General features: G+C 36.0%; 1 protein-coding gene across 2 annotated transcripts; it reads left to right on the forward strand.

Moving 5' to 3' along the window:
- The first annotated feature begins 21,398 nt into the window (after window positions 1-21,398).
- On the forward strand, window positions 21,399-51,375 carry LOC133521025 (rhomboid-related protein 2-like). Of its 2 annotated transcripts, none has more exons than XM_061855745.1 (5): window positions 21,399-22,163; window positions 48,339-48,729; window positions 49,967-50,119; window positions 50,234-50,409; window positions 50,833-51,375. In XM_061855745.1, the coding sequence occupies exons 2-5, from the start codon at window positions 48,379-48,381 to the stop codon at window positions 51,134-51,136; spliced, it is 984 nt and encodes a 327-aa protein (XP_061711729.1). In that variant the 5' UTR covers window positions 21,399-22,163; window positions 48,339-48,378; the 3' UTR covers window positions 51,137-51,375. The 2 variants fall into 2 exon arrangements, with proteins under 2 accessions (XP_061711729.1, XP_061711728.1); XM_061855744.1 differs by lacking the exon at window positions 21,399-22,163 and adding an exon at window positions 37,483-38,913.
- Window positions 51,376-54,265: the final 2,890 nt, after the last annotated feature.

Below are 54,265 nucleotides of genomic sequence, written 5' to 3' on the forward strand. Positions count from 1 at the left end.
TATTACAAACCATTTTGTAAGTAGCCAGACCAATTGGAGGGGCTCAACCACCTCCCAGACCCACATAAACTTAATATTTGTATTTGTATGAAAAAATGTAATAGTAATAGTGCCTTTTGACAGCTTTAAAGCGTCTGATGATATGTAGTTACCTGCGGCGGAAATGGTCTGGCAATGTTGATTATAATTTTTTAACAATATTTTCTAGAACATACATAAAAGTCAGCCGTGAGAATTTAAGAAACGTTAGTAATATTTTGACCTAACTTTAGCACCTTGTACCGGACAAATGCAGACATTAAAAGTACATACTAACACTACATTATCCCATACATTTTATTCATGAGAAAAGAAGTAAGGTCTGGCGGCTCTGGGATCTTGCTCTACCTATATGAGGGTAGGTACTAATAATAAATTGGCTTATTCAGCGTTAAACATCTCCTAAAAAGTTGGCTTATCGAGCGCCCGTTCTACAGTTATGTCGAGTTTATAAATGACCAATAATTTTTTATCGATTATTTATATTTTTATTCATTATTTGAAAAAATTGTATCTAGAATAACATGTAAATTAGCTTTACGAATAAAATGATTATGATTAATAATAGATTGTTATCTGCCACTTGCTGAACATTTGTGACTGAGAGTTTTGGATGGATGGAATATGTATATTCATTTCTAGTAAAACGAATTTTAAACGACAATACCTCCCTTCTAAATAAAATTGTGACTACATTTCATTAAGCTTCACATTTTCTTTTCATAAATAAATGTTTAGAATTTTGTAAAAGAAATTCATTGCGAAGCGGACTTTTAAAGGACACTGCGAACATTGGACAGAATCTTCACACAAATCGTCAAGTCCGTCAAATGTCCCAAACAGATCACGTGAAAAGTTAGATAAAATAATTTTAAATGTTATCATAACGCATCAATATCACTTTTAAATCTATTTAATCCCAAATACAAATGAAATCACATGCCTGCTAGCACAATCTGGACCACATTTCATGAATCAATTTACCAGGATTAAATCCACATCAAAGAAACCTTTGATATTCCACGCACAGATCTCAATTTATGCATTGGATTTATCTAAACAATAAACATCAAATATCAGTTCTCTAACAGGGGAAAAGTACTTATAACATTAACATATTTCAAACAACTTATCATTGAATACATCTGTGGGCTGAAGATACCAGCAAAAAATAGATAATCATAATAAAATTAAATTCGCGATTATTTTTTAGTTATACTTGATTAATTTTTATGTGTTTGATAGGTACTAACTCAAAGTAAGAGTTGTCACATGCGTGCGCCTGTATTATGAAAAACAGAACATACGCAATGTGACGAAATTAAAAACACGTTTTACACTCCCGTCAACATACCAAAAACCTAGCAATACCATTGATAGAAAAAAAAAACAAAATGAATTAGGGAGATTAAATTCATACTATACACACTTGGTTCTTCCATTACCACATGCCTTTATCTTCAGGCACTTTATTACACATATAGGCAAATAGTTAAAGCTAAAACGCTAAACCAAATAATTATCCGTAGGCATCGGAGTTTTTATCGCATGGTAAGACTAATAGCGAGCTATGGAGTCGACATTAGCAATAAAATTCAAGTCATATTCATACTCATACTTATTCATCTATTTAATTACTGATCTTAGTTTTATAATCATGGATAAGAACGTGGACGAGTTTGTAAACGATCCGTTAATTTTATCTTTGAATATATAAATATGACAAATAAGAATAATGATCATTTTTGTATTAATTATATTAAGAAATTTAATAAAAAAACTAATTTGTATATTAAAAGAGGTAAAAATAATATAAATATAAATTAATCAATTCAAAAAAATGGTAATTATTCCTATTTGTTATATTTGTGTCCTAATAGACAAAAATAAAGGATCGTTTACAAACTCGTTAACATTATTGTCCTGTACCCCTAGTGTAAATAAATTCGATTTCGAAACGTGACGTACGCGTTTGCGTTTAGTCTCATTTTGTATTGGATTTAGAAAGAGCGCGCCAAGCGAGACGTTTTGGAAACTCAAAATCCTATACAAAATGAGAGTTAACGCAAACGCGTTCGTCACGTTATGATGTCGATCAAAGTTACACTAGGGGTACTGGACTATACAATTAAAGTCAGTAATTAAATAGATGAATGAGTATGAGTATGAATATGAGTTGAATTTTATTGCTAATGTCGACTCCATAGCTCGCTATTAGTCTTGCCATGCGATAAAAACTCCGATGCCTAGTTATCACCAGTAAGATCTACCGGATTTATGCGACTTTGGGATTATTGCGTCTATTTGAGTTATTTTTTTAGACAACGTGAATTACAAAAACTCCCGTCGTCAAGTGGTAAAAGCCTGAGCTACTTGGAAAAACCGTTCAAGTGCGAGTCGGACTCGCGCACGAAGGGTTCCGTACCATTACGCAAAAAACGGCAAAAAAATCACGTTTGACGTATGGGATTATTTTATTCTATTTTAAGAGTTTGTTGTTAAAGCGGCAATATAAATACATCATCTGTGAACATTTCAACTGTCCAGCTATAACGGTTCGTGAGATACAGCTTGGTGACAGTCACACAGACAGACGGACAGTGGAGTCTTAGCAATAGGGTCCCGTTTTTACCCTTTGGGTATGGAACCCTAATAAAACGTAACATCCTCCATCCATCAATATTTCCAACCAATCGTATTCGAGAAATAACAAATACGAATTAATCCAATAGATGCATTTACCCCGGTTGACCTTAATAAATGCGATTTTTTTAATTTATCGGCATCGCGCATGTGAATTCTCTAGCTAGAGTTGCATATTATAAGCTATGGTAACCGCATAAGCAATATATTTAACATTTTCCAAGACCATTAACCGTCCAACTTCCCACACGAAAGCTTCATTGTTGCACTATATACGCATTTCCACCCATTATCGTGAATGGATAGCACTAAACGCCTCGAGTGGTCAGTCTCTCTTCATTAAGACTCTTTCTACTAACGTAAATGGATCTTTGTTAGACAAGTAAATAACACAGACTGTAGTCTCAACACTCAACGGTCACCACAGATTTACAATGCACAAGTCTGCTTGTGAAATATCAAAAGTGCGCAGCACAGACCACCTCAATTCCTAAACGGACCACATTAAGGCGGGTTTATTCATTTGTAGGTGGTATTTTTCATTCTCATTACTCAGTGCACTCTAACAACATTGAGCGAGTTCAGAAAAAATGCATTAGGCTCATGTCCTATCGTTAAAAACATGATCTCATACGTCATAGTTATGAACAGATACTACAAACACTTAACATATCCTCCCTTGAATCTCGTCGTCTTTTACATGACTTATTATTCCTTCACAAATTTCTACATCATATACTTGTAATTGGCTACTTGACTGTTTTTTTGTAAATAATGTCACACGATCTTGATTTTCCTAAGGATCAAATGTCTATATGGGACTCATGGCATTTAAGCAACACAAAGGTCAGAAATGAGAGTTAAAGTCTCACGCTCGCAGTTGACGATTGAAACGCCTCTAACAAAATGATAAGGTGATGTGACGTCACATCATATAAGTCTGTCCTAAATGTATGGAAGATCAAGGAAATTGCATTTTGACCCTCAAATATTGCGTTTATGTGTATAGTTGTCATACAATTTATTTTTCAATAAAATGTAAGGATTCGAATGGTACCATTTTCTTTTCTATTTTTGAAAGACAAAAAAATTATTGTATTTTTTTATAATCTCAATATAATTTTTTAAATTCCACTTTTTTATAATGGATGGCTCATTTTCTATCTACTTAACTAAATTTTGTTATAATATTCAACATGTGTCAAGTACCCAATTGAGTCACCTAGCTTACTATCCCTAGTCACATTCAATACTCCTCGATTTTGATCCCGTGCTCCTAAGACTTTCGCCCTTCAGGTCTACAGAAATAATACCTCTTTTTACAATCCAATCGTCAGAATGTGTCGTGAGTACATACAATGATTTGGTATACAAAAATAGAGACATTGACATTTTCGATTCACGGCTGGCAGTAATCAAGAGGCAGGTTGTAAGGGTTCTCGGCCATCATACCTCACAATAATATTAAGCAATCTGACATGTTAAAATTATTTATGTTATTCTGTAATTTAGTGTAGTTTTAGGATATATATTTATTATTTTAGGATTTAATACTCATCCAGATAATTCTTAAACTTATTAAATAAAAAAATACAATCATTAAAATACTTAAGGACTAACAAATAAACTTAACTATAAATAAAACTAAACCTAAACTAACCTCTAAAAACTAGTCAAACAACCCATCCCGCGTCGCTCCCAACGCAAAGGTGCCCATCACGCTTGCTGCGTTTCCGCGTTGAACCGCGATGGACAACCTTTGCGCTAGGAACGACCCGGAGCGGGAGTCGAGACCCCTTTCCTGCAAGCGCCGCCCCAGTTCCCCAAGAAAAGCATGTGACGCGCATCGCTTCCTCATGATTGGAAAAAACAGTCGGTTCGTGCCTCGGCAAACACCGCTGAGGCACTACAATACCGCATCAACCTAAACAGCATCCTAAATGTATCATTATATTGGACACGCATAGCGCTGTAAAAGTAGTCTTAAAAGAACTTCCACTGAGTTAAATAAAAGTATGATATTTTCGTAAGTCAACGGAAAAATACATGCATATTTTTTGGGACAAGTTGCGATTTCGAAGAAATAATCTCTTCAAACGAGCCAAATTTTATCGAAATGTAACGAAAAAAACGACAACAAAGTGAAAATAGGCCCAAATAACACGATATAGATAACAACAATAATAATGATAACCTACAATATTGACAGTCTTTCCCTTCAATATTTTATCTCTTCATAGCTATATAAACTATATTGATGCTCTTAACGACGTCTCTGCCAATAAATTCGGCGCCGAATCACGCAGAAAATGACTTCGCGCCGAACATGGAAGCTGAATAATCCAATAATACAAAACCAGGATTTCTTAAACCTTAATATAAGGCCTGGTTTACCAAGAAAGAGGTCAGAGATTATGGTTATTAGATGACACGGCCCGCGTCGCGTGGGACACTCGGTAGTAAAATATCTATTTAGTATTTTGATTTGTTGACCAGTAATAACTATATTCTTGGAGTGTCGGCGGAAGATTTGTCGAGTATGATTTGGACGCAATCTAGCAGATATTTTTTGGGGATTTTCCTGGGAATTACATGTTTATTACTTGATGTTAGTAATGGGAATGAAATTACTGTCTTTTCACACAAAAGACTGCCTAAGCCGTTGAAGGCGTAGCCTTTGAGAAGTAATAATCATCAGGTATATGAATAATCTATGGCTGGGAAAAAGACAGGTAGCAAATTAATAACGTAAACATCATAGCCGCTTCATTCGTATTGGTCAGAGCTTAGAGATTTGTTCAAATCTCTGTTTTCATCATTTCCCTGCGACATATATATATCTACTGTGATCGCTTGAGACTTAATAGCGGTCTTGTGCGTAGGTACTAAAACAGTACACATAAAAGTGATTAAAAAAAACATGCAATAAACTTTAATACGTACTCGATGACGCAAATGCATTTTTTTTGAGAAAGAATCAGTTTTAAAATAAATCTCTCCAAAATCATCTTAAAATCCAGCACCGCACTTACAACCCCTTTGGTGTTGGGGGTGTCCATGGGCGATGGTAATCGCTTACCATCAGGAAGCGTCTTTTGCCTACTAACTATTTAATAACCCCTAATTAGGGTTCCGTACCTCGAAAGGAAAAAACGGAACCCTTACACTTTGTTGTCCGTCCGTCCGTGTGTCTGTATGTCAACACCATTTTTCTCAGGAACGCGTGGAGGTATCAAGCTGTAATTTTTATCAAATACTCAAGTATACTGTCCCTTGGAGCTGTGAAAAAAAACGCAATCAATAGATACAGCCGCTTATGCCGCAAATTTCCGCAAATTTTCGGCTTTTGTTTCATTGCGCCTAAATATCATAATGCCATTGTATTTATATGTCCTAAATTTCATAACAACTTCCCAAAATGCCTAAATATCAAATTATTTCCTTCTTAATATGGCCGAATGTCATAATGACTTTTATTCATATCGTCCAAGTCTCTAAACCAAAACAAAATGTCAAAAAGTATGTTTCATCAAATACCGAATATCCGATAGACTTCTTTTTTAAATATATTAAGTTTAATTGTGTCTCAATTGCATTTTTATAATCTCTGTGGTATTAAAAAAAAATTATAATCTGCCGAAGCTAAAGACGGATAATATTGGATAAAAAAGCACTCATGAATGTAGCTAAGTGGATATTTAGGTATTATGAAACCACGTTAATTTGAAGCTTATGCATTTTAGAAATTTGGTGTTATAAGGAAAAACGTTAGGCATTCTGAGATTCAGGCAGTTTGAAACTATTCCGTTTTGAAATCTAGGATTTTTGATAAACGGGTAAAATTAAATTAAGATTAAATGAAACCAAATCAATTTTTGACACTCGGAAGGAAATCAAAACCTACAGAGTACTTCCCTTGAACTCAGAATCTTGAAATTTGGCACGATGATTTGGTCTTATAGCATAGATAAATGAAATTTTTTTTTTTTTTTTTTTTTTTTTTTTTTTTTTTTTTTTTTTTTTTTTTTTTTTTTTTTTTTTAGTGGTTAGTTTAGGTTTAGTTTTATTTATAGTTAAGTTTATTTGTTAGTCCTTAAGTATTTTAATGATTGTATCTTTTTATTTAATAAGTATTGGAATAATTAATGTAATATACATCTCATAAATAAATAAATATTATAGGACATAATTACACAAATTGACTAAGTCCCACAGTAAGCTCATTAAGGCTTGTGTTGAGGGTACTTAGACAACGATATATATACTTAATATATAAATATTTATAAATACTTACATATATAGAAAACACCCATGACTCAGGAACAAATATTCTGTGTATCACATAAATAAATGCTCTTACCAGGATTTGAACCCGAGACCATCGGCTTCATAGGCAGGGTCACTACCCACTAGGCCAGACCGGTCGTCATCATCATTTCTTTATTAATTTTATTTTTCTTTTCCCTTTGTAATAATTCGATATGTTTTCTGAAAGAGTTACGTAATTGCATGATTTCTATAGTAATCTAAATTGTATTTTTTTTCTTATTTAATGCATGTTAATTATAAGATGTAATGTTTTGAAAAGATGTGTCCCGCCGAGTTTCTTGCCTGTCCATATTGGGATACCCTCCTCCAATTGAGGGGGGATTTGAATCTTCTCGGGTCAGAGGTGGAGGGTAGAGCTGGTGTAGCATTATTTGACGTTCATAAGCGCATTGTAATACGCCTACTTGAATAATAAACTATCTTTATCTTGATGGTAAGCTATTACCGTCGCCCAACTACAGGCTGCGTAGACAAGATGTCAATCGTTCACGTTCCGTAGCGAACGAAACACTGTCACTGTCCAACTAATATGGAAGAATGATAGAGAGACTACGCTACGCTACGGAGCGTTCACGATTGGCACATTGACTACGCACCCTGCAACAGCAGAGGATTTACACGTGCCTTGCCGGTCGTTAAGATGGGAGTACTCGATTTCCTTAAAGGTTTGAAGGTCGTATCGGTCCGGAAATACCGCAGGCGACGGCTGTGCGAGGCCGGAACTTCCTCCACATGACTCCACAATTATTGCACATGCTATAAGTAGTTAACTATGTATAGCCTGTCCGATTTCTAAGATCAAGTTCGCCATACATTTACTATGGCGTTATTGATCTTAGAAAAACCGGCCAAGTGCGAGTTGGACTCGCACAGGAAGGGTTCCGTACCATTATCTATAAAAACGGTCACCCATCCAATTACTAACCCCGTCCGACGTTGCTTAACTTCGGTGATTGGATGAGAACCTCGAAATTGGAAATAAATATTTATTTTATTCTACATAATCTGTAGAAATTTCAACTGGCTGACTATCACGGTTCATGAGATACAGCCTGGTGACAGACGGACGGACGGACGGATGGACGGACGGACGGACGGACAGCGGAGTCTCAGTAATAGGGTCCCGTTTGACCCTTTGGGTACGGAACCCTAAAAACGGACAGAATATACCTGGATAATTTTAACACGATGACGTGTACGAGTACGTTAAGATTCTTAAGATGTTGTAAGTTGTAAGAAAGTTTTTGTTTTTAGAATCTTGGAATATTTAGCGTAATATTCGCAGTCGCTCCAACTTCAGCCCGCGTTGACTTTATGTTTTCTTATACCCTTTATTGGAATTCTGAACTTAGAAGAACAAATAAATGTGAACAAGTTAACTTTGACTGGAATATGCAGGGCCGGATTTAAGGGAGGGCAACCGGGGCCACTGCCCCGGGGCCTCCACAAACGAGGGGCCCCCACAATAGAAAATTCGGAAAATTTACCATTTTATTTGGAAAAAAATTGGGGCCAGGGGGCCTCGACTCCTTTATTGCCCGAGGCCTCCAGACATCTAAATCTGGGAATATGGTTTTATTTGTATGTTAAACACGTTTGTAAAATTCAGTATAAATGTTTTCTCTTAACACACAACTCACATAAGGGCCGCCAAACAGGATCAATTTATATCTACTTACTTACTTTACGACACAAGTGCGAAACAACGAATGGCGATAAATTGAAACACGACCTAAGCGAGTGGTTTAAATCGACACGAGTTGCGAATGAAGTAGTTGCACGTGTATCGCACAACGTTTCACCGTACATATGGCCCTTTATATTTTCGACATAGTCAAGTAATGTGCTAATTATCGCACTAGTGCGGTAAAATAACACCATATGTACTGTAAAATTGATTGAGAGTCACTGGAGCCCGCCTTCACATAGCCGCCCCCGTAGAATGGAAATTACGCCTTCATTTTAAAATACCAATAACACACATACATGAAACTTGACATGAACGTTTACGTAACATATATCTATGCGTGGTTCTAGTTTCAGAAGCTAAACATTGTTATACAAAGAAATTAGAGCGAGTAGTGTTATATGTAAAACTTCTACACGCTAAAACTTAAACTACAGGTCTAGAATGTAGCGTGACGAAAATCGGAATAATATCAGGTTTCATTGGGACCTTTTAAATTCATAATTAATATGTGATTGCGTAAATAAATTGCTTTTATAACAGTATATTCTAAGATATAAAAACCCACCGTACCTCCTAAATGTAGTCCGTTAACCTTACGTATTGTACGTTCAAGCAGGCTGCTAGCGGCCGCAATGAATCTCAAAAGTGAACATGTGTGATGGCTTCCCTTTTACACACTTCATTTATCTATAAGCGTTATTAGATCTGTGGTGGAAAAACTCGTCATCTGCACGCGTATTATGGATGGTTTATCCACGTGGTAAAATAAGTGTCACTTTTTAACACCACGCGTTTGAAAGAGACAGACACTGTCATTATCCCACTGTTACGTACACAAATATGACCATCTGGGGCCTATTACATTATAAAATACAAACTTAGTATACTTATTACTGATTTTATATTTAAAATCACTGATAGTACCTAATAGCTTGTATTTTATTATGCAATCCGGCCCTGGTTCGAAGTCTTGTTTGTGAAAGTAAGTACATAATACTAATGAATACTGATTTGAGGACATGAAAGTCAACAGAAATCAAACGCAATCAATCAACGCGTTCAATTCTCTCGTAGCTATGTGTTATCGTGTTAAATCTATAAAGCTTTTAAAGTAATTGCCCATAAATTCGAATTTACCTACTTTCGGTTTGTACGCAAAGTTGCGTCCATTTGACAGCTTGATCTGTAATCCACTTGTAATTGAAACAAACAACGAAATCCTACTTCTTTTGAAGATTTTGCGAGTTTAGACTTTCATCTCATACAAATAAAAGTCAGTGGTGATCATTTCCGTAAAAAGAATAAACTTCAATGGTTTTCAGCTTGATCCTAATAGCGCCACCTATTGAACGACTTCCACATCATCTTGTCAAACACGTATGGTTTCTCTTTCATGTTCAAGGGTTCACGGATAGTAATTGCGCTACTTAGATAGTTTTGCTACTCAACACAAGATGGCGCTGTAGCAGAAATTTGTTTTGTGGTCGTTAGCTACAGTGTAGATGTCGCTAAGACATTGAGCTATAATTATTTAATCAACCGACTGTAAAAAGTTTTTAATTCGTTGAAACTTAGATTTTTATTGTTTTTCGGATTTTTTTAACATTTAATAGAACTTCTGCATGCATCGGTCTCTATTCCACTTAAATTAATTTAGTTATTAAGCACATTTACGCCCAGTACAAAATCTAAACTTCCGGAAAAACCGGGTTCCTTAGTGCATGATATTTCCTGGTGCTAAACTAACACCTCAAATCACTAAGGTTTCCTTTTACCAATTATCTAATCACGAATCCTTTGAAATGTGGTAACCCAATAGTTTTCGGATATAAAGGGGTTCCCTCACATATTATGTACAGGTGAGTAAGTTAACCAGTGATTATCCCTAAACCAAAAACTTTATTTCACTGATAATGAATATTATTGCTTAAGTTGTAAGATTCTTAATCTACGTGGATGTGGGTGAGAACTGGGGCACATGCAATGTGTGGAAAGTGGAAGGGTGGTGGAAGACATGACCGACCTACAAAAATTACTGCAGTTACAGGTTTTCCTGGACACGTAGGTAAATAAGGATTTTTTGAAGTCAACACTAGTTCTAGTAAGTAAGTAATCTACTGTTAGAACTGTTGAGTAACACGAACTACGATAACTTTACACAAGTGTCATTATTAAACGTGATATTTTCATAGAAATTTGACAATAAGGATAACATTGCCACACTCTGACTCTAGCTCATTCGTCAAAATCCTAATTAGGTATTACAATCAGTCGGATCGTCGCCTGCTAGAAAGAGGCCTTGTCCCCCGCTCCGGGTTTTTCCTGATGGAAAGGCTTATCCATCGCAATCCAACGCGGCAACGCAGCGAGCGTGATGGGCACCTTTCCATCGGGGGCAGCCGGTTGTCAGTAGGTAGTGTAGTTATTTTATACATATTTAGTTTATATTTAAGTTCTGATACATACATTTAGGTTTTGTGATTAAGTTTAGTTTTTAATTAGATTAGTTTCCATGAAATAAATAAACTTACGATAAAAAAATATAGTCCTTTTCCGCGTCCATCAGTAGGTTTAAAAACACATAAAAACTTCTTACGTTAGGTATTATTTAAAAAACAACAACCAGTGACAATGTCAGTTATGTTAAAAAGAAGCAGTTGTAGTTTTTATTCACGCAACAATTAAACTAATTTTAATGTTACTATGTCTCACGACAGTCTAAACACGTAACATATTCAAAACAATAACATCTGTGCCAATCATATAAAATTGTGTCAGTATCATTATCGTAAGACCGATCTCATAATCCGCGTATCATATTTCCATCAACCTATCTTCTCCGCTAACCCCGACTGCAGGTGCAGCGGTCGCCATGGCGACGGTCGTCGACCCCGCCCGCCCACCGGCGCCGCCCGCCCCGGCCAGTTTGTAAACACCTCTTAACCAGAACACTATGATCGTGAACCTTACGTCACTATTACGATAGTGCTGTAAACATAGTGTAAGTTTAGTGATTATAGTGTAATTGGGTGTGTATTTAAATGTGACAGTGTAAAGAAAAGGAATGTGCGAGCTGAGTGGTTTACACACGTAGCAGGTCTGTTATACATGTATGTAATTATTTTGTAGAAATCAGTTCACAAGCGACGATTCTAAGTATGATTCTGTTCATTAAATATACATACAGTATACAAGGACAGCGGTCAATAATGGTGCTGCTGCACTCGGATGCAGTTTTTAGAACAAACATCTGAGGATCTTAGTGGAGACCGGTCTGTTTAAGCTTACACGGGCTACATGTTATGTTATAAGTATGTAACTTTAGAATGGCATTAACGTGGGACGGTTCATTCGGTTCTTGTCTGATTTAATTGGTCTTTTAATTATTTATATAAGAATTCATGTCTTGGAGGCCCTCTCCATCTCTAAGGATAATTTAATGTTTTTTTTTTTATATTTTATCTCTGACACTTGCAGACTTATACATCTCTAAAGAATTTTAGTATTTGTAGGTTTTATCTTTTTATCTCTAATTTAATAACATATACTTTTATTATTTCATCGATTCCATATATCTAATTGTATTTTGTAATTTTTATTGTTTGTAAAAATTGACTATACTATTTGCTGAATAAATGTTTGATATTTGATAGTAACGGAAAAAAAACGTCAGCAAAATAAAAATTTGGCCTTCAGTAAATATTAGTGTGATTACATTCATCGTTCGGTCGTATACAGGTTATTTTTAACCATCGTGCGCGTACCACTGTGTTCGTGTCCTGGTTATTCTTGCCTCTTCAGCGTGACTCGGTTATTTTCACTTCATCCTTGAGTGTGAGAGGGTCGCGGCTATGTTAGCTAGACTAGTGTCTAGGTTAAGAAAGCCGTGGTTCCTGTTTTATCAAAAAATATTGTTTTCTTAACAAAATTATTTATAAAAAATATCCAAGCACAGTCTAAACCGTTCATTGTACTCAAGGGAGTATCATATCTCCTAAATTGTTGAACTCTACTATAAGAAGTGTATTTTTTATCCACAAGGGGGCGCAAATGTTGTTGAAAGTGTATAACGTTTCGCAACGCAGCTAGAGGTTTAGTACAAACTAAATTGAAATTGTTTAATTGTTGCCCTAGAATAGAATATTATAAACTGTTGACATTTCACTGAAAACTAGCAATTCAAACATTTGGTGGAAGTCAGAAAGAACTTGTACTAAATAATCTTGTGTCTCTAAAGTAACCCTGTGGCTGAGAATATAGGTGAGAGGGCACCCTAGTTTCTTGTTTGTTTTCGCTGCATTTTTCAGTAGCGTGCAGAAACGTGCGCGGCTGTTTGCTGACTTTAGTAGTTTTCAAAAACTAGTGTAGGTGTGTACCTGTACTTTGTCTCACCCAAGGCAGTATTTGTTCCACTTTTAAATGTAAGATTTCTAAGCTTAATAGCATCATTCGCAGACGTTTCTGCTTGTATAAAAAACTAGAAGTGTTTTAATATCCCGGTAAATGTCGCTTATCCCTGAAGAACGCTCTTCTAGTCTTCACGGCGGTGTTAAGATGTTTCATATTTAAATGTCTAATAAAGACCCTATTTAAATGCCTAATAAAAACAGCATCAATAGTAGTTTTGTATTTCGTAGTGCTAAGATTGCGGTTATTTGACATCGTTAAACCAAATTCATTATTTAAAAAATCAATTAATAATTGATTTTTATCCCGTCGCGCCGGCGGTCTACTGGCTACTGGCTTCAATGACATTGTAACAGTTTTTCGATCAAGTCACGTGTCCGTCTTACGAATTTTCAATCTAACGAATCTGTCGGTCACGTGACCTGTCGCGAGTTTAACATATTTTCCCCATCACAAAAAGTGCACAGCGCCCCTAAAGAAGTCTTCACTTCAAAAAGCAAAACGGTCTAATACAGTACCCCTAGTGTAAATATTTTCGACAGCGAAACGTGACGTACGCGTTTGCGTTAAGTGTCATTTTGTATGAGATTTTTGACTTTCCAAAACGTCCCGCTTGGCGCGCTGTTCAAAAACCCATACAAAATGAGACTTAACGCAAACGCGTACGTCACGTTTCGAAATCGAAATTATTTACACTAGGGGTACAGATCTTAATAATAATAATATGTGTTGAAATAATCATTGTTCTAGTTTCAAAAACCTCGAAGGAAACAGTTGAGTACGTTTATATGGAGAAATGACCACTCCTGTTGCCTCTTAACAAAGTTATCAAGTAGGTACCTATGTAATGAAGACAACAGAGACAGATGTGACACGCCGATAAAACATTATCGTGACGTAACAGCGACAATACCCCATCACCCCTCGGGATCGATCGACAAGTGGGGTGTCAACTTAGACGTAACACGTAGATAAATAGAAGCGTCAACAGGTCGTTACACGATGGTGGGTGTCTGGCAGCCTTGTTCGGCTCTTCATCTAGCTTATTAACTAAACGCTAAACGGTAACAGGGTTGACAGGGGTGATGTAATTAATAGGTAAAGCCCGACCAGAAATATATGATCATTGTCAAGAGGGCGCTGTTATTCTCACTTGACACGTGACACGTGACACTAGGGTGACAGTTCAGTTTAGTATGAAAAATTTAGTTCCAATGAAATTCCGCAATTTGGCGCGTGATCATATATTACTGGTCAGGTTTTACTTACTCGGGTATAATTATCATACCTCGGTATGACGGGTGAAATTTGTGTAGACACTTAAAAAGCACGACAAGTTAAAACTCACCTACTATAAGTCACCTATTATTCATTATCTTTTTTTCTCTTTTCACCATTTTTACATGTCTCTGTTTAGCCCCATGGTTGACTGGTAGAGAATGCCATCAGGCATGAAGTCCACCATTTGTACAATTATTTCTTGTATTTTGTGCAATACAGGTTAAATATAAGTCGATGTTGATAAAATCATGACGTAAAACAGTGCCGTTATATGAACTTTAAATATTATAATTTGCTTTTACAATCAAATTAACTGACTTATAATTTGATGTAATTTTAATTACTGCCAGAATTACTAGACTCAATTTAGACCTATTCGATAATGATGTAACCCGCGCCAGTACATGTACGGTCAAGTACGAGCGAAATGTACGATAACTAAATAACATGTCAGTGTACGTTCGAATTGGCCTGAATGTTTAATGTCAGATATTTACAGTTGCAATAAGAATACATCAAAGAGGTTTGCAATAGTCAGTGAAGGACCTAACATTCTTAATTAACATATGTATTTGTTAATGATAGAAATTGATTGCTATCGGTATCGACACCAGTTGAGTCGATATTTAATTAATCGCTAGAACAGGTACGTTAATGATATCGAGAAACCGGGCTATAATGATTATTGAGGTGTACAGAGATTTCAATTCACTTGAATCTATGGCATCCCGAATGAGGAATATTTCCACGTAGCCGTACTGCGTTCCTGATGCTAAGTCATCATCATTCGTTTGTCCTTTTATCATTAACTGAGAATTGTCACAGCGTGTATTTTTCTTCCGTAATTCTCTGTTAGTCATCTTACCATTAACCTGCTTTTTCAAATTCAAATTCAAAAATGTATTCTGCTGGTAGGCCTCAAGGGCTTTTTTACAAGTCAATAGAACATTTATTTATTGACATGAAAAATACATAACAACATTTATAAATACAACAGCCAATACCTGGGTAAACATTACATTAAAATAATCTTAAAATAAATGATTACTACAGTAAAACAGAGATATATATATTTTTTTATACCACGACGGTGGCAAGCAAGCATACGGCCCGCCTGATGGTAAGCAGTCACCGTAGCCTATGGACGCCTGCAACACCAGAGGCATTACATGCGCGTTGCCGACCCTTCAAAAACCTGTACACTCCTTTTTTGAAGAACCCCATACTGTAGCTCCTCGGGAAAACCTCGGCAGGAAGCTCATTCCACAGCCTAAGCGTTCGCGGGAGGAAATTCCTCTTAAACCGCACAGTACGCGACCATTTAGGTTCTAGGGTTTGAGGATGAACACCCTGCCGACGGCGAGCGGTGCGGTGATAGAAAGCGGCCGTTGGCATCATGTCAAACAATTCTTCAGAGCACAGCCCATTGTACAAGCGGTAGAACACACACAAGGAGGCAAAGTCTCTCCTTAGACTTAAAGGTTCAATACCGCTTGTGAGTTTGGGATCGTCGACGATTCGTACAGCGCGCCTTTGGACTGAGTCGAATGGTCCAAGCTGGCATGCAGGTGCTCCTGCCCAAAGGTGACAGCATTACTCCATATGGGGTCTGACTTGCGATTTATAAAGCAGCAGTCTTTGCCCCGGAGTAAAGTATCGCCTCGCTTTATTGAGCACACCCAGTTTTTTGGATGCCAGCGCAGCCTTTCCTTCCAGGTGGCTACGGAATTGGACGTCACTGGAAATGTCGACACCGAGGATCCCAATACTCCCTGATATGGTAAGGACTGAGCCTTGGAACTGTGGGACAACAGTAAATGGGGTTTTCTTAGCGGTAAACGCGCAAACTTGTGTCTTGGTGGGGTTGAATCGGACTAGATTGTCCCGACCCCACACCGAAACTCTGGATAGAGTGCTCTCAATGTCCGACACAAGCTTTTCACGACTCTCTAGCACCACAGAACGAGGGATATTGGCACGGCCTGTGTAATAGGCATCCCCAGTACTGTCGTCCGCATAGCAATGAATGTCGTCGTTAGACAACATGTCATTGATGTGCAGCAAAAACAGCGTTGGGGATAGCACAGAACCTTGCGGAACGCCAGCATTAATGTCCATGCTATCGGAGCAGCTTCCGTCTACTACGGCTCGTATGCGTCTGCCGGACAAAAAGCTAGCGATCCATTTGCATAGTCCCTCCGGCAGTCTATAAGATGGTAACTTCGATAGGAGACCCCTATGCCAGACCCGATCGAACGCCTTCGCTATATCTAGGCTAACTGCCAATGCCTCACCTTGACTCTCAATGGCCGAAGCCCAGCGGTGTGTGAGATACACTAGAAGATCACCAGTCGAGCGACCGTAGCGGAAACCATACTGGCGGTCGCCGATCAGGTCGTGTTCTTCTAGGTATCTCAGGAGCTTTGCGTTAATTATACGCTCCATGACCTTTGAGAGAAGAGAGGTAATAGCGATAGGCCTGTAATTCGATGGGTCCGATCTGTCGCCCTTTTTAGGCACAGGGTGCACAAGGGCCGTCTTCCATGAAGATGGAACATGTCGTTTCTTGCGTCAGAGATATAAAAGGTCCCCATTCTTTTCTTATAATAACTCTCATAGCTCATCTACCTTTTCCTTGGTTTCCCTTTCCTCTTTAACTTAAGGTTACGCGTCTTTTCTGTGGACATCATAAAAACTTCTAACAAGTTGTATTTTTTGACTTCTCTACGCGTCACATGCCCCGACCCCGCTAGCCGATTTGCCATTAATAATTCCTATATAACCAGGACAAACTTGCCTGCAGTGCCTAGTAGTCTAGTGGTCTAAAGTCGTTACCGTTGCTATTAAATGTGGACTGTAACTTAGGATTTTATTATGCAGTAAGATTTATGTATAAATAACGAGGCTAAGTTTTGTGCGTGTGAGGATAACTTGCGTGAGTTTTTTTTTTTGACGGAATGTCGACATGAAACATTTTTATGCAATTTTTTATGAAGATCATTATGTTTTTACTAGCATTTTTTTCAGTTAATTCTACCATAATTAATTAGGTACACAGGTAGTTACACCAGGTGACATACAAATTCAGTAGGATCTAAACCTATATAAGTGTGCCTACCTATATAGGTAGTTAATCCCTTGGATATTGAATTTCCTTACAGTGTAGGTATCTACATTTATCTAATTTCTCTCGTCACAATAAAATTCATTAGGTACGGAACCTTGGCACTGAAAGCTCCGTAGGTATTATCCTTAATTCCTTATAGAAACAGGATAACCCCAACAGTTATCGCGGTCGCAAAATGATTCAACGTCTATCGTCCACATTTCACATTGACAAAACGTGAACCTTATTGCAAAGGTATAAGGCTCACCTGTTGTCACTCATTGTTGGTACGCGGCAAACGCGTGTTTTGAGGCAGTGAGCTTATCGGAGCTTCGCGTCACGCACTGCCGTAATTAAGGACCTACTTAGGTACCTCAAATAGGCAGTGACGCAGGCGTGACCTGGATTTGACAGGGAAATGGAGATAGTATTACAATTTGACTTGTTATCTATCTTGGACAGTGGTGGACTATTTATTTACAGACTATGGTTGTCATGAATATCGGTTTCTGAACTTGCCTCTATTGTTCGCGAATACGAATAAATATGTGAATATTCCTTTACCTCTTGGTAATCTTGCTACTTTGAAATGCAGTTGCAAAATTTGTTTCATACAACTACCGGGCCGCGAAAATATAAGAGTGCAAAAACGTACCCGAAAATTACTTGTATTATGTTGTACATGTTTTATTGAGATTGGAGCTCGATGCAAATCGTGTCGAGCCTGTCTGGCAGGCGACAGGCGACTCGTTGCGTTATGGGAGTGCATCGATCGGCTCAATTATTCCGCGCAGCTCAGCGCTGCAGCTCTCAAACCGAGTACTTTCATTGTAGACACGACCGTCCGCGAAATTCTTTGAGGCCGTCTCGAACATCTAAATTCGAAAAACCGTTATCGCCCTTTATCTTTACTATAACACCTATCGCTCCCGCCTAATACGAGCAAAAGAGACACAGATACCTAACGAAATTGAGATTTTCCATGTTGAAGGTATAGGTCGCGAACAAAATTCGAAAATTGTGTATCCCTGTAGCGTACATAAACTTTAATCAAGCGGCTGTTTTATATATATTAGAACATTCCGTTACGGAAATTGAATCAGATTTTCTAAAGGACATACCAACATACCTCGAAGAGAGAACAAACAAATGTTAAGGAATTACAAACATAATCAGACGCATGCGTCAGTCTTGTTTTGTAAATGTCCCAACAATTGATCGTTGGACAAGGCAGTTGAGCTGACATTTACAAAAGATTGACTCACTCACAATTACCATTCCAGACAAAGGCGATAGGATGGAGAAAAAAGTGATTTGCGACATACTCCACCTTTTAAAACCTTATCAATATCATAATGTGGCTTTCCATCAAAGAAGGGAGAACTTCTGTTGGAATTTTAGATAAAAAGATCCTTATTGCACTTGAAGTATAAGGTTCCTTCTGTTAAGGAAAGCCACATATATCTTCTTATGTGTAGTCAGGTACCTGATTGGCGTGCCCGCTTCCGCATATTTTCGAAAGACAAGTTAGGAGAGTATTTTACGATAATTTAATAATGTTATTATTATAGGGTCTTCTATCCCAACCTCGAACAATGTCTGTTTCATTGGTGATCATTTACCGATCTTTCATTTGCCAAAATAGACAAATTATGTAACCAAAGGCAAGCCATTAGGTTACTTTCGTTTTGTGGCCCTTTTCAAAATCCTATGGTTTTTAACAAAAACGAGTTCAATCAAATGAAACCACGGACAAAAAATTTTTGGTTGGTTGTTTTCAGTATTCCAGTTTGTGAAAGGCTATTGACCGTTCTAAATGTAGATTACAGTAGGGTCAGAAGACGGCCAGCACACTCGTGACGAGATAAAGAGGTAGAAGTTTTGTATGGAACTTTTATACTGTTTTCGTTGATATTTAACTCACAAGAAGGGCATCGACCAACAGGCGCATTAAGAACAAAGGCAGCCAAGTACTTAAGATAAACGGGATAACAGTGGACAGTGACTAACATTGATATTTTTGCGATAAAAAAAAGAACTTTTTCTTAGTAGTCAATATAACATCATCTTGCTTATGAAAAGGAGTAAGGGGTGCGTAGCCAACGTGCCAATCGTTAACGGTCCGTAGCGAACGAAACGCAACTGTCACTGTCGTGCTAATATGGAAGAGTGATAGAGTAGAGAGAGACTATACGCTACGCTACGGACTGTTAACGATTGGCATGTTGGCTAAGTCGGTGTGTGAATGACGGATAAGTGTGGTGTGTGGCTGACATATATATTGACACATTGATTAAGTGTTTATTTCAAGTTCATACATTTACGTTATACTTGCGTTTATTGTTTACTCGTAAACAGCCCCAAAGTGAAAGTCTGCCATACTTACCCCGCAGTCACATTTACTCGTATTGAATAAATAATTATATGAATCGTAACAACATATTTATTAGTAAGAAAATCGAGTAATACCTAAATATTATATTAAATGAGTAAATGCATCAGGATAATGATGACTTTTACCGTGTTACCTACAAAAATAGCAATTAAATCATACATTTAGGTATTTCCATTGATTAGACTTGTTGAATAATTGCAGTATAGTTCACAGAATAATATGTATTGTTCAGAATACATAAAAATATCGATATTACTTACAAAAAAAATATAAAACAGACCTGGAGGTCAAAACTTCTTCTTCCTCGCGTTGTCTCGGCATATTGCCACGGTTCATGGGAGCCTGGGGTCCGCTTGACAGCTAATCCCAATATTTGGCGTAGGCACTAGTTTTTACGAAAGCGACTGCCATCTGACCTTCCAAGCCAGAGGGTAAACTAGGTCCGGTTGGTATTAGTCCGGTTTCCTCACGATGTGGTCACTTTTCGGTAAAGGAAACTTCACCGAAAAGCGACTGAAAATTATATAATGATATTCCGTACATAACTTCCGAAAAACTCATTGGTACGAGCCGGGGTTTGAACCCGGAACCTCGATTGCAAGTCGCATGCTCTTACCGCTAGGCCACCAGCGCTTCATATATGTAAATATAAACATGTAAATATCAAAAGATATAGAAGCGTTTTTGCGAAGAGGAAATAAGTAAAACATTTGGTATAATTTATTTTATCAACAACAGTTTAGATCTCGTAAGTTCCTTTAAAGCAGCAAGAGTCACAGATCGATGTCACAGAAAGACTCACTATAGTCTTTCGATGCTCGTTTGAAAAAAGTATGACTGGAATAATCAGTACCCCTAGTGTAAATATTTTCGACAGCGAAACGTGACGTACGCGTTTGCGTTAAGTGTCATTTTGTATGAGATTTTTGACTTTCTAAAACGTCCCGCTTGGCGCGCTGTTCAAAAACCCATACAAAATGAGACTTAACGCAAACGCGTACGTCACGTTTCGCTATCGACTAAATTTACACTAGGGGTACTGTACGTGCGAAACTCACATAAAACAAATTACGTCGACGTAAGGTGCGAGGCGGTACATGAAACATAATATTTTGTAGCAAATTTGGGCAGTTAATTTAATTTTTTAAGATTCTGAAGAAGAAAATTGTGTCCAAAAAGAGTTCTATTACAAAGGAAAATCATATTGAAATCTTTGGCTGACCTGGCTGACGATTCCAGAGGAGTACCGGTCTTGTAACAAAGTGATCTTAAGAAAACATTTTGTATTCTTTCTAGGCGATTACTATGGACATGGTATTGAGGAGAGAACGCAATGAAAGAAAAGAAATGCTATTTTATTTTGGCTTATGAAAGGTTCAGAGGGCCTACCGCGAACACCGAAGTTCGCAAATTGCGGGCATCTTTCTTTTTTACTCCAATTAAGGCGTAATTAGAGTGACTGGGAAAGATGTCCGCAATTTGCGAACTTCAGTGTTCGAGGTAGGCCCTCTGATAGATTAAAACGGGGGGGTGTACATTCTTATTTACATTCGGCTTTAGTGGACTAAGTTATATAAAGTAAAGTTAATATGGTAACACTGAACAAAATCGAGAAAATGTTAGAGAAGAAGGCCAATACCTATAACACGTGCTGCAATTTGCCGTCAACTAATTTTAGATCTGAACTAACATTGTTTCTTTATCCACACTAGTACTAAATCTCTCAGTTGTAATAATCATAACACATAAACATATCTACGCCTCAAAACACATGGCCTGCACATGCACCCGACCAACACAAACAAATTCTAACTTTAGTGGGTTGACCTAGAATACATATTTGCTTAAGCGAGCGGTAGTTTAAAGCTCCTAGCGCAGTCAGCTGGGCGTTATCATCGCGGGTAAACGCGTCCGATTACTTATCTCACAGATAAACATTAATTGCTTGTCTAGCACAAGTAGTCTGTTAATCGATTGTTTATGTGCGAATGGATTATACGTACTCTGTGTACTCAGAGAAAATAAATACGTGTAGGTAAAGTGAAGTCTAAAAGTTGAAACAAACCGGGAAGGTTTTTAGTTTTTGTGAATAGTGACGTCAAAACGTTGTGTTAAGATTGAACATAGTGTTAAATGATGAATAAAAATCTTGCTGTTTTGTGATATCTACTTCAGACATTTATTTTTTGTGTAGATTATGAACAAGTGAACGATTAAATATGTGAATAATTCATATCGAAATGTCGCCACCATTCGCGTGAATAAGTGGACAGGTAATTATTATAATCTCTATTAGTTATCTGTTTTAATAATTGATTTATTTATTATTCGTAGATAACGTGCCATTGAACTCTTAGCTGCTTTGAAAACGTATCAAAACTAATATTGTGTAAATTTTATTACATTTCATATTATTTATTATTATACTCTTGTATACTCCGTGCATAAACAATGGGCAATAATATTAGGAATACTTACTGGCTACAATAACCAAATAATTTTTTTTAGATAAGTTTATCTAATCACAATGTCCTTTCGATTACCCATTAGGTTAATTACATTTTTTTATAAACACTATCTTTTATTGATATCTATAACACTAATTATACAGGAATTATATTTTCTGACCTCCGGCCGGAAAACCTCAACTTTCGACCTAAACGATTGCTAAAGGCGATTATTATGTCGCTTTCCGACTCCATCGAACAGAAAAAAATATACACCGTGTTTATTTTGATTTCCGTTAATTTCAAGGGTGCATCCCTGAGCTTAAATTAAGTAACTTTCTCAAAGACACTGGTATTCTAATTAACTCCATTTCGGAGATAATAAATAATTATTTTTTGTCTTATAAGGCCCTTACGACCACGAGTACGAGTTAATACATTTGCTACAAAACGTACGTACTATCTCGGACCATCGATGTTGGAAATGACATTGAGATGTCACAGTTTTCAATTGTTGGTGGAGTTAAATTAAAAAATAAAAATAATAAAAATATTAAATTACAATACTTTTTTTAAATTAACTATTCTATTTAGCTTCCTTAAACGTACTTAGTACTTACCTTTACCCCGAAGTTAACGGAATTTAATAAAAACACGGTGTATACATGCCTCGGTTTGCAATTAACAGACATTTCTTACTTCACTGCCTGCAGGTATGTAATAGCTTTTCGAATTATTCGAATCTAACGAAATATATAACGGTAATTTTCCTATAAAATTCCATTTTGAGAGAAAACGATTTCAACTAACTCTTAACAAATAACTTTGATTTCGATGTCGATTGGTACAGCATAATATATTCTACGTTTATAGGTATCGCTTAAAAAATTGTTCTGCAAATATTTAAATATAAGGGAAACCTATAAACCTAGTTTTTCATTGTACCTATCAATAACATAAAAAAATCATGGAGTATGGAAAATATTTAGAAGTGGAAAAACGTTTTCTCTTTTTGTATGGACGTGGTATACATCCCTCTTAATGATATGTTGTCGCAATTACTCAATATTGCTAATGAAATTGAAAGTAATAGTGAGGTTTCCCCGAGGGTCTACGGTATGAGGTTTTTCAAAAAAGGAGTGTACAGATTTTTAAAGGGTCGGCAACGCGCATGTAACACCTCTAGAGTTACACGCGTCCATAGGCTACGGTGATTGCTTACTATCAGGCGGGCCGTATGCTTGTTTGCCACCGTATAAAAAAAAAGTATGAGTAGGTACCTACATAAATATTTACCTACACAAATATGCACTCAACCTCTCTATCATTCTTGTATTCCTTTAATGATGATAAGTTTGACACAAAGGAACTCAATGTAGGTGAAGATAACGTGAATGAACTAGGTTTGTGTACCAAGTCCCTTGTTGTAAGGTCGGTGAACTCAATGGCTTTGGCCAGTGACCTATTTGTAAGTCAGGTCAGGTCGGGACTAGGAACACTACGACCTGTATCGTTAATTCAGCTGCTTGGCTAGGAAGGGCGAGCTGGAGACTGACTAACCAGTTTCAGAGGCGGCATAGAGGCAGGAAATTAGAAGAAAACAAAAGTATGGAATTACTTGTCTGAAGAAATGGCCATCGCGAGGGTTTTTACCTTTTAACTGAATTATTTTGAAAATGTTCTTCTGTTTAAAGGCTCATCAGATTTAAGGAAAATAAGTGAAGCTTGATTTCTTAATTTGATTTTATACCAAGCAAATTTTAACCTTTTAAGGTTTTTGCTGGAGTTTGCCCTTGCAATAAATTGCCTTGCACTTATTTGACGAATAAAATAAACATTGGTGTTTCGCAATATCCAAATAAGCTTAACTGATAGATAAAATGCTAAGTTTTGTAGGAAGTTTTATCTAGCTGGATAAAAAGCTTGAAAATAAAATTAAAATCGGTTGGATGGGATATTAAACCGGCCGACCCCACGGACCCGACCGAACGGATTTGACGACCGGTTTGGCCTTAGTGGGTAGTGACCCTGCCTACGAAGCTGATGGTCCCGGGTTCAAATCCTGGTAAGGGCATTTATTCTTGCGATGAGCATGGATATTTGTTCCCGAGTCATGGGTGTTTTCTATGTATTTAAGTATTTATAAATATTTATATATTATATATATCGTTGTCTAAGTACCCTCAACACAAGCCTTATTGAGCTTACTGTGGGACTTAGTCAATTTGTGTAATATATAATGTCCTATAATATTTATTTATTAAACAAACATCTCAAAACATCTTGTTTTGCCACAGCTCGACAACAAAATATTATATTTACACTTTTTATAACAAAAACAAGTTATAATTATTCTCAATCTGTGCATAATTATTATTTCATCATTACGAATACATTAGGTTATCTTTATCTTCGCGGGTGATAGTTTGGCATTGAGATAATCTTAACTTGTTACTAAAACAAAACAGTAACATCGACTTTAACAATTTTAATCACCCGGCCGAAAAATGGGAACAGACCCAACTTAACCCTTTACCAGGCTAAGGCATATATATTTCCCACATGCGGCTCTTCAAACATGTATTCTATTTTCGATGAGTAAGACTGACATTCGATTGTCATTTTTGAACTGTCAGCCTGGTAAAGGATTAAAAGAAAACTAGGTCTAGTTGGGATTAGTTCGTTTGATCTGCGGTAATCGTTGGTAAAAAATTGGTGAATTATTCGCGTCCTTTTAAGCTGTTTCTGACGTAGACGTAACAACGTAAACTAGGAGTGTTCTTGACCTTATGATAAGGGACTCGTGCAAGTGCCAAGTTCAGTAACAAATGATTCACACGCAACACAGTACAATGTTACTACCATTACAATAATATGCTTTGATACTATGTTACATAATAAACAATACTGGTTTCCTCTTTTTATCGGGATATAAATAAATACTGCGCCCTGTTACGGCATGCAGTGGGTTTTTTTTTAATTTTACATATAAATAAACACCTCTAATAAAAAACATGAGATATTTTACTATTACTTTATTTATTTTTTATATTTAGTTAAATTAAAAATGATATTTTTAATATATCTTATACCTTTAAACGAGCAATTCTTGTATATATATATATATATATATATATATATATATATATATATATATATATATATATATATATTTCCGGGATCTCGGAAACGGCTCTAACGATTTTGCTGAAATTTGGTATATGGGGGTTTTTGGGGGTAAACAATCGATCTAGATTAGTCTTATGTTTGGGAAAATGCGTGTTTTCGAGTTTTCATGCGTTTTTCTTTCGACGCAGAATATGGTCGCTAATTTCGTGTTACCGGCCACTGTCCGTCTGGTCCAGCGGGTTAAGACGCGGATTGCTAAACGAGTGTTACGGGTTCGAATCTCGCCCGGTGACTACTTTTGTTTTTTTTTATATGTTCAAGTTTATATATAATTTTTTAATTTTTATTGTTTTAGACAAGTTTAATTTAGTAAAAAAATGTAGTTAAGATTATCACCTATACACAACCATATTACAACAGTTATAACCGAGCAAAGCTCGGTCGCCCAGGTACTATATTTTTAATTTCGTAAGATATTTATTCTATTGCAGCATTGTAGGTGACTCCTGTAGTTACCTTTAAAGAACGTTTATTATAAGCTTTCGCTCATATCCAATTTAAATACCTACGTACATTATAAAATTTGACACACATAAGTTTAAATTATTAATAACATTAAAATAGGAAATAATAATAATAAGCATTTAAATTAGACAAAGATAATAAAAATGTCTCATTAAATGTATTTTTTCGTAATTTACTAACGAAGCAAATTAACTTTTGCCAAAGTCTGTAGGTAAATACTTACGGTAATTAGGTGTTTAAACTCGTAACCCAACTTACCACTTATACCTAAAAATACTGTATTTTGTAAATAAGTTTGCCTACTTTACTTTATTGTTTCCTTGTTTTTTACTACCTATGGCTAATTTTGTTAAAGGATAATTAGTGTTAGTTACTGTCTCATTTGACATTGTTCGTCAGTCTGTCATCATCATTAGTCATTATGTTGGCATTAAAAAACAAAAACAGATGACGTCCGTGATTTTTACAAGCTTTTATTTAACTTGCCCTGATATGTCGTGTTATGTTAGTTAGTGTGGATCAAATCTTAAACTCTATGATGGAACAGCGCAATCTTATTGTGTTTGGGAATGATTAGAATTATCTCGATGAGTATTAATTGCTTATTGTAAGAAAAGTACAGTCAGCGATGAAAGCTTGTACAAAAAATGTTAGAACAGAATCCCCGTGTCTTTTATCTACGGGGTTTCCCCACTTTTGATGACGAAGCGCAGACTTAAGTCTAACTACGGGAGGGTGCGTATTTGGCAAGATTAGATGCTTCCGAGCATTATTTTATAGTGACGCAATTACTTTAAGTCACCGTGAACCAGTTCGTGAACCTTATTGTGAAGACATAGGGACTATCTATGGTCAGTTAAGGGTATTGCTGTACGGAAAGTAGTGAATAACTGACTCCCACTACTACATAGGATCATTCATAAAGAGATTCATTGTTGATTGTACTATTTGGTACTAGTCATCGGCACATGGGGCATTCCAAAAATGTTTAGTCGAAAAATACGTTGGGATTTCTGTCTCCACTTCATTTTTTTAGCATTAAAAAGAACTTCGCAGAAGTGAGTTTGAGGTTCCAAATCGGGCACTTTTCGCGGTAAAGTTTTGAAGTAAATTATAAGTGCTACATTAGTTAATCTCATTATTCAACAATTGTATAAGATAAGAGCCTGATAAAAACTGCACGCATACTTCTGCGGAGTTCTCAACTAACTATAATTCAACGTCAAACTCGCAATTTTCTTATTTCGACGGCTCCAACTAGTTCGTTACCTATATTGCGATCAAGCACCGCTTATAAGGGGCGTTTCGCGCGTAGGGTACGATTGTCAGACTTTTGAATACTGCTTTAATGCAATGGCTCCGATGTAGACATTTGACCATCAAAACAAACCTGATTCTAGTCCTATTAATAAATAAATTGTTATCTTATCTAGCTTATTATATGTATATTTGTATAAATAACAACACAATTTCCTGAAAAGTATAAACAATTATATAATTTCCTTAAAGGGAAGTGTGCAAACAAGTGACCGCAGTGCGCGCCGAGGATAATTGTGTGTTCGGGAAATAGAACATCTTCCGGGGAAGCCCGAGACATCCCCTAGTACCTATGTATATTATTAGTATTAATATACAGGTAATTAGAAATAATTACGGCCCGATTCGAAGAATGAAATACGATAACGATAAGTTCTCATTTAGATATCTTTTGTATGTCGTATAATTGACAGAAGCAGCTCGATTCGGGCAACCTATGTCACTTTGACGTTAGAAATATTGGAATAACAGCGAAATCGAAATAAACGTAAATTTTGACATGTCGTTTAGTTATCAATCTTTTAAAAATCTTTCCAAGATCTTAAACGTATCTTAAATGTCTTAATCATTCTTCGAATCGGGCCGTATACATATTTTACTAGCGGCGTCGTGCGTCAGCAACTGTCCTACTACTTATCAATTACTTCTATGAAGTTACCTACTAGCAAAGATACGCAGTTTTTGAGAACTTGCCACCAGAACTTGCGCAGAAACAGATTTTAGATATCAAAAAAAAAAGATATCATGTAAGGTCGATGGGGACAATATCATCATTGGTAAGTTTAATTTGGTCGATCTTAACTTGACGGCTAGATTAGGTTTCTGGCTTAGGCTAGGCAGTTAGCTTAGTACAGTCGCCATCAGATATATCGGAGCTGCCGAGGTGCTCAAAAATATCTGAACCGCACTCTAACGCCTTGACAATAGAGCCGCTCCGATATATCTGATGGCGACAGTATAACCGACAATGGGAAAGGAGTGTGTTATACTGCGCACATTAGTGGGCTATGGATTCGATATAAACCTGTATCTTAAAACTAATATCCTTGATTTAAAAAAATGATTCAGTTATTACATGATATCGGAGGTCAGGCTTATAAGGTGCGCTATTCTGTAAATATTTGTGAACCGATTGGCTTACGATTACCCGCAGTAGGGTGCGATACCGATGTGTTTTTTTATAGAATAACTGGCCCAAGTAATCGGGTAAATGGGTGGTTATTTTTAAATACACAAAAGCTTTGACGAAAATCAATGTAGCCGTGACGGGCAGACCTCATTGTAGAGAGAGGGGTTAAGGGGGGAAGTTATTAGTGCAAACGATTAAATTTCGAAAGGTTATATTCACCCACAGGTGAACACGGTCTGTGGAACTTACACTATATTTATTTTAACAAGTATTGGGCGACTGGCGCTTAAAAAATATAATATACTATATGACATTATTTTTAGTTACACAGGAAAAGTGCTTTTATTGGACACGATACGATACAATATCAATATGATAATAAGAACAGAAAAAAAAAAAATTGGACAAGTGCTAGTCGGACTCACCCACCGAGGGTTCCGTACTTTTTAATATTTGTTGTTATAGCGACAACAAAAATACATCATCTGTGAAAATGTCAACTGTCTAGCTATCACGGTTCATGACATACAGCCTGGTGACAGACGGATGGATGGCTGTACCCCTTTGGGTACGGAACCCTAAAAACATAAATGAAAAAATTAAATGTTAAATATTTTTTTTAGGTTCATCATTCTCTTATTTTAGAAGTTACAGGGGGGGGGGGACACACATTTTACCACTTTGGAAGTGTCTCTCGCGCAAAATCTTAAAACTACTTCACAAAATTATGTTATCCTCGGAATAATCGACCGAGTAGCTATCCCATAATACCTATGTATTTAGGTATCAACTTTTTATGATTTACGCACGTAACTTCTCACATACCTACTACATATAAATAAAATAACTATCAAGTATGACACATATGTATGTCAAAGTTCAAACCTCTTTCGAATCCAATGTTTCCTCTATTCTAAATAGGTCACGATGTTTTTCAAAATACTTTCCTCTTTCCTCTCTGTTTATACAACTCAATTAAATAGTACTTTACCTATTACTTCCACCCAGTAAACGTTTTAACTAAACTAGGACAGTGAAGTAAAGCTGAAAGTGTAAAAGGAAGCGATTTGTCCCCACACAAAAAGAGAAAACATTTTTCAATTTTTAAATATTTTCCATTTTCCATGATTTTTTAGTATGTTAGTGACAAAATGAAAAACTTTTCTTTGTTTTAAGAAGCAAAACCTATAAACCTAGAATATATTATGCTTCGTTTCAGCGATCGACATCAAAATAAAAGTAATTTGTTAAGATTTTGTTAGTGGAAACCGTTTTCTTTCGAAATGGAATTCCATAGAAAAATTCACTCTTAATAGTTACTTCGTTTGATCAAAAAAGCTATGCTTTTCTCTTAAAAACGACGATGTCTATTATATTGGTTAATAGATTTGTAATTAAAGACTAACGGCCAAATTCGAAGGATGATTGAGACACGTTTAAGATCTTGGAAAGATCTTTAAAAGATCGATAACTAAACGACATGTCATAATTGACGTTTATTTCGATTCCGCTGTGATCCCAGTAAGATTTATCTACGATATTTCTATCGTCAAAGTGACATTGGTTGGCCGAATCGAGCTGCTCCTGTCAATTATACGACGTACAAACGATATCTAAATGAGAACTTATCTAAACCAGAACTTATCGTTATCGTATCTCATTCTTCAAATCGGGCCGTAAGGAAATTGTAACGACTGCCGCTCTGGCAGTTTCTAATCTGAAAATTACAGTAGTTTTAGTCTGCCACATTGCATGCGGGTCAATGCACGAAATCCCTCGTGCTAAGCCTCCTTTCTTTAGCTGCAGCAGTCCGCAGTTATTGAATTAATATAGCTACTAGTATGCAGACATAAGGTTCAATGTGCATTACAATGTACTTTCCCGTACGGGTGCGGGAATGAGCACTTTCCGTACGTATGTCGAAACTTAAAAGAGCAATATGTACTGTAAAACGTACGATATACGTGCGAATAGGTAATATCAAATATCAAATATCAAATATCAAACATTTATTCAGCAAATAGGCCACAGGGGCACTTTTACATGTCCATTTTTACAAACAATAAATAATAAAAAAAAAAACAATTACAAATATCGAATCTATGAAATAATAAATACTTTATTAGAGATGTATACTGTCTCTAAATGTCAAATTACACAAAAAAAAACTATGATAAAAAAATAAAAACATAAAATACTAAAATTCTTTAGAGATGTATAAGTCTCTACGTGTCAGAGATAAAATATAAAAATATATATTAAATTATCCTTAGAGATGTAGAGGGTCGCCAAGGCTTGAATTCTTATATAAATAATTAAAAGACAAAAAAATTAAAACAGACAAGAACCGAATGAAGTGTCTCACGTTAATGTCACTCAAAAGTAAAGTTACATACTTTAACATAACCTGTACCCCGTGTAAGCTTAAACAGACCGGTCTCCACAAACAGCACCCGTTCACGAGTATGACGTGTATCTCAGCCATCGCCTCCCTCAACCTTCATTCGGGAAAGTGGCGACCCGATCAACGACGCCACCGTAAGTAAAGACTTTTAAGCGAGCATGACATGTTCAAGCTGCCGGGTTGTATTTATATAAATATAATTAAAAAAAATGTGAGATACAACATTTGTGCTTGTAAGTTACATTAAAGACGGCATAGCGCCACATAAACGCGACTACATATTATTCATAAGGAGTGCCTACCTATAAAACTAAATTATAAATTTAAATTGACTTAGAGATGTACAGGTCTCTAAGTGTCCAAATCATTAAAATAGGTATTAAAATAAAATTAAATTTAAAATAAAATAAAATCTTAGAGGTGTATAAGGTCTCTAAGTGTCCAAAACTAAAATAATACAATCAAACGAGAACATGATGTTCTCTTGTGTCAGTTCTACTGGACGCTAGTATGGTTATTTCACAGGAAGAAAACGAAAACACTATTACTGGCATTTTTATCATACTATCAAGATCAAGCTACTGGCTTAAAGGCATCATTATCATCTATGAAATCATTCACAGCATAATACGCCTTACTACGACCGAAGGGAGTGTTTTAATTTATCACCACTCGTTGCGAATTTCCTATTTTCTGCACTTGTATCGTAAATAACTATTGTACACTTTTAATGGAATATCAACCCTTCATAAAGCTTGCAAGGGCCAATTTTTATTTTATTTTTCCTTATGTTTGTATAAAATTTGGCTGGTTTGGAGAGCTCCTCATTCCGGGCGGGATATATAATTACGAAATACGAGTAACATGTACTTTCCGGTGAGTTATGAAAATACCATATTTTTCATAGCTCAGTGGAAGATTTTTTAGGACAGTCGGTGAAGTTACGCTTAATATTAAGATATATTCTACTAACATATCTATGGATTATGTCCGAAATAAACATTTTTTATATATATATTGTACAGAACAGTGAATTCTATGTATTCAACTCATTTTATCCAAATCTGAGAAAAAAATCGACAAAATAAAAGATCATACTTAAGTATGATATGACTTAAGTCTATTCTACGAAATTTTGGAGCGCATATAACAAATATATCATCATATTCATAACGAAGTTAGAAAAATAGCCGAAAAAACCTCGCGTGATTTGTGCACAATAAAAGGCTTTTATTATATAAACTTCTCCTTTCCATGTTTTTTTCTTCACCCATAACTATTAAATCTCTAGTACTAAACCATGAATCGTATAAAAATAAAGAACGCCTCGCACAAGTGATATTGGCAGTTATTACCGACGCAATTCTAACAAGACATAAAACTCCATCTCGAGTGCTCGAGTCTCGAGCCGCTCGTAAATCGAGCAGGAATACATTTTATAGTTATTCCTGGCCTTGGCCTTCACCTGTCCCGTTTCCGGGCGAATGTATTCGAACGGATGTTGCATCTGTTACACATTCGCGACACATTGTGTTTCCAGCTTTTCGGTAAACATTTATGTATGTGGAACGAATTATGCATATGGTGCATTGGCTGAGATACGCGTCATACTCGTGAACGCGTGCTGTTTGTGGAGACCGGGCTGTTTAAGCTTACACGGGCTACATGTTATGTTATAAGTATGTAACCTGATACTCTAAATTTTCAGTTAAGAGTGTGGATGACGGTAGGTAGATACTTATTTAACCTTTTGACCGCCAAGACGTCAGACAGAAAATGTATGAAATCGCCAATTTTTTTTTTTGCGATTTCGGGGTTGGTCCCATAGTAAAAGTTGCTCAGTATGACCTATATATTCACCCCGTAAATTATTGCAGGTGACTAAATAAACACCCGGTTTATCTCACGGAAATTGTATCTGGCTCTTTATCTTTCGCCCGCGGCTCTAATAACATTATAGGAAATGGTGACATATAAGACATAATTATCATATACACCTAAATATGTGCCGAAGTCTAGTCAATAGTCCCACTTTGTCGTTTACCATAAGGACGAGATTTGCTTGTATATTTATACGAATAACCTGTTAAAGCGACTTTCAAATCGACAAAGTGGGACTTTTTGCTTGGAAACTACTAATATATTCTTTAGGTATAGATAGTTTAATTTAGTCTTTGCGTAATACTCCTAAAGTAGGTATTTTATCCTTTATTTGTGACGTTCTATCGATATCGATGCATAGGTATATCTCTACTATCGAATCGAAACGTAACACAAATTAGCGAGATAACGCTATATGACCTTACGCGTGGCAAACAGACGCCTACTAGTTGTGATGATGGAATGTTTGCGTATTCAGTTTGTATAATATCAGTGTTTTTATAATTATGATGAACATGAGATAGGTAGTGGTAATTTTTGTGCGAGTATACGGTCTCTACTAGTTTCCGTCCGACCGTTTTTCGCCCCCTTAAGGAATGATTTCTGTAATCTGTCATATCCTGTTCTGTCCATTCTTGGGACTCAAAATATATCCATACCAAGTTTAAGCGTGGCGAGAGAACAGACAGACGGAGTTACTCTTGCGTTGCATATTAGGGTCAGTTGCACTAAACCGTCTGCCACCGTTAAAGCGTTCGTTAAAAATGGGAAATTAATAGTTCTCTCCTGCGTGACGTTGATCAGTCTGTTAACTATGGTTGGTGAAACTGGCTCTTAATTTGACCAAGTAAAACGGGATGCGCTGGCACTAAATAACTAAATAAATAAATATTTTAAGACATAATTACACAAATTGACTAAGTCCAACAGTAAGCTCAGTAAGGCTTGTGTTGTGGGTACTTAGACAACGATATACATATATAATATATAAATATTTATAAATACTTACATAATAGTCGTACTTTTTCGACATTTTCTTGCACCACTCTACTTGCGCCTTGGGCTGACTATCGTGGAAACTGTGAGGGACCCAGAGAGAACATAACTTTTTAACTTTGAGGTCTTCGTGTAAAATTGAATTAAGTGTTGATGCACCAATGTGGAGAATCTCCTCAATCTGTCAGCACGTAATTCGCCTATTAATTGTTATCAGTTTTCTAACAACGTCTATGTTTTCTTGGGTTCTGCTAGTAATGGGTCGGCCCGGTCTTTCGTCGTCGTCTAAATTATAGTTACCTCTTTGAAATTCCTTGTACCACCTGAATACGGTAGAAAGGGAAGGGCACTCTTTACCAAAGGCACCGTACATTTCCTCGTGGCACTCTTGGTAAGATAATCCACGTTTGAAATTGTAATAGAAAATCACTATGTACTCGCGGTTACCGAAACTAGCCATTTTCACAAATATTTCGATCTATTTACTCAATATCACTGCTGGCAGGCACAACAAACACTTCGTGTAACTTGTAATTAGTGGCACATAACTATCAGCTCAGTCATTCATGTCAAAACTTGTTAGAATTCTCCCATTGCAAGACTTATGGAACAGCCTATGTATTCTTATTCTAACTACTATCAGAAAATCGGGTTAGGTTAGAAATACGACCCTTACAGAACCGAACTGCTATCTGAAAGCTGGGTAAAAAGCTCAGACCTTCAAACTTTAGAAATTTATTTACTGTATTTGGGTGAATAATGATTTGTAATGAGATATTAAATGTTTGCATGATATTCAATTAAAATGTGGTTAAAATTTTGGATGTCATTAACTATTTTTGTGTCAACAATGATTAGTTTCGAGTCATTTGCTTCGATAGAGAAGCAAGATTTTGGTTATAATTTCACATTATGATGCAGATCTAATTTTGGTGATAATTTACTATTTTTGACACTAAACATTTTTTTGACGTTATATTTTACTATTTATAGTGATCAGCTAAAGAGACCATTTTTGAGGTGCTGCCAGTCGAATTCGTTCAGTTTAATTTAAGTGAATTAATACCTTAATAGGTATCCCGTTTTGTTTTAATCATAAGGAAAATCAAATGTGTTATCACTTCCTTATATTTACTATCAAACTGACTTCGCTATCACACACAAAATGGCTTAAATAAATTATTAAAAAACCCAAAGTGGGTTTCTGGTACAGTACGTAAATGGAATTTAATATTGTTATGGGCTAACATTTGTTTAAAATATTAATTATACTGTATTTTATCACATTTGTGTACTTACTCGTAATGGGGAAAACTTAAATAAGTACTTTTTTATAAATAAAATATGTACAGAATGTGTCATGGAATTAAGTCTGCTTTTTGTAATTAAGTTTTTCTTATATATTGTAAAAGTATAAATAAATATGATACGTAGCTGCAGGCGTGCGTCATTGTCGTGCACACAGCAGACGACTATGACTATGTATATTATAGTTTTAAATGTTCACACACCACCACATTTTAAACAGAGAGGATACTTACATGTCTTTTGTTTTCACAGCACTTTCCGCTTTTTGTCTTTGCCACACAACTGGCAACAAAATAACCTCAACATCTTAAACACCACCTGCTCCATATTGTTACTGCAACAGTTTTAACTGTCCATCGATGGACCTTATTGTCTTTGCAGTAAGGTTTAAGAATTGTCAGTTATCAGTGTAGACGATTTTACAGCCGATGCTATATCTGTGGCTTATCACTTTGCACCTTATTCCGTTGTCATAAGATTAAAAATGTATTTTCAACGTCGAGGTCCAGGACTCCTAGTGTAGGAATCTCATAAATTTTTGCTTGTAGTTCGGAAAGCAGCAAATATAAGTATAATAGTTGAAATACGGTTTATAAAGACCTAGTAATAAATAAAATTCTGTAGGTATACGCTTGCGCTGCCCGTAATAAGCCGTAGGGATTCAATTTTAACCTATTTTACATTTCGGTACATAATATCTACAGAAATATTGGAGACATCAGACAGGGTTTTATCACATTTTGAAAAAAAAACGACGCTTGCGAATTCGCTCTAAGAAAACCATACACATGCGACATATGTTTGCATAAAGCTTTGCGGGTCTTGCGTTCAGATTATACACGTCAGCATTGTCGAGACGTTTTTTTTTGTGAGATGGCAGGTGCGCACGCGCCGGGTGTTGATCCCAGGATCATTCCAAACGAGTACCGAGTCGGTGTCTCAGGTGAAGTTTGCATGAATTGAAAGGGGCAATTTGACCTTCTCCATTCCACTATCGAAATTTGTTATACAATAAAATTATTATTATCTTTATTTATCTTTTTCTCTCAGATTAGGCTTTTTACAATATGTATATAAAAGTAAAATATAAAAACACTTACAAAACAATACCAAAGATATAAACACATTATAAAAAACCTAACCTAGGGTGCCGCCAGCAGCGGGGCAGGGCCCAAGCTGCCGGTGGTCAGGGCCGCAGAGAGAGAGGATCCACCGGACTATCGGCGTCGTGTCCAAGATCAGCGCCTTCTGCATCTGACCCTTGATCCAACCACCTAGCGAGAGTCTCTCAAGGTGTTGGTCGAGACTCTTCGCTATGAGACCGTTCGCTGAAACGACTATCGGGACAATGATCGTCGAGAACTTAAATTATTATTATTATTATTTACTATCGTAAAGCCGCGGACTGGACGCAGGGACGTCAATCACTGGCCTGTAATAAAATTGGTGGTAGGTGCTCCAGGACTGCGGAACTCAAGGTCACGCTACGCTGATTCACCATCTTGAACGACCTGCGCACGCGATGTCTTGCTAAGATGCCAATCGCTTGCGCTACAACAACGAAACGCTATCTATCTCTGTATCGCACTAATATGTAATAGTGATAGCCACAGACAGCGTTTCGTTTTGAGCGCAAACGTTTGGCTTCTTGGCTAGGCCCCCAGGTATTTTATTAAACAGGCTCCGATGTGATTTATTCAAAACGAGCTAGACATTTTAATTTAACCTTTACATTTTAATGGCCTAATTTTCTTTGCTCAGAAAGCACGAGTAGAGGTAGAGTAGAGATCCTATGTAGAGTCCGACTAAGCTTACTTTGTACCGACTTGAATGGACCAAAGTAGGGGTATGTAGATTATACCGTCATATTTTCATGATCATTTGGCAGTAATGAAAAATATTGGCCCATATATAAATACCTTAAAACTAGCATACATATTATTATAAAATATATCTTAAAACTAAAACTCACAATTATGGCTGCGATGCAGCAGGGGTTCCGAGCTCATCTAGTTCCGGCAGAACTTGAAACCCTTTGGCCAAAACTCCTCCTTGGTCAAGATCGCTAGGTTTTCAGTCGGAACGCTCACCACAAAATAATTAAAATTCACATTGTGTCGAGCTTCCAACTTCACGACCCTCAAGACTTGACTAGTACATACTTTATGGTCTCCTCGATCATTGGGTTATACCCACTAGTTACCACCAAGTTGTTACAAGTGGTAGTGGTAGTAGTTGTTACTACTGGGTAATTTTTTCCCACCTTTTACCACTGGTAACTACTAGGCACAAACATCCCAATAGTTACCTTACCACCAACTTGGTTTGGTGGTAACTATTGGGAATTTTTCACGGTCACGCTATACTGGTTCCGCCATCTTCGCTATCTGCGCCGACGCATAGCAACGGCCAGATGTCAGTTATCAAGTGCACCTGGCGCCAACCCGCAGGCTCCGACGCGGTTTATTTAAAATAAGTATGAATATGAACTGAATTTTATTGCTAATGTCGACTCCATAGCTCGCTATTGCTTATGTCGACTCCATAGCTCGCTATTAGTCTTACCATGTGATAAAAACTCCGATGCCTAGTTATAAGCCTCGTGTAAACAATGCATCAGGATGACAGTTCTTAAGGTCACGCTACACTGGTTCCGCCATCTTGCATCTTAGCTACCTGCGTCGCATAGCAACGCGTGGCCAGATGTTATAATATACTTATCGAATGCACCTGGCGCCAACCTGCAGGCTTCCATTTATTGAAAATCTTTTTTGGTTACGCATCTGGCGTGGGCCTAAAAATATAAGTAAAGGCGATATTTTTACTTAAGTTAGGTAAGCTGATATACAAAAATTTTAGTAAACTGTATTGATGAAGATTGACAAAGGTTAGGTACCTTATATGTATTAACTGGGAAATATAAAAGAGATCGAGGCTGAGTATTTACATACATCTGTGAGTTTTTAATGAATTATTACTTTGTTTTATCTATAAATTATGTCATGAAAACATATTCATTATTTTTTTTCCTAATTATCTCGGACATCCGCAATATAATAATAAAAAAAGCAATAGATGATTGAGCGTGATATTATGGCTAGACTACTTATGCTCAGTAGCCTGTATTTTTAATTCAGAAAAATATCACATGACAGCTGACAATATTACATCCAAAACCGTATCATAATAAGAAATTAGAATCAGAATTGGGTAACAGGTAATCTCTCGTCTCATCCGTATTCCTTCCGCCTTCATGCATCGCTCGTGTACATCGCACATGATATCCTTTAATTACCTTTCTATACTTGTAAACATATGCAGCATCACTTAGCGGGCCCCGGCACCAACTCCCGCGCATCTTTTTTATCCATTCTACAATCGTCGGATAAAATCACCTTAAAACCTATGTATCATTATCGTTCCTATGTATAGGTATAGACAAAAGAGGTCAATTTGCACTTACATTCCAATCAATATGATGTAATTTTGTTATCATTGCGCCCGAGCGTCTCGCTGGAACACGAACAAGTACGAGAGGAATGCACCCGCGTATGATAGCAAAATTACGTTATTTTGACATTGAAATGTTTCGATTTGGCCCCACAATACAATCCGCATTATCAGTGCAGATGATGACGTCACGGGGTGCAGGTAGCGCCCGCGCGTCGGCATCAGCATGCTCTCGCGCATCATTTCTTACCATCTGTCTTGTATCGTACGCCGCGCGATCCGAACGTACAGAGCTTATCTGTTACATGAAACCTCTCAGTATATACAAAGTTTGATTATTAGTTTTAAAAAATTGCGGATTCTATTATTTGTGTTAAAAAAAGTGAATGTAATTAGATAGTTTATTGCTAGTGATAAGTGTTATTGATAATAAAATGGTGAGTTAATTTTGGCTTTTAAAACATTTTAGAATGCCAGTACGTGATAGTCCAATTAACTTAAACTAGTGATAAATTTGACGACCTGTCTGGCCTAGTGGGTAGTGACCCTGCCTATGAAGCCCAGGTTCAAATCCTAGTAAGGGCATTTACTCATGTGATGAGCATGGATATTTGTTCCTGAGTCATGGATGTTTTCTATGTATTTAAGTATTTATAAATATGTATATATTATATATATCGTTGTCTAAGTACCCGCAACACATGCTTTATTGAGCTTACTGTGGGACTTAGTTAATATGTGTAATAATATCCTATAACATTTATTTGTTTAAATTACATTAAATAAAATTATTTCTAATTTAGATGCAGAATGTAGATGTATGAGAATATTACTTTTAACTTAAGATTTAAATTTAATTAACACCATTATAAGCAATAGTGTTAATCACATTGCTACAAACAAGTTGTATCATTAAAAGTAGCTGTCGATAATTATATACTCGATATGATTTAGCAAAGTGTACTGCATGCCAATCAACATTTAATAAATTATGCAGTAGCATTTAATTCATTACATATTAATTTATTTTATCAAACTTAAGATGACTTGATATGTTTACAATGTTATGCATATGCAATAAGATAATTATAATATATAAAATGTTGTAGTAACAATTTGTGACATCGTTAATTTTTTGATATGAGTTGTAATTTACCAACGTTATCAAGTCAATTTATAATGTATCTCTTATTATAAAATATTATATAGCAAAGCTAGAAAATGTAATTTTTTCTTTTAATTTACTTAAAAAAAAAACAATAACTATATAAATTAGGTACTAGGGAACAAATCAAATATTAAATATTTCATTACTTCGTATCCGCACATTTTAAAGACAACAACAACAACAGTTAATATACCCAACTAAAATATTATATTCATATCATTTTGTAGTTAAAATATATGTCGATTACTCGTATCAATATTTCAGTGAAAACAACCTTCGTAGGAATTTTAGATTATATGTTAAATGCTAACAAAATCTGTAATACCTATTTCTGGTCGTTTATTAGTGTAGGTTTTAAGGTTCCGACGGAAGATCAGCGCTGTGGTCTCCGCAGCATGTATGCTGAGTCAGCGCCTATTCTTTACCACAACACATGACCCTCTACTAATATCTGTACTAACCTAAAAATAAGACACGTAATACATTGTTATTGATATTAGTGTCAAATTGTATGTTACTTTTTCTTTGTCTCTTGACAATTTTCTTTTTCTCTTATTATTTGTTTGTGTCACAAAGCATGTAAGTTGTGGTTGAATAAAGATTTTATCTATCTATCTATCTATTTTTATACATTATTTAAAATTACTCTCGAACTCCGCTTTAGTAGCGACATGTCTAGTTGTCGTTAACTCCTCGAATAGAGACACATTAACATGACAGAACATAGATGTTCCTGGCCTCGGCTTATCGGATGGCAATCTTGTCTATATTAAATAGAATTGACACAGCCTTCGTCAGCTGCCAGACAGACAGACAGACACTTCCTTGTGTGGCCCTTTGTTTAGCCAAATCGGCTTGTTAATATACTATGAATGTGTCATTCATGGGGCTTAGCCAATATAATAGTCGTTGATAGAATACGCCAATCGAAACCATCGTGTTTTTTTATTTCCGTTAATTTGAAGGATGCATCCCTGAGTCCCTGAGCTTAAATTAAGTAACTGTCTCAAAGACACCGGTCTTCTAATTAAGTCCATTTCGGAGATAATCAATATTTGATTTGTATCTTATAAGGCCTTTACGAGCGTGTACTCTTGGTTTAGAGCCTGTTTACATATTGATTAGTGTTAAGTATGAGGAATACATTTGCTACTAAACGTAAATACTATCTCGGACGATTGATGTTCAGTTTTTATGTCACAGTTTTTAATTGTTTGGTTGAGTTAAATGTAATGCCCGTATTACAACAACTCTATATGCAACATTTGATCACTTTTCATAAAAATAAATATACTAAAAAAATTAAAAAAAAGGTATTTTTTAAATTTCCTATACCGATACCCCGAACGGAATTCAATAAAAACACGGTGTATAATTTATGGACTTGACGTGCCTTTTTATAGCATCTGAGGGCCTACCGTGAACGACGTTCGACCTGTTGCCTCCCTGTCACACTTACGTACGAATTTAAAAATGCGACAGAGAGACAACACGGCCCGCGGTGGGCCCGCTGTCATCCCGGTACCTTTTTATTTACTTATCGTTTGGCGTTTGTCGATTTAAAATTTGTCATCTTGGCTTAGCTCTCTTAGATATATGTAACGTCTACAATAATCTTCTTTCTTGTCGTATCCTCATGGCTGAGGGACGTAACCACTGCGGACACTCATCACCAGCCTCCAAGCTATCTTGGGCCCAGTGTATGCTAGCCTGCAATGTAGCTTTTGTCTCTGACGTATGGCCATACGTCCATCCCCACAATATTATTGTTTAGATACAATCAGTCAAATATTTCTATAATGGAGGTAGCGGGTTCGAATCAAGGATTTAGTCATTTCTTGAAAGTCCCATCCCGGTATCCGATGGATCTGAAATTTTATACATATGTAAGTCGGGTCATAATGCAATAATTATATCAAGCTGAACTGATGTTGGAGACAGGAGGTAGCCATAGGAACTCTGTGATAAAACAACGAAACCTAATTGTGTTTGAAGTTTTTAGAATTGTCCCAACGTGGAAAGAGAAGTATAGGCAGCGATAAAAGCTTGTACCAAGTATGATTTTTTTGGCAAAAAATTTTTTTGTTTCATTTGTATCGTTTATTATGTAAGCCTGGATTTAACTTCCTCTCTGTTAGTCGTAGAGTATATGCCATTGCATACAAATCTAAAAATAAATATGAAACTATAAATAAACATAAGCTCGCAGTGCCCTTCACTCGGCTCCATAAAATTAAAAAATGATTCATGGGTAATTGTGTGAGATTTTATAATAAACTTCCAAACCATATTACTGAGTTATCAATTAATAAATTTAAGAATCATGTTAAGCGTAAACTTATTTCTAAAGCTTATTATACCACACAAGACTACATGAATGATAAAACAACGTGGGATTAATTGTGATTCGAAATGATTAATTATTTATTATATTTGAATAATGATGATGAAATGGATATTCCAATGCATGTATTTCCTTTGTTGTTTTTATTATATTTGTTTGACATTTAGAATTTATTCTAGAAACAATCTAGACTAGTATTTTTTATTCATTTTTTTTTTGTATGACTATATTTTGTGAAATTTGTAGTATTAAATTTGATCTATGAATTATATTCATTAGTATTATACGAGTATATGCAATAATATTTACAACATCAATAAATTGCTCTGATAATTAGATTAAGATAATTATATGTAATACTGTCTTACTATTCATAAGTGCTTGTTGCTAGGCCTACATGAATAAAGCATATTTGAAAAAAAAAATCATCATCATTTATCATTATAAAGGATGATGATTTTTTACGTAGACATATATCTACATATTATCTTAAATATTCAAAATGTACATCAAGTATTTGGCCACTTTGGCCGTGTTTATCTATTTGATGCTCCCTGTACAGGTCATTGACCTCAAATGACACTACTAATTACTAATATTGATTTATAATCTGTAGTTAATTCGGTAATTAAGCCGAACATTTCCACAGAATATTACAACATCGACTGTTGTGGTTAGAATTCCAGATGTGCTGGATTATGTTTCGAACTAGCAGTTCGATGAAACTGAACTAGATAAGGTATGTTGGGGTAAGATGGATCTAATTTAATTAGATTGATAAGCCTTCAGGATTAAAAAAAAGAAAAATAAAGTTATATGCTTAACTTTTGGGACAACTTTTCAAATTGTGAATTACTGAACTAAAACAGAACAGTTTGTTATGTTTTTGTTATAAGATAATTCATTATTAGGGTTCCGTACCCAAAAGGTCAAACGGGACCCTATTACTGAGACTCCGCTGTCAGTCCGTCCGTCCGTCCGTCCGTCTGTCACTAGGCGCACGGTTCATGTAACTCATGAACCGTGATAGTTAGCCAGTTGAAATTTCTACAGATTATGTATTTCCGTTGCCGCTATATCAACAAATACTAAAAACAGAATAAAATAAATATTTCTTTCCAATCTCGAGGTTCTCATTCAATCACCGAAGTTAAGCAACGTCGGGCGGGGTCAGTACTTGGATGGGTGACCGTTTTTATAGATAATGGTACGGAACCCTTCCTGTGCGAGTCCGACTCGCACTTGGCCGGTTATGTATAAAATCTACTACTGAATGGAGTATCGAGACAAACCTTACTGGTTTAACGATACTTAGTAAATAAGTTTAGATATACTAGTTTTTGTAATTACCTGTTTAAAATGAAAATAAACTGTATGAATTATATTTAAAAATTTCCATAAAAGTACTTAACAAAATCGTTAAAATTCAATATCCCATTTTTTTGTTGATAGGAAGTGTGTTGTTACCTACCTAGTTTTAAACTTGTATTTTTTTTTTGTGTATTTTTATTGGTGCACAACAAGTAATATTAACTTACTTGCTGACGACCGGTTTGGCCTAGTGGGTAGTGACCCTGCCTACGAAGCTGATGGTCCCGGGTTCAAATCCTGGTAAGGGCATTTATTCGTGTGATGAGCATGGATATTTGTTCCTGAGTCATGAGTGTTTTCTATGTATTTATAAATATTTATATATTATATATATCGATGTCTTAGTACCCTCAACACAAGCCTTATTGAGCTTACTGTGGGACTTAGTCAATTTGTGTAATAATGTCCTATAATATATATATTATATATATTTTTTTTACTTAAAGATCGGACCTTCCTCGGATTACATCGATTGTGTCTTTTTTCCACTCTTGGTACTGATTGTACGTATAAATATATAGGAACTAAATCTTACCTTAACCTGTTACGTATGCCAAAATTGTCTTTAAATAGCCCTGTCTCTTTAAATTGGCATATTGGCATGTGTTTTGGCTGTAAACGGAACTAATGAAGGACTACTTAGTTTGGTAGTCATTTAACCTGTTGGGCTCCAAAGTTCAATACTAGTACAAATTACCTCCAATGTTTAGTTTAGGTTTAGTTTATTTTTTAACCATAAGTCAGCATTTCAGAATATTATGGAGTATTCATTTAATAAATAAAGTAAAAAAGCTTCATAATAATAGCAATACGGTGGTCCTCTCTCTAATTTAATGAAATTTGAATCATTATTAAATGGAAAAGAGCTACTTTTGTTTTCTTTCTCTCGAATTTAATACAAAAAAAAAACAATTCTATATCCTAATACCATTCATTCAATTTTGACTGTCAATTTTCCTTGTATGGTGGCTCGCTAGTCTTTAACCTATGAAATGTTACCCCAACATACCTTTCAAACGAACACCAGTAAAATAATTTGTTCCATGAAACTAAACTGATGGCACCAATAACAATGCATTGCGTTGCACGTGTTGTGAACGCATTAGTCTGTTGTTGCACCTTCACTTTAGGCATAGGGATGCATATTGAACAGCTCTATTCGACACGCACCAAAAACATACGGACCTACCATTTATGCTATGCATGTCACCATACATTACAATGCACGTAGTGCATTCCAAGCACTTATGCTTTTAAGGGTTCCGTATCCTAAGGTTAAAAACGGGACCCTATTACTAAGACTCCACTGTTCGACTGTCTGTCTGTCACCAGGCTGTATCTCATGAACCGTGATAGGTAGATAGTTGAAATTTTCACAAATGATGAATTTCTGTTACTACTATAACAACAAATACTAAAACACAATAAAATCAATGTTTAAGTATACCCATACTAAAAACGTGAAGTTTTGCCGTTTTTTGCGTAATGGTACGGAACCCTTTGTCCACGAGTCCGACTCGCTTTTGGCCGGTTTTTATTGTGTACTTAAGCATGAATGAGGTCAACATTTTAGTAGCCTAGCAAATGCAACATCGTTTTTGTGTTTACTTACTTCAAAAGGTAGCAAAGAAACTTGTGAGATCACTTGAATGCCTGTACAAGCCCTTTTTTAAAACGCGCGAATTATTTTTTTGGTACTTACGTTCGTAGTTAATGAACTACAATATTTTTTTAAAAGATAAAGATAGTTTATTATTCAAGTATGCATATTATAATATAATGCGCTTATGAACGTCAAATAAAGCTACACCGGCTCTAACCCTACACCTCTGACCCAAGAATATTTAAATCCCCTCTCAATTGGAGATTAAGCAATACAAAACTACTAACTATTCACTTTTTCATACAAAATGATATAAAAAAGATTTTCCCGACCAGCGTTTAAAGACATAGTGTGCAGTAACAGCCCAAAAAGACCGAAACCTGTGCTGGGGCTAGTTAAACAATATATTACTTAGAAATATACAGAACCGTCCCAGTTAAATTCGACTCGCATTAACGTAATCTAAAAATATCATATTCAATAAATCTAGATGTGTAATAACTAAAAATTTTGCCGATCCGATCAAGTTTTATAATATATATTTTTAGTATGTACAGTCGGTACCCTAGCATATTAACATTATAATGTATCCACTTTTCTATAGGTACTTACAGCTAGTATGGCTACGTGGTCAACTATACTTACGTTAGGGCACTACAGTACATTTTATTTTACAATACCAGAAGTCAACAAAACATTACTATCGCATCCTTTCTTATCTGTTCTATCCTGATATAGAAAATAGACCATTATCAAGTTCTAATCACTTCATTGTCTTCTGACCCACCACGTCGATTCAACATTGACACTCCCACAGAGCTTTATAGCCTGTCTACAAACAGATAACAGCAACAAATGAACATTGCTAGTCTTTATCTCGTCGCAGTAAGGGTCGTGAATGATCAGATTATTTTGTCAAAAATAGTTTTAACAGCAACACTCTGAAGTGAGCATTGCATTGGTAACCTTTATTCCGACGCAAGAAGGCTTATGAATGGTCACTAAACTGTATCAGCAGCGGTGCTTAAACCAACACTCTTTAACTGACAACAAGTAGACTTTATCTCGTCGGAACAAGGGTCACGATTAGTCAATTAATTTTGTCAAAGACTACGCACAGCAGTACTCATAACCATTGGTGTATCTTACAGCTATGCAATAAAGTTTACGGTGAGGTCAGCAATATCGATGCTGGCACTAATGTGTTAATGTTAACCCTTTACGGTCGGTCGATAAGAATCGAGTTGGCGACGCGAAACAATGGCGTGATATTGTAAGTTGTACACGTGTCTAGATTTTTTAAAATTCATGGGGATACTAGATCAGCAAATATGCAATATGGTCTGTTAGGTCGAAAAAAAACACATAGGTATACCATTATGAATAAATAAATAAAAGTTGAGCATAACGATTAAATAACTTACATTAATAATATTGAATAAATATACATTTTTGTCATTAGTCATGCTTTTCATACCTAATCGCTTAAAGTTAAAAAAAAAATATTACGCCGTAACCTAAATAGTGTTTACCTACTCAGTTGTAATTTTATAAAATGTATATGTATGTTAGTCTGTAAGGTATTTGTAATATGGGCCTTGTTGTCTGAATCAAAGTTTTAAATAAATAAATAATGTTTTCTCCAATTATAACCAGGTCAATTTTCAAACTTCTACCTTAAAAGATCAATGACTTCCTAAAAACTTTACATTTTACCTAATAAGTAATAAACATAAATAAAATCATATTCCTTGAAATAAACAACATTCCTTACGCTACAACTCTACTACGCATTCTTCGAAATTCATCAAATCCATTCAAAACATAAACAATATTCACGTCACAATTACTGAAACAGTTTAAACGTAAATCCTTCTATGAAAACCCAATTAGAGAATATATGTAGTTGATTAGTTGCGCCCGCGCAAACCACAAGCTTGCTTATTAGGTGGAATAAGCGACGCCCAACGTCGTATATTTCAGACATTTTCTGCGTAACAAGTCTAGTTGTCTTAGGAGATAAATTATAAACAAGGGCCTTGTTTGTGGGAAGCCCGACGGTACTTATTGGGGATAAGTGGAGCATTTAATTATTTTACTACATTTAATATGGTATATACAAAATATATTATACTTATTCATGCTCTAAGCTGTCGACAATACCAAGTAAGAACTGACGTGTACTTATGCTAATTAATGCTATTTATAAATTGAAGGAAAAAATCTACCTGTCTTTTTGAAACTTTGCTTAAAAGATTATCTTTCTCTGATTATGAACACGATTATAATAATTAATTTAAGTTTTAGCTTGATTTAGAAGTACTCATATTTACCATAAATATTTTTCTTGAAATTATTCCCATAATACCTTTTTCGAAACTTTGACTAAAAAGTTTGATTTTGACGTGAGTACATCATAGAATAGAATAGAATAGAAATATTTATTTGCTTAAACATGGTAATTGCATACAGATGTCAAAAGTAAATTAATTTAGTATCACATGTTTAGCCAAAAATATGGCATGCAAACTTGAAGCTAGAAAAAAAATAAACCTTCATTACAATGTCAAAACTAAATAATACCAAATCATTAACATGACATGCAAGTCGCGTAGTTAAATATTACGAACATTATAAATTTATATACGAAAATTACAGAAAAGAGTTTAACTATGAATTTAATGTCACTTTACTTGATTCAAAATTATATAATACATCTAGTTAACAGAATAATCCAGAAACTCGTTTAAGGAATAAAAGCATTTATCCTTTAACCATTTGTGTAATCCGGTAGTAAATAATTTGTCAGGTAATTGTCTTATCTCATATGGCAACTTATTATACAGAAGAATACTCATTATATAGCAGTTTTTCTTAAACAAAGAGGTCTTACATAGTGGTATCTGCAGCTTAAATTCATCTCTTGCTCTTAATTTACTATTAGTAGACGTTAGTTTGAAATACAGTGGACTCAGTGGATTCATATAAGTATTATGTTATTTTGTGTGGCAACTCGTATAATTATTATGTCAACACACTGCACTGTGGTTTCTAAAATGAACAATTAATTATAAATAAAATACATATAGGTGAAAACGTTGCATTGGACATTCTTCCCTGAGCCACGGTTTGATCGGCATGAGTAACGCTGTGAAATATATTTATAGAATAAGTGCATTTACATAGTAAACTATAATAAAATACTCTAGTTTATTTTCTAGTGCAGACAAACCGCAAGCAAATTACCCATCGATTTCCTGTTGCAATTATAGGAATATACGTATGTCTAATAATGTCTTTATTATATTTCTAATTTTCCTCCTGAAACGCGTATATATATATCGCCGCGCTACAATATAGCGTTACTTGGTTACAGACGCAAGCGAGAGGTTGACGGAAAATGGTAGTTGGTCGCGATGGCGCCCGATGCCGACGTCGAGGACCGAGCGGGCTACAGACCAGTACCAGTGCATGTGCCGCGAGGGACTCCGAGGCGTATAGCCCCTTCTCGACCTGCTGCGACTCGAGCCTGGCTCGAACGGGAGACCAGAAGCCCTGGCGAGCACCGCCGACTCCTCGACTCGCCACCGAGCCCGAAACTCCAAGCCGGCCTCACGCTTGGAGTGTGGGATGTTGTGAAGAAACAGAAACACGTCAAGCCGATAGAAGAAAAGCCGAAAGTTAAGACGAAGTTTCAGAAGAGATCGGAGAAGTTGTACGCTGTTCTCAAACCGCCTTATTTTATACTCACCGTTATCATTATAATCGTAAGTATTTTTTTTTTTTACAAATTTTCAACTATTTTTAATCATCTACATATTTTGAACCACGTAAAATTGTCCTGGCATTTTGCCACAGCTCATGGGATCTGCTTGGCAATTAATCCCAAGAATTGGCGTAAGCACTAGTTTTTACAAAAGTGACTGCCATCTGACCTTCTAACCCAGGGGGTAAACTAGGCCTTATTGGGATTAGTCCGATTTCGTCACGATGTTTTCCTTCAACGAAAAACGACCGGTGAATATCAAATGATATTTTGTAATACACGAGTCCCGAAAAACTCTTTGGTACGAGCCGGGGTTTGAACCCGCGACCTTCTGATTGCAAGTCGCACGATCTTACCGCTTGGCCACCTGCGCTTCGGAACTATGAAAAATTATAAGTACTTACTTATAATGTTTTTAACAATTTCCAGATATGTGATATGTCTAGACAAATGAAAAGATATATCGACAGTTTTTTATCACATCTTTTTTTGTTTGTCAGATTTGGTTTGTAGAAATGAGTTGATAAATGTTAAGCTATAATAATACAAAAAAATGCAAAAAATACAACAGTATTTTTCATGAAGACCATAAAGAAATAAATCATTTCTAAGGCTGCTTTACTATAATTTACAATATTATAGACGCTTTTATCTTTATCTTAAAGACCGGATATCGCTCAACATTTTAAGTAATGGCTTATTACAAAGTATTTTACCTCAATTATATTATTTTGATATTTTCCTGGTCCATAATATAAACATTATGTAAGACATTCAGGGAAACTCGCACTTTGGTGACTAAAAACGATAAATTCAGGAAAAGATTTACATAATTGAACTTAGTTACCTACTACGTTTTGGTTCTCTTAACGGTTTCTACGGTTTGGTTTATGAAATTTTGCTTTTATTTTTATAATATTATTCCCTTGCAATCATTTAAGGAATAAAAGCCAAGTTTATAAAAGAAAAATTGTTGACTCGTCATATGATTATAATAATCATTTATGATTATGAACCTGATATGGGCAATTTTCGGATTTACCCGCGTTCGTGCGTGATTTAGCCCTTTAATATTGCAAAAGATTCTGCTATAACTAAATTAGGTACTCTTTTAGACATAGGCAATCTAAAGGAAAGCCGACTCTTATTCTGAACTTCAGTTTTATTCTAACTCTCGTAGAACTATTACAATATCTATTCTATGCTCTTTTTTTAAATAAATAATTTTATTTCTGCAGGTATCAATGTACTTGTGGGGCTCGGAGCGCGCGCGCATGCGTCTGGAGTGGTCGCCGGGTGCGTGGTGGAGGGAGCCGTGGAGACTGCTGTCTTATGGCGTTATACATGCTTCGGCCACGCACTTGGCTACCAACGCCATCGTTGCTCTTGCGGTAGGTTAAAAAACTTACAATACTTTTAAAGCACTACTGAAGTTTATACTCCTTAAATTAACGTACTTACCCGCTATCTGCCTAAAAATTTACACACATTTTTCTCTGTTGCAGGTGGGCTGGGTGCTAGAGCGTGAGCAGGGCCGCGCCCGCGTCTGCGCGATATGGGCGGCGGGGCTGGCGGCGGGCGCGCTAGGCGCCGGAGCATTACAACCTCGAGTACGCGTTGTTGGAGCGTCCGCCGCCGTCTACGCGTTATTGACAGCGCATCTGCCTAACGTGTGCCTTAGGTTAGTTTTCATCGACGTGACCTATTGATTTTTTTGTTTTATGGCGCATCTGCCCAATCTATGTCTGAGAGAAAACCTATATGCAACCCGCAAAGGGTTCAATCGAGTTTAACCCTTTATCGGGTTAACAGTTCAGTAATGACAATCCCTTACTCATTGAAAATTAGAACAATGTTTGAAGTGCCTTATGTAGGAGATATATCTCCCTTGCATTACCTTACGCAGCTTTGTTTGTTTGTCTTGATTAGGTCTTAGAACCAACTTATACTACTTCTCTTTATTTCGTTTATAAACTCTACTTCTATGTGAAAGAAACTTGTCATAGACAGTTTCTACATCAATTAATCAATCAGCTACTCGTAATAAATCCAGGAACTTTGTTTAAATTATCTCCTTAAATTAACTTATAACGATTTTCCACAGATTCGGCCACATCCCACTGTGGTGGTTCCGGCCTTTAAGTGTGGTGGTGCTGGCGACATCAGAGACGCTAAGCTGGGTGCTGTTGCGCACGCCAGCAGATGCCTGGGCCGTGGCACCAGTGGCCTGGTCCGCTCACGCTCTGGGAGCCGCAGTCGGCATCCCTGTTGGCTTCCTCGTCTTCTCAGGAGAGAACTCTAATAAAACACCTATTTTAATCGCCAGGTTCATCTCTGCCTTAGCATTAATAGGTGGGACAACTCTAGCAACAATCCATTATGTGTTCTGGCATGAGTTGGATACATGACGCACAATTAACAGCCTTAAAGAGGCTACTTAAAGTGCAATTTCCTCCGTCCGCTATTACATAGCTTTCGATGGAATTTATACCTTTATAGGTAGTTAAGAAGTAAGAACCAAAGGAATGATGCAGATGATCGCAAAAAGTCTTCCTTTACGTGTTGTTATTGTTAACTTTTTCTAGTTCGTTTCATGTTGGTAAACATGGGAATATTTGTTGCTGAAAATGTATGACTTGAATGAATTTTATTAGAAGTGGTTGTTTGTTAGCACATCTTTTCGTGTTGGATATTGTGATGTGATGCTTTCAAGTCACGCGTGGATATACTCCCTGTACTTATTAAGTATATACCTACGCTTCATTTGATTAATAGAGCTGAAGAATAAAAAAAATGAGTTATAGACAGAGGAAAGGTTAAAGCCATCTCTTAACCAGGTGTTGTGCGTTGTGGCCAACATTTATGGGCCTTTTGTCAAACTTTTGACTGTTTTTCAGTTCTATGAAACTGATGGGAAGTATTTATTCTCGGCTCAGTACTTAGCATAAGTCTTGATTTCTATGAAATCGAATATTTAAGATTGTTTTGCATCAAAACGTTGGGTTCAAATGGCTTGTGATTACACGTTACTCGTATATATAAGTTTATTATAAGCATTATTATATATTTAAGGATATTTGTATGGTTACGGAGAAGTGACTTATTTTCAATTTGACATATTTTTAACCAAAGAATGTAAACAATTATTAACGTAAATACACTACAGTGTACATATTTGGTGCGTAGGTAACTGTATTTGCTCAGAAATTGTGCCAGCATTCAATGATTGATATACCGTTTAGTTTCTGTTTTATTTTGTTACTTTGGGCTAAAGGAAAGCTTTATGGAGATCTGTTTTATTGGTCGCCTAAGGATCATAAGCCTACATTTCATGTGTACCATTATTGCTTACTGACAAACTTATATGTCTCTCACTCTGACAGATAGCTGGACTCTTCCATAGAAAAATAAGTAAGATGAGAGTACTCTGTACATACTAAAACACATGCAGTTTTAAACGAGCTTTGCGAAAACTTATTTTTAATAAGATGTAAGCTTCATAAGTATTAAGCGAGTTTTAAGCTTACCATACCTTTCATACAACTTATATCCGGAGTGAGCACTCTAAGCTTAATTATTTTTCCATTATTCTTCTCACGGGTGCTATGACCTGCTTAATTATTTTTCCATGATTCTTCTCACGGGTGTTATGACCTGCTTTTCAGAACTGTTTTAGTAAACTACTGAAACAGGTATGTTTAGGTTTTTGTTGAAATCTGTCATGTGATATTCTTAAGTGCCTATTAGTGTCATTAATTTTCATGTTTACGTTCTGGAACCTTTGAGATTACAACGTTCTAGTCTGGGTACTTTAAGCGAACTTTGTATTATAGGGAGCGTGCATGAACTGTAGGAGGTAGCACAGGAGCCGTCAGATTTTTGGCCCGAGGCGTAAATTTGATGTTTATTGTTCCGATGTAGCCCACAAGATGGCTGAACCGACTATGCACAAGAAAACACGTGACGTGTAAATATACATATTTATTTTTCCGATTCAGGCCACAAGATGGCAGACCCTCCAATGCGCACGGTCCCTATCGACAAATGAATTATTATTTTCTGAAGACGTACAGAATCATGCCTACTCTATGAAGACTTAACTAATATTTCATGAATTTGTAATATTTTATTAGACAGATAATAATAATTCTACTAACCGATGATTCTCCACTCGAAGATTGAGAAATGCTTCTATGCAGTGCTCTGCAAATTCTAAAATAAATTAATGATTCATTTGTCTATGCTTATATTTATAAAGGGTCTCTTGTGCCATAGCGGGGGGCATAGAAAATGCCAATCTTAACGTAAATAATGTATGGAAACAGTTTCGTAACTGTCATCTGGACACATTTTTACTTTTCGCTTGGCGTTTGTCGAAGTACGATTGTCATCTTGACTAAGCCCCCTGATCCTATATAGTGACGTCATGAGTCGTCACTTTTTGAAAAAGAAGTAATAAGTTACTGCGTCTATTCTGTATGTATAATTTCATTTTTAAAATTTTTGTAACTAAAAACTGATGACTTGACTAGACGACGCATCGTGCTTCGGTATTGGTTCTTGGTACTCATTTGGAATGCTACCAACATATCAAAAGTGATATTATTTGTTATAAATATATGATTACCATATCTTAAGAACTAAGTTTTATTTATAACCTTTAAACTAATAATGATAGTCATCCCTGAACGTAATGAATAGAAATCGTAAAACCATAATTATTTATTTATTTAATCTTTATTGCACAAAAGAAAACCTTATACTTAGTACAAAAGGCGGACTTAATGCCATGAGGCATTCTCTACCAGTCAACCTTTAAACCACTACCACAATTACCACCACCACAATTACCACAATTATACCACTTGGTTATGCCGATTTCATTTTGTTGTCGTTTTTTGTTTCATCATTTCGAAATGAAACAAAAAACGATAAAAGGTGAACAGAATACAGTTCCCGTTCAGTTCAGTTCTACAGAAAAAATATAAGCACAATTTCACCGTATGTCCTAAACCATCTTGCTCTGAGTTACAAAAACGTATGGAATTTTCGTTGCCAGATTTCTAGCTATTCAAACTTATCACGTTTTATTAAAATTTAACCAAAAATTAAAAATCGACAACAAACCAAAGTATAACGTCAATGTTTAGTTAGCTTTAGCGCCATCTGCTGACGAGTAGCGCTATGGCACTACTCGTCAATAGAGGGCGTTAGTAATGAGTAAGAAGCTTTGGTAAGAAGTAAAACCATTTTACAAGGAGGTATAAAAAAACTTGAACGATTTTATATTTTTATTTACTAAGGTATTATAAAAATAATCACTAACTTATTTTGCTTAGGTATTAATTTACAGTAGGTCAATATCGTTATGGTTAATCTCAGGACATTTATATTTCTACTTATAATATGCCTAGTTTTCTAGTATTAGAATTCAGACAATTAATCTTGCTTGGATAAATATGTATGAATATTAATGGTAAACTACTTGTTATTGTACTTTTAGCACACTAAGAGCGCGCGCGGCATGGTACAAAGTT

This window comes from Cydia pomonella, chromosome 9, assembly GCF_033807575.1.
Source record: "Cydia pomonella isolate Wapato2018A chromosome 9, ilCydPomo1, whole genome shotgun sequence".
Taxonomy (NCBI): Eukaryota; Metazoa; Arthropoda; class Insecta; order Lepidoptera; family Tortricidae; genus Cydia; species Cydia pomonella.

Coding starts and splice junctions, on each gene's coding strand:
- LOC133521025 (XM_061855745.1), top strand. CDS start 48,379: ATGGCGCCCGATGCCGACGTCGAGGACCGAGCGGGCTACAGACCAGTA. Junction 50,120..50,233: donor ACGCCATCGTTGCTCTTGCG/GTAGGTTAAAAA, acceptor TCTCTGTTGCAG/GTGGGCTGGGTGCTAGAGCG. Junction 50,410..50,832: donor CTGCCTAACGTGTGCCTTAG/GTTAGTTTTCAT, acceptor GATTTTCCACAG/ATTCGGCCACATCCCACTGT.